Genomic DNA, 72,089 nt, shown 5'->3' with positions numbered 1-72,089 from the left:
CACATGAGCCAGAGTTTCTCTGATGCGTATATCTAGGGTTTGGAATTGCTGGGTTGCAGGCTATGATTATCGTTATCATTATCTTTGTAAGATAATGCCATGGGCGGCTGGGTGGCTCAGCCGGTTAAGCGTCTGCCTTCCACTCCAGTCATGATCCTGGGGTCCTGGGATCCAGCCCCACATCAGGATCCCTGTTTGGCGGGGAGCCTGCTTCTCACTTTGCCTCTGCCCCTTCCCCTGCTTGTGCACGTGTGCACGTGTGCTCTCTCTCCCTCTCTCTCTGTCAAATAAATAAAATCTTAAAAAAAAAAAGATAATGCCAAATAGTTCTACAAAGTAGTATAAAAATAGTTCCTCTCCTAGAATTTTACATAAAGGTACATAAATTAATGTGAATGCATGGTGAGATTTCACATGATTTTTGCTGTCCTCTGTATAGTTTGATTTATCTTCTGGTTTTTTGGTTTTTTGGTTTTTTTTTTTTTTTTTGAAAAGCACGTATTATCTTCGTAATCTGGGGGGAAAAACTCAGTAAAGATATGTTCACCATGAGAAAGAAGTTGAATCGTCAGAAGTACAGTAGCCATGGTAACGTATTCTGTAATAAGAAAAGCAAGCTAGGACATCTCATTAAACAAAACAAAAAATAAAACTGAGCCATCTATCCTAGTCCATTATCTGAGAAATGTTACTGATAAACAGCAGCTATCACAATAGATAAGAAATCATAATCCTTGAAACTTAATCCCAGCTAATTTAATTTTCCTCTGACAGAACTCCTTCCCAGTTAAACCACGGCTACTCTCTGAGAAAGGCATGCTTTTGCACAAGAATGAAATGTCCAAATGGTTTCCTTCTTCTCTGAGAGCAAGAAGTTCTATAAAACACGAGTTCTTGCTAACTTTATGGACAATGTAATAGAATTCCTTAAACATACCCAGTTTTCTTTCACAATTTTATGGGATACTGATGCTTCCAGTTTCAGGGTCAAAGTGTCTCTCCATTTTTGAAGTCCTTGAATGGTATTTTTCCAGTCAATTTAGGCAATAACATTCTTAACAATGTGTCTTTACTGTAGAATCAAGGTATATACTTTGCCAAAATAACTGGCATGTTTGTGAAATCTCCCTTCATGATTTTCTATCCTGTCACTAGGAGTCTCTCTTATTTTTTACTTCAGAAGAAAGATGAATGTTTATTAAGTCTTAGTTCACTTCTTATTCTCCTGGCTGAGAAATTTACCAAGATTTTAACAGAAGATTCTAAGAGCACTCAAGCCAACAGAAGGGTTTATCAGTCTGTGTCTACTCAGAGGAAAGAAACCACGCCAGTTTTCTGGACAGCGAGAATTTAATACAAAGAATTGCTAACCCCAGCACTAAAGAAAAATATGCTAAAAAAAGAGGGGGGGATTATATTGAATTAGCAATTGCAGGAAGCAGCCAGGCCAGCAAGGGCTAAGGACACAAAGGGAAAGTGTTGGACTAATTCAAATGAGCGGTTTAGAGAAGGACTCTGTGGAGGTCAACCTCAGACCTCTGCAGAGGGGGTGCTGGCCAGATGGACTTAGATGAGGGGGTCTGGGGGAGGGGCGCTGGCGCCCAGGCCTCTGAGGAGGACCATGGCCGCTGATGCTGGTGTCTCCGGGTTCAGAGGAGGGGCCCTTGGACTGAGAGGAATTTGGGCAAGTATTAAAAGTTCACTCCAAAATTCCAGACTAGGTGAGAAATGGCTTACTCTCTGGGGAGGAGAGGACACTATGGGAAATACATAGCCATTGACAGAAGTATTCTATACACCCCTCACGTAATTAAGAAAGCCTCTTTTGTTATATGGTTATTAAGTAATGTTGAGCGACTTTTCCAAGTTACACAGGAAGTCACAAGAGCCAAGCAGATGTGGAATTAACTTTGCCTCTCACTTATAATCACATGTCCAAATCAGTTTCATCTGATGTTAGACACTTGAAGAACTATAGTTTCTTTTCTTCTCCCTGTGTGTTTGATTTCTGTGATGGGGCAACTTTCAAAATAAGTATAGGAAAATATGATTCTTTTAGTAGATGCAACAAAGTTTCGATTCAGTGTAATAGTTGCATTTAATACTGTTACAACTGTCAAATTCAAGTCATTTAATTCTGATTTTAAAGAAATAGGATTTTTTGAAATGACGATTATTAGCTGAGGTAGAATGGGGGAGAAGACAAGAGCCAAGTGACCCCATCCTTTCATTTGACAAATATTTATTAGGTCCTTGATGAGGTCGGAGAATATACATGAGGTTCAGTGGGGTGGAGTCCAGAGCCGACGACCAAGAAAGAATTCTTGAGGCGTCTTTGGTGCAAAATTGGTGGTTTATTAAAGCACAGGGACAGGACCCGTGGGCAGAAAGAGCTGCTGCCCCGGGGTTGTGAGGGGTGGCTGATTATATACCAGGGGGTTGAGGGAGGTAAGAAAAAAAGGGAGGTTGAGAAAATACTTTCATATGTTAAAGAAGATTCACAAGATACTGGAGGCCTTGCCATTGTCAAGTTAAGGTTGTTTTGCCCTCTAGCAAGGCGGTAGCATTAAGATGGTTGGGAACTTCCTGGAGGCTGCAGATCATAAGGACATTTAATTGTATCTACATTCCCTTCGGAAGCTAGGTTATTGGTAGAAATGCTTCGTTCTTGCAAACTGCTAAGACATTTGTAAACTGCAGGAGACTTAAGTCTTGCAGGATTGTGGTATCTATAGGTTAACTATTTCTTTGTCCTTTAGGGCAGCCAGGGGTGCCTGAGGAACATACATCCCATGGTGGGGGGAGTGCGGGGTGTCAGTTTCTGCTTTGTCTTCAGCTTGCCTTCTGTTCCCTCATCAGTCCTTGCTGTTTGCCAGACTCTACTAAACGAGTAAACTAAAAATTTCTTCTTCATGTGTGAAGGTCAGCAAGTCCTGGATTAAATGCTATAAGACTGCAAAAAATGGGGGTGCCTGGGTGGCTCAGTTGTTAAGCATCTGCCTTCGGCTCAGGGCATGATCCTGGGCTCCTGAGATCGAGCCCCGCATCAGGCTTCTCTGCTGGGAGCCTGCTTCTTCCTCTCCCATTCCATCTTGCTTGTGTTCTCTCTCTCGCTGGCTGTCTTTCTCTCTGTCCAATAAATAAATAAAATCTTAAAAAAAAAAAAAGACCGCAAAAAATGCTGCATATGTTGCCGCTTAACACTTTATGCTGTATTTTTATTTATACATTGTATATGTTATGTTAGATATATATCATTTAAAATATCTATAAACCTCAGGTATTAAAGGTTACACAAAAAATAGAGACAAGACTCTATAAACTCATACTATCTGGCCATTATCTGAGCAATAATTATATTTATTTAATAAATTTAAATAAATCAAATGCATCAATCGTGAAGCACTGAAAAGATCTCTCAGCCTACAACTGATGCGTAGTTATAATCTCTATCGCCATCTAGTGGCACAAATCTGAAAAATCAGTTGAGCCATTGAGCAGAGCAGTCTTCGAACCCCCACCTGCCTGAGCGCCTTCAGCTTCATCCATTCTCAGAAACCAAAGGCCATAGAATGCGATTTTCTCTCTTTGTTCTTGGCCAGTACGCAGTAGAGTGAGTGGTGTGGGGTGTTCATATTCGTTGTAGTGGAAGGAAATCATGCCACTGTGTCTTTCTATTGTTTCGCATGGTGAAAAAAACCTAAGTTATCATTTCAGGAAAACTTCATTTTCCCCTTAGCACACGAAGGCTATTATTAGTTGCTTCCGAAATAATGTTTATGATATTTTCTCTTATATGAAAATTATCAACGACTTTTATTTAAACTATTTGAAGGTATAGAACATTTGTTCTAAGTGTTGTTTTCCTGATTTTGATAGCAGTTAGAATGATCATCAGATTCAGTGAAAATCATTGACCTAAAAAATAAAATAGAAGTAAACTTTTTTTAAAGGTTATTTTGACATCATATAAAGAAGACACAGGCAATGTACGTGAATGAATAAATATGTTTATACTTGGGTTTCTTAAGTTAAAATTACAAACATGTGTTTTGACGATTTTAATTAAAAATGGCTTAAAATTTTTTCTGAGTATAAAAACAGATGTATAGGATATAAACTTGTTTTGGCCTTGGCCTTAATGCTCATCTATTATGTAAATACTGGACTCAAGGGTAGGTTAGATAAGACACGTGGGCTATCTGCCGTGGAGAAAAATGCAGAAATGTTTAGTTTGGTACGGTTTGGTTTAGCTGGATGCAGAAATAAAATAATCATGTACCCAATTCTGAGGACACTCGTGATTTTAAACAAAGCCCCTCCCTTATTTCATCTTCCTTAATTCCCCCTCCCCCTCCCCATAAGGCCAGTATTTTGCTCTAGATGTCCTTCCACTTCTTATTATAACCCCAAAGTCTTTTCAGGACCCTCCCTTTACTTCTAGTTCTTTGTGTCTAATACTACACAGTGTCCATCATCTTTTTGGTTTCCATTTTTTCCCAGTGATAGACCACCAGACTGCCCCTTACTGTTGGTACCGCAAGTAGTAACCACACTTACGTATGACCCTCAGGCAGAAATTTCCCTGGTTTATATTCTTAGGTGTAATTTACAGGGATTTTACAGATATAATTTCATAATATAATGAATCGTTTGTCTTTTGAATGCTGCACTGTCCAAACTTGTATCTGGAGTACATGAAGGCTCCCATTTCCCCAGAGCCTTGCTAAAGGTGATGTAATACCACTGTTTTGTTATGTTGTTTTGTTTTATTTCGTTTTTGCCGAAAGGGTAGGGTCATTAATGTTGCATGCCATTAATCTGATTTCTAGTGTGGTAAAGTATCTCTTCATATCTTTGCTAGCCATTCTGTTTTGACTATGAATGGCTTACTCGTGCATCTTGCCTCTTTTTCTATTGATTGTCCACTCTTTCTTTTATGTCCATTTATATTATCGATATTAGTATCTTATAGATTTCTGACAAGGCATTTAAACTTCTTCCAAACTTATGTCTATGATGTCCTACCCCAGACTTGTTGAAGATGTGGTGTAAGGAAGGGATCCAACCTTATCTCCACACGCTTATCCGTTTTTCCTAACACCACACCTTCTAGTAAACAAGTCATTATTTCCCTACTGATTGGAGGTGCCAACTTCTATCCTATGCCGTATTCCCATATATACGCAAATCTGTTTTTTGAGATTTCTATATGGTTCCAGGACATTGTTCTTATGATTATGGCTTTATAGCACGTCTTTATTTCTGATGAAGTGTGATTTCACCTAAAGCCTGGGTTCTTGCCCTTGGGAGGATTCTTGTCTAGAACAGAGGCCCTTTTGAGACAGGAGACCCATGACTCGTTAGGCATGTTCTCCCTCCTATCTCTTCTTTTTCAAGATCTACATAATTGTTTGTGTGTGTGAATTTTCTCATGTAAATTTAAGACTAAGTTTTTTAGTTTCTTGAAATAACCCATGGGGATTTGATTGAAACTTCTTTGAGATTTTAGAGTGAGGGGAGACGAACATTTAAAAAATATTGAGCTGCTTTTTTTTTTTTTTTTTTTAATGAAAGAGATTATCTCTTCATTCGGAATGCATACAACTCATCTGAAAGCCATGGGGCATTTTCAGTACTTCTTAGTGGTTATTTTTTCTTTCTTTCTTTCTTTTTTTTTTTTTTAAAGATTTTCTTTATGTGACAGAGAGAGATAACCAGCGAGAGAGGGAACACAAGCAGGGGAGTGGGAGAGGAAGAAGCAGGCTCCCAGTGGAGGAGCCTGATGTGGGGCTCGATCCCAGAACACCGGGATCACGCCCTGAGCCGAAGGCAGACGCTTAACTGCTGAGCCACCCAGGCGCCCCTTAGTGGTTATTTTTTGTAGCCAAGTTTTCTATTTGTGCTAATTTTGGCATTTTGTGTTTTTTTCCAGACACGTATCGATTTAGAAGCCTGCTGGGCGATGAGAAGCATTTGGCCACCTCACTCCACGAACAGCCAACACCAGTAGTCAGATGAGGCAATGGTAGGCCAACCCCAGCTGACCAGCAAAAGATTGCAGAATTTCCCTGCTGACCCACATACTCACAAGCAATACTAAACAGTTGTTGTTTGTTACACACCAAAAGACAACTGATGTCTTTTGTTTACTTCCGAAATTTCTGGGATGTGAGGTCAGTTTTTCCAATCCATTGGTCTTGCTCTCTGCCATGCCCAGGTTTGAGTTGGGGGATGGGGCCAACAGGCTTTGCTAGTTTGATGGTTTTTTATATATGTTTTCTTTTTTTGTTTTTTTTTAAAGATTTTATTTATTTATTTGACAGAGAGACAGCCAGCGAGAGAGGGAACACAATCAGGGGGAGTGGGAGAGGAAGAAGCAGGCTCATCGCAGAGGAGCCTGATGTGGGTCTTGATCCCATAACACCGGGATCACGCCCTGAGCCGAAGGCAGATGCTCAACCGCTGTGCCACCTAGGCGCCCCTTATATATGTTTTCTCTCTGAGTAGAGTAGAGAAGAACCTGTCCTTTCATACTCCAAGTGATGCAGAAAGAAGAAGGGATTGTATTACACCTAGAACCCAGAGTTGCTACTCTATGGAGAAAAGTCTGGTCTAGAACAGAGAGGCAGCAGACCCAAAGCTGGAAAGGCAAAACCTACCCCTGTGCCATCAGTTCCCAATGACTGAGGGATCAACGGCAGCTCTGGACCCCAGAACTAGAAGTTAAGTTTACTACCTTTAGGGAGAGGACCAAAACCAGAATAGGTAGAGATTGACCAGTGCTTGGCCTTGCAATTGATAATAAAGAAAGGACTTATGAAATCCTATGATCAATATGTCTCTTCCATCATTAAAAAAAAAAGTAATCAAAGTATATTCTATTTCAGAGAAGAGAGCCAACTACTAATTTAACAAATTCTATAACCCAACGAACCCAAGCAATAAAAGATTGGACATTTTTATATTTCTCAAATTTTCATAAATATTTTACAATGCAAGTGCAGAATTTAATTTTAACATTAAAAATGTCCAGATGTCATGTAAACTTAAATGTGAATTACTCTTCATTTAAAATCTTCATTGCACTTCTCTTTTTCCTTAACTTTTCTTTTTTCCATTTACTCTGTTTTAGAGGCATCTAAATTAAGCAAGTCTTTCTCTCTGCTCCCACTTTTTGGTTTCTCTTCTCAAACTCACCTGTTTGCTGTACGTATCCTTTTTGTTGCTCTTCTCTATGGGCCCTTCATATTTTCCTATCAAAATCTACCATCTACTTTAAGAAATTAAATCTCTTTAAAAAGATGAATCATATTCTGAAAAACCTTTTTCAATCTTGAGAGATTAAATCTTTTTTCCTTTAGAATAATTATTTGGCTCTTGTAAATTCTAGTCCTTTTTTTTATTAACTGCATGAAAAATCCTTTTCATCCTCTATTTTTAAATGAGAAGAAAGAGAAGAATTCATTTTAAAAATATGAAATGCACCTGGCATCTCTCCTGCCGCCGAAAAGCAAGGAAAAATGCCCAGAAGAGGGGCGCCTGGGTGGCACAGCGGTTGAGCATCTGCCTTCGACTCAGGGCGTGATCCCAATGTTATGGGATCGAGCCCCACATCAGGCTCCTCTGCTATGAGCCTGCTTCTTCCTCTCCCACTCCCCCTGCTTGTGTTCCCTCTCTCGCTGGCTGTCTCTATCTCTGTCGAATAAATAAATAAAATCTTAAAAAAAAAAATGCCCAGAAGAGGATGTGGGCGTGTTGAAGAGACACAGGTACGAACTTTAAGAGGCTCCCAACAGCCCAAGTTAGGTCAATTGGAGCAAATAAATAAAGAGTTACAGTATTGGATTATTACCCATAGAATATGACATCACCATTCATGCTGATAAAAAAAAAAAGTTGAATAAATGAAATGGTGAGGGAGAATGGAAAGCTCTACCTAGAGGAAAATTCTAATTAATAAATGTAGAAGGAATGAGGGAATAGAAAATCATGACAAGGCGAACACCAGAGAAATAAGTATCGCGGGCAGGACCCACTGATACACGCTTGAAGTAGAAGGCTAAAGTTTGAGAAGCGGGTTTCTGCACAGTCTCAAAGTGTCTGTCCCAAGATATTAATTAATTGTGAGAGGAAAAAGAGGAACTTTCTGGAGCAGACACCTGGCAGACATCACCTTAACCACAGGACATGCTTTCATCGCAAACAGCCCGATAGGGTGCTCTGAGAAGGGCAAGGCATCACTTGTGCGATGTTCTTGCCAAAATGGCAGAACCTCAGTCTGATCCTAGGAAAACATGGCACCAGCTCCACTCAAGGAATAGTCTACCAGGGTTATAGAAAACAAGGAAAGGCTGAGGAAATGTTACAGATTGAAGGAGACCAAGAAATCATGATAGCTAAATGCAATGTAGCACCTTGAATTAGATCTTGGAACAACACCACCAAAAAAATGGACGTTAGTGGAAACGCTGGTCAACTTCAAATGAGGCAGCTTACTTAATAATATTGTATCAAGATTCCTATCCTGGTTTCAGTCATGGTAAACTGTTAACATTAGGAAAATCTGAGTGAGGGGCAAATGAGAGCTCTCTGTATTATTTTCATAATTTTTCTATAAATCTAAAATTATTTCAGAATAAAAATTTGTGTTTATAAGTATATGTAAGTATGTGTATGTATCAAACATTAGTTTTCTCTCTCTTAGAGTTATATCATGTACTCGTGTTAGCTCTTATTATTTTTACTTACCAGGATGGAAGAGGCTCCTCAGTGTTTTATGCCCCTGAAGCTAAGCTCCAATTTTGTACTTTAAAAACAACAACAGCAAGAAAACACTGAGACCTTCTAAATATGTATTACCCATAAGCATGTAGCTTATTTTCCTGCCCACACCGGAGAACAAAGAGGGAGGTTATAGCTTAGTCTTTTTATGGCTGCCTTGATATTCTATCAATTTTTCCGAAACCGATTTAAAAAGTAATGAAACATATTACCCATCTCTCCCTAAGTGGGGCCAACGGCAGCCTTTCCCTGGAGGGTTCCGTCCTGTGACGGTGGTGCTGTTGTGTCAGGGACTCGGAGAGTGAAACAAGAGTTGAAGAGAGGACAGAAGCCTCTGGGGCAGGGTTGGGAAATTTTCACCTAATCATCCCATTTGGGAGCTCCACTTGGCTGCTCCAAAAGCCCTCTGTGCTTGGGTTCTGGTACTTTCTACTGAGCTTTGACTAACTTCTTGGCTCTCCAGTAGTAAGCATCTCTCCGTTAGCATCTCCTGAGGGCAGTAGTCCAATTAGCTGAAGTCAGATCAGAGCACTGCTCTTGAATACTATTTATCTTTGTTACAAATCAGTCAAGATGTAAATACCTACATATTTATCCACAGAGGTTCTCAGCCTGGGCAATTTTTTCCACCAGCCCCCACCCCGCCCCAGAGAACATTTTACAAAATTTGGAGATATGTTTGATTGTCAGCTCTGGGGAGGTGGTACCGGCATGTAGTGGGAAAAGACCAGGGACGTTGATCAACTTCCTACAACGCACAGGACATCCCCCCGCAAAAAAGACGATCTGGTCCAAAATGTCGGTATTGTTGAAAACTCTAGTGATGCAAGTTTGTTTGGGTTTTTTTAGGAACTAGATAAAGAACTGTATCAGAGTTCTCTAGTCCTAAACCAGCTAGTATCTAGTATCTCTCTCTCTCTCTCTCTCTCTCTCTCTCACACACACACACACACACACACACACACACACACACACACGTCACCACACTGCTAACTTCCCTTTTAACATATTTGCATTAATAATGCAAGCTGATCCATTGACTCAGCCTTATTTCACCCTAACAATTACAATAAATGATATTTATATAGAGCTTTAAACTATATCAAATTTTCCCATGTATTGCCCCATTTGAACCCTGGCTTGGGATGCTATCACAGCAAGGTTATTCCAGTGCAGAGCCCATGAATCTTGTCTGGTAATACCCAAATTCAAGCAGCGAGAGGTCTTAGCAACGATCCGTGCTCCCACAGAAGACATGGGCGCAAAGAAGTAAGTTAGCTGATTCTCAGAACCAGCTTTCCAAGTCCACTGTCCCCTGGAGTAAATAGACAAACTATTAATGACCCTGGATTATGTATCTAATTAAATTTTTGGCAGTCAGCCAAAGAAAATCAAATCAGATTGTTGCTATGAAGGGGCACAACAACGTTTACTCTTTGATTTTTCCATTTTAAGAAAAGTCAGGAAAGGAATTATGACCACTATTAAGAAGGAAGCTATTTTCTGTTCTATTTTGTTGTAAATATAATACAGCTGTATTTATTAGATGGCAGAGGGACTTAAATTTTCCTAAAATTGTCTCGTTTTAATTTTCATCATACCATCTTTTTTAGCTACCAATAAATGCTAATGATTTCCAAACATATCTCCCCACGGTTCAGAATCATATTGACCATCTCAGATTCAACATCATCAGAAACAGCGAAGAGTTCCCACAGTCCCTTCCCCTCCTTCCTCTGTGCTCCATTTGATGGCACCACTAGCCCCAAAGCCCAGGAAAGTTTAGGGGGCTCAGATTCCTTCCCACTTCCTAAAACTGATTTTTAAAATCTCAGTAAGGGCGCTTTTCTGTTTCTCATTTCTAACATTCATTTTTAAATTGTGGTAAGATATACATAACAAAAGTTCCCCTTTTTAATCATTTTAAAGTGTGTGACTCAGGGACGCCTGGGTGGCTCCTTCGGTTAAGCAGCTGCCTTGAGCTCAGGTCATGATCCCAGGGTCCTGAGATTGAGACCTGCACCTGACTCCTTGCTCAGCAGGGAGCCTGCTTCTCCCTCTGCCTGCCGCTCCCCCTGCTTGCACCCCCCCCCCGTTTTCTCTGACAGATCAATAAATAAAATCTTTTTTAAAAAAATAAAGTGTATGACTCAATGCCATTAATTACACCCCCAAGGCTGTGCAGCCATCACCATTATCTTTAGCCAAAATTTTCTGTCACCCCAACCAGAAACTTACCCATTAAATTATACCAGCCATCCCTCCCTCCCCAGGCCCTGGTACCTCTAATCTACTTTCTGTCCCTGCAAATTTGCCTCTTGTCCATATTTCATAAAAGTGGAATCTTACAATATTTGTCTTTTTGTGTCTGGCTTATTTCACTGAGGTTAATGTTTCTGAGGTTCATTTGCGTTGCTCCATGTGTCAGAACTTCACTCCTTTTACGGCTGAATAATAAATGTGGGTGTACCACATTGTGCTTATCCGTTATCTATTGAGGGACAGTTGGGTTGCTTCCACCCTTTGGCATTTGAATGATGTTTTTGTGAACATTCACATACAAGTATCTGTTTTAGTCCCTGTTTTAAATTCTTTTGGGGATATACCTATAAGTATCATTGCTGGGTCATATGAATATATATAATATATTTTTTTACACACACATATTATAAAATATATATATATTTTACACACATATTATGTATAACGTAATATATATATTATTCATACACACAGAAAACATTTTCAACATTCTAATGGGATGAATATATTTTACAGAAATAAAAAAAAATGTGTAGACAGTTGGTTATTTCAATGTTATCTGCAAATATATCAAAACATTTATGAATTTCTGGGAATTATAATTTTTAAATAATTTTAATATTTAAAAACAAACCATGGCAGACCTTTCTTATCCGTCAGAGATAACCAAGTTAATAGAGGAATAATTGAAAGAATTATATCAAAGACTTATGAAAAAATTTGGAAGCCATTTTCACTATTAATTTGATAGCTTATTGCTTTTATAGAATACAGCTACGATGGGGAAATGGATAGATATTGGCCATAATTATGACGGTAAAAGTGTAGAGGGGTTTCTTGGTACAATCAAATAATATTTTGTTTAAGATTGGATTCCATATCTTATCTGACAATGCTGCAAGATTGAGCATGCATATCTCCAATAAAAATAATTTGTGATAAAAAATATGTGTGTGTTCTTTGGTGATGTCCCAAGAGATTTCACCATATAGGAGTATTTGAATTTTCATTTGAGAGCCTTGAGGACCAAAACCCCTTTAAGACCAAACAAGTGAGTAAGTAATGTTAGAATTTCAGGCACTATGATAGGTTAAAGCGCCTTGCTTAATGTCCCTATGTTGTATCCTAGGGGTTATTGTCCGCTCTGCTTGTACAAGAATGAAAGATCCTGCTGTCAGCACAAAATAGATGTATGAGCTTCACCTCCAGGAACCTCAGGCACCTTCCATGGCATCCCAAGTGTGTTCCAGTTCATGCCCCCTTCCTGGGGCTGACAGTCACTAGTACCACAAATGCTGGAACCTTCCTCATGGCCACCACAAAGCAGCCAGGCAAGCTCATCAGGAGTTCTGACTCTGGCAGCCACCTGAAGATTTCAATAAATCATACCACAGGGCTTGGCTTATGGCATCCCAAGAGGCAGCTGAAAGAGCCAAATGATGCCACTTGGCGGCATAGGGGGTGATATTCCCCTGATGCAAACTTTAACCAGTGGGGAAGAGATGTGTGAGGCCCAGCCAATGTATTCTCTCCTTTTCCTCCCTCCGAGGGACTGGTCTGATGCATGGATTCTCTTTTCTTTGGCAATCCGGGATATCCCGGATTGTGCCTCCTTGTGCCTCCTGTCCCTTCTTTCCCTTACCCTTACTGCTCCAGATTTTCACTGCCCCCAAATTAAGTACCATTGTTTTCATCCTGGCCTCAGCCTCTGTTTTCTAGGGAATCTGGGCCGAAACAGTTGGCATTGATATTCCCATTTTACAGATGAGGATAATATTAGTAAAACTCAGAGAAGTTGAATAACTTCAAAGTCCCATAAATAGCAAGTGGCAAGCCAAGTCCAGCCCAAATGCTAGGCCTGTAACATATTACATCTGCATCGAAGACAAATTAGTTACGTCTTGCGAAGGCAGTAAATTGACAAAAACAAGACTAGTATGATAATGTCCTGAAACCTAGCCATCATTCCAGAAAGCACAGTAAAAGACAATGGTTGAACTTAAAAATGGAAATGTCATTAATACATTCAGAAAGAACATAAAATCCACTAATATATCTCAGAAGGAGAAAGAAAATAGGCTGTTATTAGGCAGAACTCCAAAACCAAACACGAGGACCTGTACTGTTCTTAGCCAAAGGATTTTAATCTTGTTACACTCTCTCGCTGGCTCCCAATCTTTCCTGTGCCAAATATTCCATTACCAAAATTAAACTGGCAATGTTTGAGTATAGCATAAACGCATTTTTCTATGAATGTGGACAAAATAAGAATCCAGATATATTACATTGTACTAGTTATAAACTGCACACTTCTCATTTATCACTTTTACTATTTGTGTTTATATAATCATTTTTTTAATTATTTTTTTAAGATTTTATTTATTCATTTGACAGAGAGAGAGACAGCCAGTGAGAGAGGGAACACAAGCAGGAGGAGTGGGAGAGGAAGAAGCAGGCTCCCAGCGGAAGAGCCTGACGTGGGGCTCAATCCCAGAACGCCGGGATCACGCCCTGAGCCGAAGGCAGACGCTTAACGACTGAGCCACCCAGGCGCCCCTATACAATCATTTTTAATCAGGGATAAATTCATATGGACCAAAAGGACATTCAGTTTCAAATCTCCATCTTACACCATTCCCAGCTATCTAACTTCCCTAAGACACTTCTGGGGAGTGTCCTTCCAGGAGGAAGTGTCCCTCTGTCTGTGTCCTTCTGGGAGGAAGAAGTTAAATTAGCTGCTTGGAATTTGCTTAGTCCTTTACAGAGGATATGCCCGCATGGGAAAGACTGGGGACCTGGTCTCACTTCTATCATCCGGACCTGCATATAAACAGATTTACTGGTATTTTTAGGAGGAAGAGGCATTGTCTAGAAAAGGTTCTTAGCAGGTAGTCCCCAGCTAAGGATAGCCTATAGGAAGCAGTACCTAGAGTCACTGAGGTGGGTCTCCTGGGAGAATGTCAGGTAGGCTATACCTGGGCATAAAATAGAGCTGTTTCATAATTAAATGCTCCCACTGTGGGAGGTGATTCTGTGAACCACACGCCGAGCCTTTCTACATGATGGGGTGTCAGCCTCCATGACTTCACAGACCTCTCTCTGCTTCATCTGAGCATTTTGATTGTGTGGGTCCTTGCCATTCTTTTTTTTTTTTTTAAGGCTTATTTATTTTTTATTTTAGAGTGAGAGAAAGAGAGAGAGAGAGCATGTTGGGGGGGGGGAGGTGCAGAGGGAGAAAGAGAATCCCAAGTAGATTGCCCGCTGGGCGTGGAGGGAACTCAGGGCTGGATCCCACAACCTGAGCTGAAATCAAGAGTTGGATTCTTAACTGACTGAGCCACCCAGATGCCCCCCGCTCCTTGCCATTCTTAATAAAGCTTGACGCTGAGAAGTATCTCTGTGATTCTTGGCCGTCTGGACCCTTCTAAAGAACTTCTATGCATACACATAATACATACTTCTAACACTTTTTAGTTCAGTGATCGTATACAATACATACTGTTCTGTGACTCGATGCTTTTCTGTTATTTTGGAAATAAAAAAAAAAAAAACACGAAGCAGCAAACAACAAACCAAAAACAACGACAAAAGGGGAGGGATCACTTAAAATAGCACCGAAATCTGTTTGTTGTGTGGTTTTTACATTTTCTGCATTCAGCAAGTCTTGGGGAAGTAAACACAAGCTGTGTTGACAGGGGTGGGTGGAAACAGGTGTTTTCATACATCACTTAGGGGAGCATAAGCTGAGACAATCTCTGTGAAGGACCTTTGGGCCACGGCTGTCAAAGTCACCAACACAGATTTCCTTTAAGTCCGCATTTCTGCTGCTAGCAAACTATTCTACAGATGAGCTTGCATATATGCAGTACATTATGGGTACGAGATTATTCCCGGCAATGCGGTTTAAGAAAGTACGTTTAGAAACAATCTAAATGCCATCAACAGAAAACCGATTAAATTTGCATAATACTGAAGCTGTAAAAAAAATGAGGAAGCTCTTTATACGCTGCTACAGAGTTATCTATAAACTATATTAGTGACAGCCACACACTGCAACGCTTGTTTACTGACTGCTAGGAAATCATTGGTATATATATTTTAAAGGGTTTTGTGTGTGTGTGCACGACCACACACGTATTTTTCCAGTACAATATATTACCACGTGTGCTATTTTATAACCTACCTTATTTATTTCATTTACTAATATGATCGACATTAATTTATGTTAAATAAGCTTCAGAAATATGACATTTTCAAATGCTTTAATTCAAGTAACATACGCATATGGAAAAGCACACAGACCGCGCGTGGATGGCTCAACGCCCCCAAATGAACAAACCCACTTGTGAACACAGTGGCAGTCTCTGCCTACACTCTCCTGACTTGTTCATGAATTCATAACCTTTATGGAATAAAATCCCATTTTAACAAATGGATGTGTTATCGGTATATTACAAACGCTGTATTTCAGAGATCGCAAAATGGTTTCCATTAGAAATATAGGGCCATTTACGGCTTTAATTTCTAACAACAAATCAACTGAAATGCATTTTACAGTGGCCTTCTTACTAAAACATCACCGGATCATTTACAAAGCTGAGCTTGTGAAGGGTCTATGATGGGATAATACGTCTGAAGCTGAAACTATTCATATAAACTCGCAAGGCTACAAGTGATAAAGGTCTGTATAGAATTAAGGACCATGATTTCTGAGTATCTTTTCTATGGTTATACTGAGCTATCACCTACCAACTTTATCATTAAATATGCTTTCGACAAGGACGTATGTCAGTCACCGTAAAGATGGCAATGTGAAGGAAATGATTAAGGAAGACGTTTAAGTACTAAATGATGCGTGAAAAACCAGTGCATTTTGTGAAGATTGTCTTGCTCGAAAACTCAGTATTATATAGAAAACATATGTGTATTATTGGAAGAAAAATCAAACATAGGAAAATTTTTTCTTAGAGGATCTTCTCAAATATAAGTAATTATATTCACAAATATAAGTGATAATTGCCAAATACATACATGTAAGTGCTCTTGATAGCACGCTGTAATCGTGGCTTATGAGTGGTGTGGTCTGTCAGCACGTAGGAGAAACCCACGGAGCCCACGGCTTGTCAGTGAGGTTCCAGCCTTCTCCCTGCCTCCTGAGGTGAAGTTGGGCTTTTCTCCTCCAGCTTTTGTTTCCTTTCCCATCCTGGAGTGAGTCTGTAATGTACTGACTCTTGTGAAGCAAGAGAGGAGCAACACGCTCAGTCTAAGAAAGGAAGATATGTCTTCCAGGTACGTCTGTGTGTCAGAGAAAGACTTGAGGGCAACCTTGATGTGTGAGGAATTGGGTGGGAGGAGAAATAAAATTTTATTTTTATTTTTACTTTTTCAAGAAGCACTATGTGTCTTAAGTTTCCCTTTCGTAAGACTTAAGAAATACGAACAGGGTTATTTTGACATTACGTTTGGGTATGGCATTGCACTCTTGCTTCATACCTGAACCACGTGGTTTATACCTACATGCGAACCATGAATGCAAAAGCCAAGCTTGACTATACATGTAGCATTAACTAACAAGTCTTTGCTAATTTAATATTTAAATTCAGCATACATTTGTCATATCATCCAAGGTACGGTGCATATGAAACACTATGCTGTATGAATTCTTTCTCTTGGATCTTGGCTGAAAGTTTGTCTTTTTAAAAGATTTTATTTATTTATTTGAGGGGCGCCTGGGTGGCACAGCGGTTAAGCGTCTGCCTTCGGCTCAGGGCGTGGTCCCAGCGTTCTGGGATCGAGCCCCACATCAGGCTCCTCCGCTATGAGCCTGCCTCTTCCTCTCCCACTCCCCCTGCTTGTGCTCCCTCTCTCGCTGGCTGTCTCTATCTCTGTCAAATAAATAAATAAAATCTTTAAAAAAAAAAAAGATTTTATTTATTTATTTGAGAGAGAAAGAGAGAGCATGAGCAGGGGGGTGCGAGGGGCAGAGGGTAGAGGGAGAAGCAGACTCCCCACTGAGCAGGGAGCCCAACACGGGGCTCAATCCCAGGACCCTGGGATCATAACCTGCCACGCAGGTGCCCCCAAAAGTATGAAATCAACAAAAGATACTTTATTTCACAAATTAAGATTGAGGAAGGTACTGGTGATGTTCCATTTCTTTACCTGGGTGCATTTACATGTGTGTAAATGTTTGGGTATACTGAAAGGTTTCTATAACATTTTGGGTCTTTATTGTGGGAGGCCGTCCTGTGCAATGTAGAATATTAAACAGCACCCCTGGTGTTTGCCCACTAGGTACCAAAAACATCCTCCCCCCTCCCAAGTGGTGACAACCAAAGTGTCTCCTGACACTGCCAAATGCCCTCTAGGGGACAAAGTCAACTCCATTCTCCATTGACAACCACTATTCTAGTAATTTCCTACAAAAATCTCACTAACAGAAGAATGTTGTTTATTCCTTCACAGTAACCCACACAATTTTTACTTGAATCCACCTCCTTTCAACTTAGGTGAGAAGTGGTGGGGTGTTTGTTGCACCTTCTCCTAGGAGTGTTTTCTGTCACTCTTCCAAATCCTGGGTTTGAGGTTGCTTTTCTTTCTTAGTTTCTTTATCCCGTAGTTCATAGAATAGGGCTTTTTATTATTTTATTTTTTAAAATTCCAGTAGAGTTAACACATAGTGTTATACTAGTTTCAGGTCTACACTGTAGTGATTCAACAATTCCATACACCACCCTGTGCTCGTCGTGATAAGTGCTCTCCTTAATCCCCATCACCTGTTTAATCTATCCCCCCGTCCGGCTCCCCTCTGGAAACCATCAGTTTGTTCTCTATAGTCAAGAGCCTGATGCTTGGTTCTTCCCTCTCTCTGTTTTTCCCTTTGTGTATTTGGTTCTTAATTCCATATATGAGTGAAATCATATGGTATTTGTCTTTCCCTGACTGACTTATTTCACTTAGCATAATACTCTAGCTCCATCCCTGTTGTTGCAAATGACAAGATTTCATTCTTTTTATGGCTGAATGGTATTCCGGTGTATATATATACCACATCTTCTTTATCCATTCATCAGTGGATGGACACTTGGGCTGCTTCCATAGTTTGGCTATGGTAAATAATGTTGCTATAAGATGCATGTATCCTTTTGAATTAGTGGGGGTTTTTTTTGTTTGTTTTTTTGTTTTTGTTCTTTTTAGTAAATACCCAGTAGTGTGACTATTGGATCATAGGTTAGTTCTATTTTTAACTTTTTGAGAAACCTCCATACAGTTTTCCACAGGGGTTGTACTAATTTGCATTCTGAAGAGGACTTTTTAATCACCTTCAATGGCATGATGAAATTCTCTCTTTTGTGTGACATAGAGCAAGATCAATGGAGGAAGTCTTATTCTTTCAAATTAAACATCTAAAACTAAAACTAGTGTACTATTCCTGGCCCATTAGTATGGGAAAAACAAGCATTTTTAAGTGTTACTTAGATTTATTTCCATTTTTATTGGTAAAAAAAGGTAGAAACTGAAAACTTGACAACATGCGTGTTTTATATTACAGATGTTTTCAAGTACATGTTGTCTTTAAATAAGTGCATTTTGGGAAAAAATTAATGTTGTAATTCACTTGGGTTTAGGCAGCGTCGTAAATCTGTCATGGAACATAGGAAAAGCGTCATTTACTTATGTTGGAAAGTGGATTGTTGCCACAGCCCAACCACCTGTACTAAACCCACCCATTTAAAAACTCAAGGGTGTATGTGGGGGCGTGTGTGCAGTAACAGACGCAAACAGTAACTCGACACCAGTTACACTTATGTGTAAGAATTCACTTAAAAGCATATATGTCCATTAGTCATTTAAAAAAAAAACCAAACCTTTAAACAAAAGAAATTAATAAGTCCCTAAAAGCATAGGATTAAATCAAGTGTAGTACTTTAAGTTCATAAATATCCAAATACATACACAGCCACTTATAATTATATATTTTTAAAGTATTTTAGGGTTTTTAAATTTGTGTCTTTAGTGTTTAGAATATTAAGTTAAGGGGACACATTTTATTAAGCGGTAGGACAGTATTCTTTACCAGTGTTTGCAGTGGGGTCCTGGAGTCATCTTGCATCAGATTTTACAAGCCAAATAGTATGTTTTCAGAAATTTTACCAGCTGGTGGACATCAACTCAGCAGTCTGAATTCAGCCATGGTGGCAGAACGTAGAACACAGAAATTAGCAAACTCAACAAATCAGGGCTTCCCCGCCTTGGGGATGTGGTTTGTTAAACATCTACCACCATACAATTGAGCTTAGCCTAAAAGGACGGCGTACACCCTATCTTACTATATTGATAGTTTTTTTTAAAGTATTCTGTTTATTCTTCAGTTGTAAATTGTATTAGTGATTTGTGTGAAATACAGACTTTTATTTTAGTTACATTTTAGTTACGTTTTCTCTTACAGAACAGACCTCGACAATTTTTTTCCTATCAGGAACATATAAATTACTGCCTAACAATTATCCCAAAGCACTTTATTAGGTAAAATGCAAGATGTTGAATATTCGGCCTGCATTATCTAATATTATAATGCTTACCTCTATCTACTTTTGGATTTCAAAATTTTATATGATGACAAAGGAAGAGGAGTTTGACATAGGGACAAAGATTAAACATTAGGAGTATAAAATTAAATTTATTAGGGGGCGCCTGGGTGGCACAGCGGTTGGGCGTCTGCCTTCAGCTCAGGGCGTGATCCGGCATTATGGGATCGAGCCCCACATCAGGCTCCTCCACTGTGAGCCTGCTTCTTCCTCTCCCACTCCCCCTGCTTGTGTTCCGTCTCTCTCTGGCTGTCTCTATCTCTGTCAAATAAAATAAAATCTTTTTTAAAAAATTAAATTTATTAATGTTGAATAGTTGTTTTCCACCTTCATCGACACGTAAACAAACCAAAATTTTTCTTAAAAATCATGATTGAAGTCCCTTGGGAAATATTTGGTTTACATACCAAGAAATATTTACTAAGGGGCGCCTGAGTAGCGCAGTCGTTAAGCGTCTGCCTTCGGCTCAGGGCGTGATCCCGGTGCTCTGGGATCGAGTCCCACATCGGGCTCCTCCGCTGGGAGCCTGCTTCCTCCTCTCCCACTCCCCTGCTGTGTTCCCTCTCTTGCTGGCTATCTCTCTGTCAAATAAATAAATAAAATCTTAAAAAAAAAAAAGAAATATTTACTAAAATGAGATCTGTAAAGTGAATTCTTGTATAGGCACACAAGAGCTAACAGTTTAGTTAACATGTTTTCTACCTTGGAGCAGAGCAATAAATTCAATGGACATCTTTGTTCCTTTCAGTTTCCTCTCTACAATAAGAATAAATCCTGACTTAATGTGTCAAGAACACAAATGCAGTTCCTGATTTCCCAACCTTCAAATGCCAAAAGATAACAGATGTTTGTTCATTATAAACATGGTTTGGATTTTTTTTTTTTAAGGTTAAGAGTTGAACTACGAAGTTCTTAAGACTTTCAGGCTGTGTCATTTTCTCTATCTGCCCTTCTTTGTCACCTTTTCTATTCCTATGTCCATTTCAGAGGAGCACTAAAGCTCATTGTCTTCCTTGGCGTATTCTCAGCCTTCCTAGTCTGAAATGCTCTAGACCGTCCAACACTTAGACTTTTCTAAACATTACTTAAATTTTATTATTTAATGTGTTACCAGCCAATGCCTTGCGCATTAAGAACAGAGACTCCTGCCTCTCTTGCTCTCACAGAATCTAGCACAAGGCGTGCACACAGTATCCACTCCATGAAATTTGTTGAATGAAATGAAGACACCAGCTGGTATGCTTCAATCTCCAGGGCCTAGTGATTATCAGAGATCACCATGCATTATAGGTAATTTTTATACTTGGATTCATTAAGGTTTTCTTCCCCTTTGTGTACAATTTACTAGATTTGTGGCACACATTTGCTATAGAATAAAATGTATGCCTCCCTCTTTTCCAGTTTTCATTTACTCCTACTTTAAAATTTATACACACATGCCGGGTTCCTGAATATCCTCTAATCAGGGAGTATAATAAAAAATTGAGGAGGTCAAGTAGTTACAGAAGGAAAGCTATTGTATTTAGAGTCCACTGAGGATTTTATGAAACTGGGGTGGCTTGTTCTAATCACAGTTGGTTGAACCCAAAGGGGAATCATAGGGAATCATAAAATAAACTGTATTAGTAACTATCAAATATACTTTCCTGATCACTGTTATATTCAAGCAAATTTTCGTGTTCATCTGCCATTTGTATTTCTTCTTCTATGGATATTTATAATCTTTTCTATTTTCCTATTGGGTTGTAGGCCTTTTTCTTAATTATTAGTAGGACTCCTTGAATTTTAGGGATATGAAAACTTTGTGCATTATGTGAATTTCAGGTCATTTTGCCTGGTTTGGCTTAATTTTATTTTCACTGTGTGGCACACTTACTGGAATCCTTTTATGGCCTCACTGTTTCACGTGTTACTTAAAAAAAGCTTTGCCAGCCAGATGATTACAAAAGTATTCTCCCAAAACTTTTTAAAGAACATTTGTTATTTTGTGCTTTTCTCACTTGAAATCTACTTGGTGTACAGATTAAGGTAGAGGTATATATATTTTTTCTTGATGAAGAAACTCTACTGAGCATTGTAAGTGTACATCAATCTTCAGTTCCTAAGGACAACCGCCATTCCTAGAAATTGGGCCATCTTAAGATTTGCTCTGGCCAATGGACTATGAGCTGAACTGGTATGTGCTACTTCTGAACTAAGAAATCCAAAAAAGCTGCTGCTGCTGCTTCCTTTTTTTTTTTTTTTTTTTTGTCTTTTAAGATTTAATTTTCAATGGACCCCTGGGGTTCAGATGTTAAGCGTCTGCCTTTGGCTCAGGTCGTGATCCAGGGGGTCCTGGGATCAAGCCCCACATGGGGCTCCTGGCTCAGTGGGGAGTCTGCTTCTCCCTTTCCCTCTGCGTCTCCCCCTGCTCATGCTCTCTCTCTCTCTGTATCTCTCTGTCACAAATGAATAAATAAAATTTTTAAATAAGATTTTATTTTCAGGGGCGCCTGGGTAGCACAGCGGTTGAGCATCTGCCTTCGGCTCAGGGCGTGATCCCGGCGTTATGGGATCGAGCCCCACATCAGGCTCCTCCGTTATGAGCCTGCTTCTTCCTCTCCCACTCCCCCTGCTTGTGTTCCCTCTCTCGCTGGCTGTCTCTCTCTCTGTCAAATAAATAAATAAAATCTTTAAAAAAAAAAAAATTTAAAAAAAAAAGATTTTATTTTCAAGTAATCTCTACAACCAACTTGGGGCTTAAACTTAAAACCCTGAGACCAAGAATCGCAGGCTCTACTGACTGAAGCCAGGAGCCCCAGGAAGCCAAAAAAGCTTCTGGAAGCCTTTTACTTTTCTCTTTCTCTGCTATGCTCATGGAGGAGGCCTCATGTTGAAATGGAGGTTGATTGAAGCAGCCTGAGTTGTGTAGACCTTGCCCGGGCTTCCGCTTCTCTAGAGTCTCCTAGATCCTAGGTGGAATTTACATGGCAGAGACATGAGCTTTCTGAGTTAAGCCTTTGAGATTTGTGGGGTTGTTTGTTACTGCAGCCTAAGTCTACCTTTTCCTGACTAATACACCACCTTTCACATACATATGCAGAAACATATAGTTTTGTTTTTTGAGTCTTCACTCTGATATATTTACCTATTTGCTTCTCCTTCTACTAATTCCTCCATTTTATTGTAACTATAGCATATTTTAATGCCTGAGGGGGCAAGATTTACATCATTGATCTTTTTCAAAATCCTATTGCCTAGTCATAAGCATTAACTTTTTAAGACAGATTTTTAAAATTCTGTATAAAAGATCTTGGCTGTACTTTGAATCATACTGCATTAGATTTACAGATTAATTTGGGAAAATTGACATCTCCACCATATAAGGCCATCCTGCTTCTTCCATATGTCTTGCATATTTCTTCAGCTTTTCTTTCTTTTTTTTTTCTGATAGTTTGTGTTGCTCTTTAATAAGATCTTTGTCCATATTACATTTTAAAATTGTTCTTACTGGTGTAGAGGAAGGGAACTGTGTGCGCATATTTCTCCTGTATGTAGCCTTCCTGAGCTCCCTAGTTTTGAAAAGAATTGGTTGATTCTCTTTCCCCAAGAGGCAGTCCTAGGATTGCTATTTCTTAGAGACTTAATCCTTCTTCTGAATTTGTTTCTAATCACTAGCCTGGGACAATTCAGTGTATTTCCATTCTTCATGGTTTCTCCTACCATCTGTTCTAGAAAGTGTCCTATTTAAATTCTCCCTCCACCTCTTGTTGCTGTAAGGCATTTAGCAAATCTGTTTGTGTAATTAAATTCCTGTACTATTATTACTCTATGGACTAATTTTACAGCACTACCTAGGTTATTTAACATTTCTGTATTGGTTTCACCATCCTCAATAGGAAAACTATTGCATGTTGTTTATTTACCCTCTTATTATGGAATTTATGCTCTGAATATAATCTCTTTACCTCTCATTGATCATCCTCTTAATATCAAGTCCTGAGTTACCAATAAGCAAGGTGTTTGCTTATTACTATGGATTAAAAGTTTCTGAATATATAGAACATATGGATTGGAATATACGTTCTTATCTCACTTGGTAAAATGCTTTCTTAAATTCATTATTCAATGTGTAAAAAGTGTTCAGAGTATAAACGATATCTTACCCTTATGAGTATGCTTATATAAATCTTACCACATTTTAAAAATCTTTTTGGAATAAGTTTAACAAAAATCCTATGAAGTCCCATGAGTTCTTAAATACTATGGCATCAAAGCATGTAGCTTCCCAAAGGCTTGGAAACCATTTTTTCCTAATAGTTTTTGCCCAAACAAGCATCTAATAGGGCAGATTTACTCACACAAGGTAAAAGGGAAGAGAGAGTTCTCATGGATCTGTCATGCCAAAACAACATCCACGCTATTCTTGACAAAATCAGAAAGGGAAAATACTGGGTTAGTCAGAATGGGTTGGATGATCCTTCAGTGACAAAAAAAAATTCCAAATTTTCAGGGTGACATTTTGATAGATGAAAGATGGCCACAATTTATTTTGGCTGCTTCTAATTCCTCTTGCCTTTAATCTGGGCTGGCCTTTAGTGATTTGTTTAACCAATAGAATGTAGTGGACGTGACATTCTCAGACTTCTGAAGCTAAGTCTTCAAGAGCAGTGCAGCTTCCACCCAGGTCTCTGTAGACTCTGACTGTAGAATAAGTAAGTATGACAGCACTAAGAATGTCATGCTGAAGGAAAGCCCAAGTAACCACACGCAGAGGATGCATGGATAAGAGAGATGCCTCCTCTCTCCCCAGCTGTTCCAGCCATTCTGTACCAGGTACCAGATATGTGAATGCAAAAAATTTCAAACAACTCTAGCCTTAGCTTCCAAGTATCTTCCACCAGCTGCAGGAATCCAAGCAAAAACAACCCAGCCAAACCCTTCAGCCTCCAGAACCATGAGACTTGATATGGCGGTAGTTATGTAGTAATAGCTAACCTGAATTGGTTTATCATAATGAAAATGTATTTCTGGTCTCGGCAAAATCCATTGAGAATCCAGGGAACCATCTAGGGTGACTGTTTTCCATGAGGCATCTTAGCAACCTAAGCTTCTCTCTGGTCTTGTATAATCCTAGAGCATGCATTTTCTCTAAAAGTTTCATAGTAGGAGCCCCCTGCTTCCTGCTTCCACTGCAGGGTCGCACATCAGTGATTATGTGCTTCAATCTGCAAGTGGGACATACACATCCTTTCCGCCTGCAGAACTTTTACAGTGTTGGCCTAACTTCATAGGGGATGTGGAAACATACTCCTTTGTGGGCTGGGAAAGAGAAGGGCACTGGGTATATATCTACTGCATGTGACGCATCAGTGAGAAACATGCAGATCTGGGGATAGAGGAAAAAGGGCATTTGGTTTTTAAGTTCCTCTTCAACCCTAGAGAAAAAGGGGAAGCAGGGCAGGGCCTGTTGTCAACCTGACCTCAAGCCACACTCTCAAAGACTTCACCAGGGTTCCTAATATGCTTGGGGAATGGGGAGTAGAGTTCCTGGAGTATAGGGGATTGTGGGAATGGCAGCATGGAAAGGGGGCAAAAGTGAAGCTAGATTGTGAAGGATTTTGTGTAGCATGAAAAACAAATTTGACTTTAATCTAGGAAAAACAGAGAGTCTTAAAAGCGGTATAGCATGTTGTTGCCTCCAGATAATAAGACATAAGCTTATTCAATCATACCATGTGCTAGGCATTATTTTTATCCTATTTAAACTTCACAGCCCTCTTACGCAGTACGTTCTATTATTACCTGCATTTAAATGGAACCTTGGTGGGAACTAGTTTTAGCCCCAAGTCACATAGGTAAGAAGTGTCCTGGCTCTGATACCTGTCATTGGACAGCCATTGCCACCTACCTGGCTCTGTGCCACCGCGCCGGCTGCTCATTTGCTCCATACGTTCTTGCTATGTTCCTTCCTACTGACCTTATTCTGAAGGCCAGGAAATGCAATCCTTGAACACACGTTTTGCATTAGAAAGAGGAAGAGTCTGGGCGATAAGTTTCCGTTGTGCCTCAGATACTCTCTCTTTTTAACTCTTCATTTTGCAAATTTTCCAGCGTACACAAAAGTAGCAAAAATGAACTTAGCTAGCTGCAGCACTGCTTGACGTTGGGTCACTTATGTTTATCCATCCTCTCTGCACCCCCAAAGTTTTATTTCTGGAGTATTATCCCGTGAATTCTAGACACCATAGTATTTCACGCATAAATATTTTACTATCTGTAACCAATAAAGACTTTTTAAAAATATACTTACAAGACCATTATCACACCCAACAAAATTAATAGTTATTTTTTTAATTTTTTAATTTTAAAAATTTTAATAATTTTTTATTATGTTGTTAGTCACCATACAGTATATCCTTAGTTTTTGATGTAGTGTTCCATGATTCATTATTTGCATATAACAAGTTATTTCTTAATAGCAGAATCTAATTTAAAGAATTTTTTCTACCAATCACATATCATATACAAAAGCTGCACCGAAAAGAATGATAGAGTTCCTGTGTATATTTCTTTTTATAAGCAAAATAAAATGTTTTCTATTGAGTTTATAGGATTGATTTGTATGATGTGATTCTTAGTAACACTTATTGCAAGGACATTTTCCAAATTTACAATAATTTGTAAATGTGAGTCTTATATTTTTATAAGGGCTGGCTCCGCATAGCATTGAGCTACTACTAATTCACAGCTAACTCAAGTAAGATCTTTTCTGGAGGCAAAATTAATCTTTCTCTCCTATAGGATTAGAGATTGATCTCTTGTGCCCAGCAATACTGTTAGTTTTATAGCTGTCTTTGTTTTAAGCCCATGAAAGAAATCACACTTTTTCATCATGTATTGACCATGTTACCTAGTTTTATGCTTTGCACAGCTAATAAATTTTTATAAAGCACACTTTGAAAAAGCTCAGTCACCTTCTAATTGTATTTCAGCCATTCAAACTCAGGGTGTGGTGATCTCAAGGTACAGATGCATATAATGTGTACCTGGAGAGAGATTTGGAAATCATTTAGACTACATTCATTTTAGATCTGACGGACTGTAGCCAAGAGAAGTGCGAGATCCATTTAATTGCAACTGCCAATATTCTTTTATTCACTGACTCATTTTATGTTAGTACTCATGTTTTAGAAGACTTTTTATAAGATTAAAATTATTTAAAAATACAATTGCGGAGTCTAGTTTCACTATTATCTCCAATTAGGCAGTGATACGTCAAAATACACACGCACAGAGTATTTAAATTTTCCTCTCCCTTTCAGCAAGAGATGGCCAAGCGTCCTTCTGTTTTCTCCTTATAAATAGGTTTACTTTGCAGTCCATTGTTACTTTCACTTCCATTGAATAGTGGATGAATTTTTAAATTAGTGGCCGTGTTTCTCTTTAGCAATCTCCACGCGCGCCAACCCCCGTACTGGAGCCTGGGCACACGCGGTGCCTGTTCTAACTTAGGCAACATTGGGTCATCTGTTTATTTTCGGGGGGAGGGGGGCGGGAGGGGGGAAGGGCGTCAGAAAGAAAGGGCGGCCGTTGCCCAGGCAACCGACACCCCGGGCAACGGCAAGGCGAGGCGGGAGGGGGCGTGGCCTCGACGGGCCCGGGCGGATAAGAGGCGGCGCTGGCTGCCTGCCTCCGAAGCTGGGACTGTCCGTGCGGCTGGGCGGAGGCGGGGCGGCCCGGCACCACCTCCGACTACCTGGAAAGGCCCGGGCTGGCGGGCTAGCGAGGCCCCGGGCCCGCCGCTTCCTTTCCCCACGCCCCCTGCCGAGGAGCCTCCCTCCGCGCCCCAACATGGCGGGCGGGCACTGGGGTCCGCTGCTGACGGCGCTCCTGGCCGCCCGAGTGGCGGCGGCGGCGGAGGGCGGCCCCGAGCAGGCCGCGCTACCGGAGGAGCGGAGCTGGGTGCGGCCCATGACCGCCTCCAACTGGACGCTGGTGATGGAGGGCGAGTGGATGCTGAAATTGTGAGTGTGCCCGCCCGCCCCGCACGCCACACTGCCCTCGTGGGCGCCGCCCTCCCAGAGCCGCACGGGCGTCTGTGGATCCTGCACTGCCCGGTGGGCTCGACCACTGCTCGCCGGGCGACCTGCGGCTCCGGGGCCGGGCTGCTGCGGTGCGCATGCGCGCCAGGCCCTCCGCGGTGACAGCTGTGGGTGCCGAGCATCGCTCCCCCCAACTCCCCCCCCACCCCCCGCCTTGTTAGCCCCCTGCTTTTCGGGGAAAGAGTTTTAGGAATGGGGTGGGCAGCTCACCAAGGGGAGGAAGGGTAAATGGAGAAAACCTGTGAAAAAATTGCGTGCTTTTGATAGAGGCGTATACGTAGAGAAAGGGCTGCCATTCAATGACATTTCCGTGTAGTACAAATATGTAGCACGGGCTAGGCAAGGTATTTGTTGAATGAATAATTCCAGCACGGTGAAGGACAGACCCGTTTGTGCAAAGTATTTTGGTTTTCATTTTGAAGACCCCGGAATGTCACTGTGAAAAATAAAACAGGAAGATGGGAATGTTTTTGAAGTTTTAGAACAAGATTTCAAATAAATGTTGATATTTGTTATCATTTTTACAGGTAGAGATTTCTGGGTAGATATCTTAATTGTGCTAGTGTAATAAAAGGACATTCGTAAATTGCCCCTTTTGAACAATAGAAGGTAAATTGTGCGTAGTGCCTTTGCTTGAAGGAGATGGGAAAAATAGAGTTTTGAGTTAGGAACAGGCAAGTAGCTTAAAATTAACTTCTAGGAAGAAAGTGATCGTTTGGAAAAAAATGTTGAGGTAGACAATGGGCAGATGTCTGAACAGGCTTCAGAGGCCATCATGGTGGGCTTGCAGGGGGAAAATGAAGAACCTCTGGAGAAATGATCGAGACCTTATCTCTTTAGACTGTAGTTTCAGGTAATATACATACTTGATCACTACTATTTGCCGATTAGTCTTACCTGGAGGACACAGACACACAGAATTGGATCTTTCCTTTATTTTTCCAAGACCAAATTTTGATTCTTTCAATTTAGATTGCAAACAGATGCCTATGAAGTTAAAACCTCGCTGTGAGATCAGGGCCAAAAGTTACAACTTCCTTAGCAGATTACATTGTTCAGAAAACATAATACCCATTACCCCTTCAAACATGCATATACCTTTTGGTCACAAAGGGGATATTTTAGACCTCTAAGTAAAATGCCTTTGGTATCATAATGAACCAATGACATGATTAAAGAAATCTGTTGTCATGAAAGACTTACTAAACTACCTAACCACTTTGGATGAAGATGATGAGGTCATTTTCCATTTGAGAGAGAAACTTAAGTAAGTGGAGCTTTATTCAACACTGCCATGTTTGTAATAATTGTAAGAATTTTAGACTGCATTTTGTCAACTAGTACTACAGAAAGTTCTTTTTTAAAGTAGGTGCTTACACAGTGGAGCTTTCTAGATGTCAATTTTCTGAATAAATCTGACTTTGTATATGTACATGATGAAGGTCAAAACCGAAAGGCCTCAACTCCTTTATAGCTCCTTTGTGGAATAGCTATGATTTTTTTTTTTCTTTAGGTAAAAGAACTAAGCAAACTAAAGGAGAGTGTAGGCCACATTAAGCTCATAAACAGCAAGAGCCAACAACTCCTGTGTTTGGCCATGTCGACTGTTCAAATTATACTCTTCATAAAGTTACAAGCCCAGACATGGGAACCAATTGCTCTAAACTTGCCATGTGTCCATTGCATGGAATATGTTTGGTCTGTGATACAAGATGAGACTTGTAACCCGGAAGTAAGCTGCCCTTGAGATCATTTAAGTAGAAGTTCCCTTTTCATCGAGTATGCTTCAGAATAGTTTAATATGAAGGGAAGCTGTAAAGGAAAAAGGACTTAAACCAATATATCCAAATTTTTTCTATATACCAGAACCTAAGTCCTGAAGAAATACTGTGGCTCTTAACTGTTTGTAATACTCCATCTCCTCCCTTTGACAAAAATCCGACACTTAAAAAATATAAACGTCATTATATTCTCTACCACGATAGGCCTATAAATTTCTAAGAATTCACTCAAATAGCCAATAATTTGCCAGATTATTTTCCTGATGTATATAACAGAGAAAAGCCAAATGTGTTAATACTAGCTACCATGTCAACCCCTTTTTCAAGTGAACTGATCATAATAAACAGAGATTGTTAGGGGTCTACAGATGATGCATTTAACTTTCCTACAGAAGCAAGTTAGTAGGCTTTCTGATGGTATTAAAATTTTGACTTTGAATGACAGTTCTTTATTTGTTCATTTGCTTATATGCAACTTCTCTTCTAGGAATTTTTTCTTTTATATTCCACTTCATACAGAGTTCCTATAATACAATTCCTGGTTATATTGGGATTGATAATTTAACTCATTTTTAAGGACCTAGCAGTGTTTTCTGCTCCTATTGTAAAACCTAATTTGTTATATTTTCTTTGTCTTTAAAACAGCAGTTTTTTTGGCAACTTGCAATTGAATTTTCAGGTTTTTTTTTTTTTTTAAGATTTTATTTATTTATTTGACAGAGATAGAGACAGCCAGCGAGAGAGGGAACACAAGCAGGGGGAGTGGGAGAGGAAGAAGCAGGCTCACAGCGGAGGAGCCTGATGTGGGGCTCGATCCCATAACGCCCGGATCACGCCCTGAGCCGAAGGCAGACGCTTAACCGCTGTGCCACCCAGGCGCCCCTGAATTTTCAGGTTTTTTAAAAAAGATTTATTTATTCATTTTAGAGATAGCTTAAGGGAGAGAGTGTGTGCATGTGGAGGAGGGATGGAGGGAGAGAATATTCGAGCAGACTCCCCAGGGAGTGTGGAGCCCAATTCCTGGCTCGATCTTAAGACCCTGAAATCAGGACCTGAGCCAAAACCAAGAATCAGTCATTCAACCAACTGAGCCACCCAGACGGCCCCTGAATTTTCAGTTTTAAAAAAGAACTTCTCTGTTAAGGAGAAATATCAGTTAATATATATTTGTAGTAATTCACCATTTCAATTCTGAAACCTTTTTTAAAATCTGGAAAATTATCCCATTACTATTTATATTTTCTGTAATGTTTATTGTATATTCAGTTTTTCTCTTCTTGTTTGCTTTTATGCATTGTTTGGTAATTTTACCCCTATTTCTTCCATGTCTCTATAATTGGCTTTCTGTGCTTTTCTCATCTTAACCTCTGACGAAAAGTTTGCCCTTTCTCAGGGTTAGGAAAGATTATATAATCTTTAAAATATCTTCTGATGTTTTCTTTTCTCTATTTCCGTTGTTTCATACTGTCCTTCATTCAGTTACTTTGTAACCTTTTACTATTTTAAACTTTTTTGGTTCCCATTGTATCAGTCCTTGAGAATACTACTTTTGTTCTTTTGACAAACAACAGTATACATTCTATATACTTTTCTGTTGTTTTTTTTCCCCCAGAAAAAAAGGTAGTTATCCAAGCAGTTTAATTTTGACCTGCCTACTTTTAAATTGATATCCAGAGGCAAAGTATGTCTTTGAGTTAATTTACCTCTGTAAAGCATATAGATCTTTATAAAACACTACCTTTTTTGACTTTGTTCTTGGGACGATCATGTTTCAAAATTGAAAATAGTCACAGTGATGGAGGGAAGTCTCATTGATTTCCCTAGGACCTCTAGGTTTTAGTAATTTCTCCCCCCAAATCCTTCTTATTCCTGAAGAGAACATCTTCAACATCATCGCCTTAGCTTGTCCCGGTCAAATAATTATCATTTTTTTGCAGTTTAATAGATTATCTTGAGGTGCTGATTGAATGTTTAAGATATAGTCATTGAATGCTTGTTATGTTTCAGGTTTAGAGTTAGGGATCTGGAAAGATGAAAATGAATGAGCTACATTCTTTGCTTTCAAGGGACTGTCAGTTTCCTGTGCTCTGAAGGAAGTACGTAGCAGATATAGCATTCATTTATTTAGCAAATGTTTGCTGAGTACTTCTTCTCTGTCAAGGATTCAGCAGTGGTTCTCATCAGGGCACTATTGGCATCTTGGCTTGGACAGTTCTTTAATGTGGGGATGGCCTGCCCATTGCGGAACCTTGAGCATTGCTGCCCCAGCCCATTACATTCTAGTATTCATGTGACACCAAAAAAATTTAGCAATCTCCATCCCCTATGCATATTTCCAGATGTCTCTGATTGAAAACCACTGCCCTAGGTATTGCTACAGGTATTTAAAAACATGCAAAAGAATAGCGTATAAGTGAACATGTAAGTATTTGATTTCAGATTGTTTCCACAAAGGGTTATCCACATCACCTCCATGATCCTCATCATCTCAGTCACAGTAAACAGTTAAATTGCTTACATCACCTGTCCTCTTATTCATCGGTGCTCTCTTATTTGATCATCCCAGCAATCAGGTGCAGAATTCTCATTCTCATTCTTATTTACTAGAGGAGATTAAAACTCGAAAAGGTTAAAGCTTTGATTAAGGCCAGTAGTAAATGGTTGGCAAGGCCAGAACTAGAATGCAGGCCTGAGCTTTGCAGTTCCTGATGCAAGCCTAGAATAGTTGGGTAGTGGGGGAGCCTGGCTGATTCATGCTTAGGCTGTCAGCTAGCCTGGCTGATTCATGCTTAGGCTGTCAGCTAGCCATCTCCATAAGCCACCTGAAAGAAAGCCTTTTCCCTGTGGGATTTGGAGGCCCAGCCGTAGTCTCCAAATGAAGAGCATTATTGCTATATGCTCATTCCTGACACTTCACCACTCAAACAGGTGATCTGCCTTCTGTGCACACCAACCACCCAGGAAAATTCTCCCTTTGTCTTGTTTCTATCTAGGATGGCCCTTATCACAACTTATAATTATAAATTAATTTATATGCTCCTACACTTGGTTTTTGTCTAATTCCTCTTCTAGAAGATCAGCTTTTCAGTAGAGGATGAAAATCTTTCTTCTTCCTATTTATCTCCAGAGCCTTGATTACAAGTACGAGGTGTTCAATAAATACTTTGACTAAGTGAATGAGTGAATAGTATACTAGTTGTTCCTTTAATGAGGAGCTTCCTCTAGCACATCACTGAAGGAAACATCTATCTGTATATATTTTCGTAGGTAGTAAGGATAGTCACTATCATCTCCCATTTGTTCATTAATGTAATAAATACTTACTGTGGCCTAGGACCTGCGAGGCTCTGTTTGAGCTAGGTACAAGTGATGCACCGGTCACTTGCTCAATGGAGTGTGCATTCTAAAGAAAGTAGTAAATTCCATTTTCTCTAGCAGGTATCGTGGTTTTCGTGGAGTTATCAAGTTTTATTTTCCCTCTACATTTTATGATAAAATATCCTAGAAATGATCTAAAGAAATAGAATCATACATAAGCCTTCCATCTCTTGGATCATTAAGAGTTTTTCCATATTTTCCAGAGAGAAGAATAATACTCAATGTAGATCTTCTGTTGACATTTTGATTTAGTTTCATGTATTAAGTCATAGAAAGATGAGCCTAGTGTACCTTTTTCATCTTCATTGTCACATATTCTTCTGAACATTTTGGTCAAAGTAAGTTCTAAGTGAAAATCGACCACATCAGTCATTGTTCATCTCTGTTCTGCAAGGATAAGAAAAGAGAATGTACAGGAGTGTGCAGTCTCTCCTGAAGAGAGAGTGTGAAATTTGAGCCAGGACAGAAGAAGAAAAATTGCCCATTATTGGGGAATAAAAATGTATTTTTAGTAAAATTTTATTTCTAGGAAATGTTTTTAAGTAACTCCTTTCTTGTACACTTAATGAAATCTCACAAATTCAGTTGGCTTATGCAATCAAAATAATCAAGGGCTTTCAACCACCTTGCATATAGCAGAAACTAAGTGTAATACATGCATAAATATGGACATGGATGACAAAAACATGCTTTTGAATTTTCTTTCCCAGAAGTGGCTAAAAACATTGGACTGATATCCAAGTTGATGTAATTTAACAGTGTTTTAGTTATCTGGAATGCATTTTTATTTTATTTTTTTTTTTTTAAGATTTTATTTATTTATTTGACAGAGATAGAGACAGCCAGCGAGAGAGGGAACACAAGCAGGGGGAGTGGGAGAGGAAGAAGCAGGCTCATAGCGGAGGAGCCTGATGTGGGGCTCGATCCCAGAATGCCGGGATCACGCCCTGAGCCGAAGGCAGACGCTTAACCACCGTGCCACCCAGGCGCCCCTGAAATGCATTTTGAACGTCTTTATGAAGCTTACTAATTTTATCCACCACTGCCACCTGGGAAAAGTTTAAATAGAAGAGATACTATTGTATAGTTTCCATGACTATAAAGGTTCTAGTTTCTCTTGGAGGCTCTTAAATGAAAGAAGGATTAATTTGAATGTAAAAGACAAAGTTATGTGGCAGGTCAACTCTTTTATAGTTCTTAGAAGAGCGACATTTTGAACTAGTCTTAAATGATATAAATGAAGATCATATTCCGTCCTTTCTGCTGATTTTTGTCATGCATATGTGCATAAAAATTACATTTATATATACAAACATACACACAGAGAGAGACAGAGTGTGCATGAGTACATGAAAATCATGAGTTTCCTTATTTGTATTCCTTTGGCCCCTGAAGGTATTTTCCTTTTTAGGTTCTAAATTACTGTCTAAATCACAGTGCTTTAGATCCAAAAGAACAGTAATAATTTAAAAAGTTGAAACAACAATGAACCAATTCCCACACCAGTGACTCAGAGCTGACTTATTTCTACCACCGAAAGAACGCACCAAGTTAGTGAATGATATTGGTGCACAACACAAATAGCTCTGATTAAATCTCAGAAATAAGGGCATTCATAGTCTCCAGTGAGTAGCAGCTACATAAAAAATGGAATATCTGAAGTGACCTCAGTGGCATTTTTATATCTTGGGATCAATGTCACCAAAATCCCAATTTATATAATAGCCTGTCCAGAGATTAGGGACTGGGATTTTAAAAAAAATAAAAGATGAAATCTGCATGATTTAATAATTACTGAGGTAGTCAGTGTGTCTATGAGTTAAATGCAAAGGCACAGGCTTGGGGAAACAAAGCAAAAAGGATCTAGAATTCATTTAATTATACTGCAAGATTTCTTCCTTATTTTTGGTAATTTCTTCCTTCTGTCTGGTTCTCTCTCCCTCTCTGTCTCGCTCCCCCTACCCCTCTCAATTTTGGGTCTTATTTTGCTTGGAGGTTTTATCACATAAATACCTCCATCTGGGTTCTTGCTCTGTGTGGTCTTAGGTGACCTTAAGCAAGGTCCTTTCAACCTATCTTGTCTGTTTGACAGTAAAGTCGTAAGGTGCAGGTGAGTTCTAATGCATCAAAAAAGGGTCTTGGAAACCAAGCAATATATTACAAATGTAATTGGTATTAGTGATTGTTCTTAATATGTGTCTGCTTTATATAAGTCATCTAATCTCCCAATAACCTTCTAAGGTAGCTGCTGTTACTGTCCGATTTTGCAGTTGAGGAAGTTGAGGCATAGAGTGATTACTAACCTGCCCAAAGTCACATGATTAATTTGTGATTGGTCTTGTTGAATCCTTTGGCAGGACTCTTATCTAATAAACTGAAATGCCCGTTGAAGTACTAAAATAATAAAATGTTCTCTTTTTCCCTAAAGTTTACCAACTGCTTGTCCCAGTATCATCTATCATATGGATATTTTAAAAATATGTAAAAAATGACTTTTCTCAAAGACTACAATTTTCTTTAAAGTTTGTTCATTTGTTTCTTCAGCAAATATTTATTGAACACTTATTGTACCAGGTATATACTTTGCCCTGGAAATGTAGAGATAACATGTGTTTAAAATCAGCCATGTTCAAAGATACCAGCAAATTGTTCCATGTTCTCTGGTCCATATCTCTGGGGTCTCAGGGATTAGAGAGTGAGCTGTACTGAGAAGATTAATGACTTTTTAGAATTATCTTGGAACTGGCTATACTAGATCCTTCCAGAGATGGATGAACAATCCTTAGGATGGACAATTGTGCTGAAATCTGGCTGCTTCTGGTGTCTGGCTGGAGAGAGAAATGCATGCCTTACTCTGGTCAGCCCTTTCTCTCCTGGGCTGTGCCCAGTCTCAATACTTGTCTTGAAGTAAATGCAATCTCCCCATCATGTTGACTTTTTAACCCCCTATGCCCTTTCATAATGTGAACGATCAAAATATTGCCCCATTTCAGAAATGTTTGTTAATGTTGTTTTTCTGGAAAGTGGGTTTGTACTCGTTGCTTTGAGTGTTGCATGGCACTTACACACATGCTTCTATTCAGGTCAAGATAAAAGGGTTTGTAAATGATGACCTGACAGCATCTTTGAGCCTAAATCTTGTTATAGAATTTGATCATTTAACGTTTACTCCCCTTTATTTCCTTTCCTAAGGCATTATTTCCTGTGTGTGTTTTATTCTTTTGGCAGACATTCTTTCCTACCTCTTTCCACCCCACCCCTTTTGTCTCTTAATGTAGAAATAATAGAGGCCCTGCTTTGTAAAATTAATTCAGGAATGGACAAAAATTGAAAATAAATTGGGGGGAATCAACATTTTCTCAATGCTGAGCCTACCCATCCAGAACTTGTTATATCTTTCCATTTAATCAAATATTTAAGAAAGCTATATTTGATCATTATATTATACCTAAAACTTATATAATGTTATATGTCAGTTATACCTCTGAAATTAGGAAAATTTCAAACATAAACAAAAATAGGAGTAGTATAATGAACCCCCATCATCCATCATCCAGATTCAGTAGTTGTATCAAAATATTGCCAATCTTGGTTCATCCATGTCTCCTGCCCTCTATCCCTGGGTGGCATAATTTACATATCATAAAATTCATCCATTGTACATAAACGATTCAGTGATATCAAGTCTTTTAAAAGTATCTATTGCATTTATTCCCTCAGCGTTTTGACTTGAGTTGAGGATTTTTTAAAAATATAATTTAAACAGATTTAAGCAGATATTAAAAATATCATGTCTAGTTGATGGCATCCCAAAATATTATTCAAAGTGTCTGGTGATGTTTTTTCCTGGAGTATCCTGTCCTATGTTGTGAGCAATGATTAATTAATTTTATTTACTGCTTTTTTTCTTCGGGGTATTATTAAGCAAAACAGAATGTCTCTCCATTTGTACTAATGTATTTTTGTGACATTGTTCTGTAAATGTTAATTTTCCTTTTAATTGTGTCCTTTGTTAGTATTTTAAAATGGATTTCCTGTGTACGCTATTGTTTGTTCATAATATTATATATTAAGCATAGCTCTACCAACTCTTTAAGTCTTCATAAAGCATATTTGATCTCAATTCCTTCTAATTTCAAATGGTATCTTCCTTTCTGTATTAGTTTCCTTGGACTACTGCAAATTACCACTAACTTGGTAGCTTAAAACAGTGGAAATTTATTCTCTCACAATTCTGGAGACCAAAATTCCAAAATCACCATGTTGGCAAGGTTGGCTCCCTCTGGAGGCTCTGGGAGAGTGTCTGTTCCATGCCTCTGTTATCTTCTTGTGGCTGCCGGCAGTCCTTGGCATTCCTTGGCCTGTACCTACAGACCTCCCATCTCTGACTGCATCTTCACATGGCCTTCTTCCTGTGTCTCTGTGTCACTCTCCCCTCTTCTTTCTCTTATGAGAACCTACCTTAAATCTAGGACAATCTCACCCCAAGATCCTTACTTTAATTATATGTGTAAAGACCCTTATTCCAAATAAGATTGTATGCACAGGTATGGGGGCTTAGGACTCTTTTTAAGAGACACTGTTCAATCCACTATACTTTCTAAACAGCAGTTTTCTCTGGATTACTATTTTAACATCTGCATATGAAATCCTGGAACACATTAGAGCTTTATGGCCCATTTATGATGTTTTCTGCATCATGGGAGGCAAAGTGAGGCCATTAGCATACTGCCAGGAGGACAGCTCAGCCTTCCAGTTTGCTTCCGTCTTATCCTTCCCTGATCCATTATCCACAGAGCTGCCAGATGACTTTTCCAAAAATGTAAATCTGATCGTGATTCTTACTTTTTTTAGGGCATCAGTCATGGAGCTTGGAATAAAGTCCTAACTCCTTATTCAACATTTTTAAAGGCTGTGAATGATGTTTTCATCCTGTCCTGTCAATACTCTGTCTTCAAACTTCCTGTTCTCTCTGCTTGGGTTAGAACATTCCTTGACCCCTCTCTGGCTATTACTCTTACTTTAGATCTTAGCACAGATGCTCCTTTCTCTGTAGGCCCTTCTGAGATCATCCACCTTCTGAGTGTCCCAGAGCATCTGTCCCACATTCTCAGTCATGGCATTTGCCACTGGGTTGTCTGTACCCCCGTGCATACCTCATTTCATCTGTGGATGATAGACTCCACAAGGAGGAAAGAGGCACCATGTCTGTCTTGTTCACAGGGGTAGCCTCAGTTTTTAACATGGTGCTTAGATCATCTTTATTGAATGAAAAAATTATCTAAAACGGTAGAGTTCTGGCTGAAGGCCCAAGTATTTATTTCTAACCCCTATTGTATTTAAGAAAGCGTCTGTGGAGCAGGCTTAGCCTATAGCTTCTACTTTCTCCTAATGGTTCGGAACTGCCACGTATCTTTGGAAATGACTTACATTTTGGGGGACCCACTAGCAATACATCTTCTGGCCTCTACCCATCAGATCTCACTTTGATGAATCTGAAACTGGTTTGGCTAGTTTAAAGACACCCTTGTGAAAATTGTCTGCCTTTAGTGGGACACTCAAAGCTTTTCACCCTCGAAAATCAAAAGCTATCTGGAAGGTAGTAAAATTTGGGTCCATTGTAAGAATAACATTGAAATAAAATATTTTATATATTAAAATAATTTATGAAAATCTTCTTAAACTTTGGCTATTTTTTCCCCAGGGAATTGATATTCATACATTAAATTCTGGGGGGGGGGGAATATGCTTCTGTTTTTCTATATCAAGCATCTTTGGAAAAGCTTGCTTTTTGTTCTTCCCTTTAGTTAATAATTTATTTTTTAAATTTAAGTGCTCTATTTCTCTACTTTGTTTTATAGATTTTTTTCATATGTTTATATTGACTAGCTATTTTCCTTTTACAGTTATGCTCCGTGGTGTCCATCCTGTCAGCAGACTGATTCAGAATGGGAGACATTTGCAAAGAATGGTGAAATACTTCAGATCAGTGTGGGAAAAGTAGATGTCATTCAAGAACCAGGTACTGTACATGTTGAACATTGCAAAAGTTTGTTACTTTTTATTTTGAGTTTTTTCAAGCATATGGAAAAGTTGAAAGACTAGGATATTGAGTATCCATGAACTGACCGCCTAGAATCAACAGATAACATTTTAGCATATCCGGGTCTATGTATGTTTGTGTTTACATATATGTGTGTATATATATTTATACTATTATTATTAATTTGCTGAATCATTTGAAAATCAGTTGTAGACCCCATGATACTTGCCCATCAATACTTCAACATATTAAGATCTTTATAATAATTTCCCATGTTTTTTATCGCTTTTTGAAACAGGATCTAATCAAGGTTCAGTAACTGAATTTCGTAATTACATCTTTTTAGTTTCCCTCGATCTAGAAGATAGTCCCCCCACTTTTTTTCATTACATTGACACTCTGAAGAGAACAGGCCAAGGATTTGCCTAGGTGTTTCTTTATGGTAACATTTAATTTATTCTTGTAATTTGAATTTTGGTCTAGAAGCATGTTCAGGTTAGATGTTTATGGCGACAGTACTTCATAAGTGATCCCACTTAAATTGTATTCCATCAGAAGATACATGTTATCACCATTAATGCTGCTGGGTTTGAGCACTTGGTTAAGGGGAGGATGATAAACATCTATATTATAAAGAAAAGACCCCACTTCTGATTAGGAAATAATCTGTGGGGTGATACTTTGGGGATTTAAGATCCATGATGATCTTACCTGAATCAAATATTTCATAGTGGGTTTCAGAATAGTGAATTTCTAATTCTGTTGTTCCATCTACATTTATTAGCTGTTAGTGATGTAATTTTTCAAAAGAAAGAGGGAAATAAAGGAAACTTTTAAATTCAGAGAAGATACAATTTGTATTTGTAGTTTAAAAATAACTGTGTAGGGATGCCTGGGTGGCTCAGTTGGTTAAGAGTCTTCCTTCTTGCTGCAACATGGACGGCACTGGAGAAGATAATGCTAAGTGAAGTAAGTCAAGCAGAGAAAGACAATTATCATATGATTTCTCTCATCTATGGAACATAAGAACTAGGAAGATCAGTAGGGGAAGAAAGGGATAAAGAAAGGGGGGTAATCAGAAGGGGGAATGAGAGACTATGGACTATGAGAAACAAACTGAGGGCCTCAGAGGGGAGGGGGGAGAGGGAATGGGATAGACCGGTGATGGGTAGTAAGGAAGGCATGTATTGCATGGTGCACTGGGTGTTATATGCAACTAATGAATCATCGAACTTTACATCGGAAACCAGGGATGCACTGTATGGTGACTAACATAATATAATAAAAAAACATTTAAAAAAAAAAAAGAGTCTGCCTTCATCTTAGGTCATGATCTGGGATCGAGTCCTGTATCAGGCTCCTTGCTCAGTGGGGAGCCTGCTGCTCTCCCTGCTTGTACTCTCTCTTTCTCTCTCTCTTTCTCTCTCTGTCTGACAAATAAATAAATAAAATCTTAAAAAAATAGCTGTGTATTATATATAAGATGAGAAGAAAAGCTAGGTTTTTGTGATTCACATTTCAAACTTGAATGTTTGGAAACTTTATTAGTTATTTTTTTCCTGTCTACATTCAATTTCTATCTACTCCATCCCTTTACAAGGGAAAAGAGAGGTGTAGCTCTCTTACTTTTCTGTAATAACAGTGAGTGCAAAAGCACAAAGTACTGCCTTACCAATTACTTGGACAACAGAATGGATGCTGTTAAGATGGATGTGTTGACAAACCCTTGGGGAGAGATTTCTGTTAAAGCCATTAGTCCTCAAGCCTCTGCCTTTCTAATCATTTGAATCAAAGCCACTTCTGCCCATCTGCTATTTAGAGATGGACAATTATACTTATTAGTTCGTGGTTTGGGCTGTTATAATGAGTTATTCTGTTTGGACATCAAGTTACTGCAATTATATTTTTGCTGTAAACTTGTTTTTGTCTTTTAGTAGTTCGAGTCCAACAAAATCAGGTGTAAGCCTTGCTAATTAGTGAGCACCAAGCATGTTTTATGATGAGTTTCTTGGAAATGCAGCTGGCCTATTCACATTTCAGTCATTTAGTATACCTGCCGTGAATTCACAGCATGATTTGAATGGAAAGAATTAAACAATTAGCTTTGTGATGGATTCACAGATCTAAAGGCTAACTAAATACAGTCTTTCCATCTAAAATGTAGATTTACAGCTATTTTTTCCATTATTAATATACTAAGTGCTTTTTTTGATAATGTAGAAAGAAATTTATTATAATGAACTATTTTAAAAACAGATTTATCATTGGCTCATACTATTTATACAAATGTAAACTATATATATTTGAAACTTTTATCAAAGAAGAAAGAAAAAAGTCTTTGGTCCAGTATTTTTTAGAAATAGTGAAGAAACAAAGTCCAAAAAAGGAAAAATGATTGTTTTATGTATTAGAATAATATTTTTAAAGTATAAGTTCTAGAAGTCTTTTAAATAATAAAATTTTAAAAACTATAATTCATAAATACAAATTATGAGACAAAATTCCACACACACAATTGAGCGGCCTAAAGAATATTTCACTTCAGATTATGTGATTTTATTTTATACTTTATTTCAAATTACAAATCTAATGCTGTCAATTATCTTTTAAAAGGGTTTAAGAATAATGTACTTATTCAACAAATGTTTGCGTTTCTACCATGCACCAGCTTTTGTTCTAGATAGCAGTGATAGAGATTAATGATACAAGCGAATAAGGAAGATAAAGACCTGGCTCCCCATTGAGCTTACATTTTAGTGAAGGAAAGAAATAGTAACAAGAGTAAAATGGAAAATACTGTCCGGTGGTCGTAAGGACTATGAAAAAGAAGAAATCAGGATAGAAATGTAGAAAATGGTGGGAGCCACTATTTTCAATAGGCTGTCCAGGGAAGGACTGTTTGACTAGATGTCTTCACAAATTGAGGGGTGAACTTCAAGAAGCTGTAGGGGAGGAGCATTCCAGGCAGAGCCAACCACATGTGCAGGCACAGGAGTGTGCTTGGCTGATTTGAGGAACCATGTGACAGCCAGTGGGGTATTCAAGAGAAACAGAGCTAGAGAGATGGTAGGTAGGAACCAGACCACGGGGGTCTGGTCGGCCATGACAAGGAATTCGGATTTTAGTAAGATAGGAAGGAAGCTACTGGAAGGTTTTGAGCGAGGGAGTGACATGAGATGGCTTATGTTTTGAAAGAATTGCCTTGACTGCTACATGAAAACGTGTCTGTAAAGGTTGGACGTGGAAGCAAGAAGAGAAGAGGTTAATGCAGCCCCGTGTGGAGACGGTGGTGGCTTGGATTAGTAGCGGCAGTGCTGAGGGACTGGATTTGAGACACTACATTTGGCTGGAATATCCACATGGAGTCCGTGATGGATTGGCTGCAGCATTTGATGGAAAGAAAGAAGATGGAGAAGACCGAAGGAAGAGCAGTTTGGGAACAAAGCTGAAGTTCAAGATGTTCAATAGAAAACCAAACAGAGCTGAGCTAGAGATGTACATTAGAGGATCATCCCTATAGACGGTATTTGAAAGGAGGGGAGGAATTGAGATTACCTAGGGACGGTGTGCCAGGGAAGTGTTTTGAGGATTGAAAACCAGGGCACTCTAACATTTAGAAGGAAAGATGCAGTTCCAGCAGAGGAAAGAGGGAAGCAGGTGAGGTAGGAAGGAGGTGGAGGGGTAGGGGATCCTGGAAGCTAAGTGAAGAGAGGGTGTCTTATACGGTACTAACTCACCGGCAAGCCTCCAGTGTGGCTTGTCCCTATTCTTGGAAGCCCTTTGGGTATTTACTGCACTTTTACAAAGTCTAACATCCTGAATGAGCAGTGGGATATAATTGAAATGATACTACTTTTCCTCAAATTGAGCACTTTACTGAATATTTCTGTGTACAGATTTATATTTGGTTACAGATCTCCATTAGTATATTCTTTCATTAAGGCTGCCTTGCCAGGAGTGCTAGTAAAGAAATGATTTCATTTCTTTTCCCTGTAAGTAAAATTTACAAAGAAGTGAAAGCAGGAGTTTTTGAAGTGTTTCTGCATAGTCTTCAGTTTTGCCTATAACTCTTCCATTGGTTTATCTCACAAGAGATTTTTTAAGGTATTTTGAACAGAAAATAAGTTTGCAGAATTATAAAGATTAGGGATTATACATTGCATTTTGCTGCTGAGATGTAGAAGTCAAGGAAAGGAAAGGCCTTAGATTAGATTACATGGTATTGCCTGCTTAATACTGCATAGACCGGGTGATGTAACAGTTGCATGCTCTTTGGGAAATTAAATGTAATGAGCATGTACCTAAACTTTCTGTTCCATGCAGATGAGCTTAGTAGTCAAGGACAGGAAAACAGCAGGTGCTCATAGAGCACCCATGGGTGATGGCTAGTTCACTAGACTAGAGGTAACCAGACTCCTACCACAGCCAAGAATAAGCATTGTGTTTAAACCACTGATCAGTTGCAAAAGCCAACTTAGTTTACTGTGCTTCAGTTAGTGTTCATATTTTAATTTTATAATTGTAAAAATTAGTCTTTTGTATTATACTGACAACTTTATTTCAGTCTCAAAGATAAGGTTAGTTCTACTTTTTTTCATTGCTTTCCTTCTGCTACTCTTTTGGTGATAATAACTAGCATTTAGTTAAGCATTTACTTTAGCCTATAGCTGTGTTAGGCACTTACATACCTTCATAACAACCCTAGGAAGAACTGTTTATCTCTATATCTCTATATTACTCAGAAAACTGAGGCTCAGAGAGGTTAAGTAACGTGCCCAAAGTAACACAGCTAATAATGGTAGAACCAAAGCTAACAGCTGTCCACATTTTTTAAGTATTGAACTTAAATCATTCTACTGTGTTTTTGCATATCAAAATATAGTTCCCTGGTATAATTTCCCTTTCTCTAATCTTAATTCTTTTCTTTCTTTTGCTGTACATGTTTAAGATGAGCTTGATAATAAGAAATTATATTTTGTCCTGCATTTTGGATTAATGCCCTTTTTATGTTGCAGTCTTCATTTTAAAGTAGAAGTTCCCCTTAAAGTAAAAAAGACATGCAGGAATGTTGGGAGACCTTGTGGTCAAACTCTGTCTCTTTCAGTTAAAGTTTAAGAGTGCACTTGTTTCTTCTACATCTTCTGAGGTTTCTTGCAGTGAATCATTATGCCAGCCTTTGAAATGAGCTGCTGCCCTGCTGTTGTAATCCTTTGTGAAGATCCACACATGCCTTGTTTTTAGACTTTGAAGCCCACAGTCTCAGATGGTGCTTCTCTGTTCCGAGTTGGTCATGTTTTAACTTTTCAGGTAAAGAGAGGCTCCCTTGAAACTTGATAACATCAGTATTAAAGGTTAGAAGACATTTCTGGAGCAATGAGACCCAAAGCCTTTCTAACATTTATTAGCATCTTAGAAATAACATTTATTTGAGGTGAATTTCCTATGGTGTCAGATCTTCAAAGGACTTGGTAGTGTGTCATAGTCTATGGGCTACTTTGGTTGTTCTTGATTTTGTTGTCGATTGTCCTGTGACAGTGTATTGTTCCAGACATCGAACTGAACTCATATCTGTGTTAGATGCTGTGATCTTATTAGTATCCTCCATGGGTTGTCATTTGAAGAAATACTGACAAATAAAATAAGTTTTGAGGTATTACAGTTTATTAATGATCTTTATTTTAAATGAACCTTAATTGATGGTCTTGTAAATTGGTACGATAGTCATGGAAAAAAGCACAGCAGTTCATCTCAAGAGCCAAAAAGTTCTCATACCCTTTATTCTAACAGTTTGGAGGTGGGCATCCTTTTCGTCTGAACCAGAAAGGTAAAGAAAACTCTCAGAGACTATCCATCACTGTGTTTTCTTTCTTATTTCCTCTGTATTCATTTTTTCATGGGCATATTTATTTGTAAAGATATGTTATCCAAAATACTATATGATTTCCAAAGCACTTAACACTAAATTATTCTATTGCATCCTACTTTATTCTAGATTTGAATCAGAGATTTAAATATAGAACATATTAGCTAGCATGTATTGAGTACTTATTCTATGTCAAACACTGTATCCTATGTGCTTTATAAATACAAAATCATTTAACACTAAAAAATACTGAGAAAGAAATTATGATGCCCATTTATGAGAAAACTGATGGTTTAAATTTACTGCCCCAGTTTAAAAACTAATAAGACACAGAAATGGGGTTTGACTTCAGGCAAGTTGGCCTGTAAATCTGGAAATATTGTTATATATACTGTGTAAGTTACTATGTTTTATGAAATATTTTTTGTATTTATTTACTTTTTAATCTATTGCCATGGCCAGTGATGACCAAGAACATATGAAGGATTTTTAATTTTTTAAAATATTTTATTTATTTATTTATTTATTTATTTATTTATTTATTTATTTAGAGAACTTGAGCAGGAGGAGGGGTGCAAGGAGAGGGAGAAAAGCCAGCAGACTCCACACTGAGCGCATAGCCTGATGTGGGGCTCGATCTCATAATCCTGAGATCACAACCTGAGCCAAAACCAGGAGTAAGATGCTTAACTGACTGCATCACCCAGGCGCCCCTGTGCATTCCATTTTAAAAGACTATGTAAATAAAGCCTAATTCCCTAACACTGTGACTGTCCTTATGTAAGATTTGGGGTGGTCATAAAAATCTGTAGCTAGGAAAGAAGTGAGATATGAAACTGTTTGTAATAAGCAAAACATATAATAATTGTCAAACCTTTAGGATCACCAGTACTTTTTCCCTTGGCAATTTAGATTTGGAACTGTACTAAAAGATGCCTTTGTCCCTGGGTAGAGTGGAGTTCCAAGCCTGTTAGAGGTGAGAATGCCCTGTAGACAGAGATGCTTATTCCAAACCTCAGCTGACTTCTCAGGTCACTTTTGTTTCTGTTCCTGCCAGTACAAAAAAAAAATGTACAATCATAAATGTATGAAGTTTATGTTTCTTTTTGTAACATTGAACTTTACTGCCTTCCGAATACTGTGTTTGCTTTTAAGTGCCATAGTGGTGTTTCAGAGTACTTGGTTGGATATGAGAAAAAATAGAGAACCTTCAATCAATCAATCAATTATTTTGCTGAATACAGATTTAGTTTATAAAATGAGTAGAAGCCAATATCCCTTGTTATTAAAAATACACCTTCAGTATTTCAAACTGCAAGTCATCACAGGGATGTAAAATTTGAGCCACTGTATTTAACTAGGGATTTGATTTTGTCTAGATTGTTCTGCAGTGGGAAAGGCAGAAATGATGAGAAATGTAAAAATGGTCTCTCTGCCATTTTATCATGTGGGGTAGGAGAATCCTTTAGCTTTCCTTCTCTTTGCCAGAACTGGGCTTACTCAAACTTGGTGCCCACATAAATATTATTTAGTTAAGAATAAAGAGCAGGGATCTGTTCTTTACTCCTACCGTCATGCAGGTTTTTGTTGCATGCCCCTTTCCTTGATATCATCCATCTCTGTTTCTGGTCATGACTATTTGATTAAATTCTCTCCCTCTGCCACTAGACTGTAACTTCTGTGAAATCAAAGACTGCATGTTTTTGCTTATCTATGTGTCTTGAGCTATTATCACAGTCCCTAGAACAAAGAAGCTAGTTAGTAAAGATTGGATGAGTGACTAAGGGTTTTATTTATCTTTATCTTCACATGTACCTAGTATAGCACTTGATATGTGGTTATTGTTCAGTAAAGGTTTGCTAAGACAAATTGAAAAAAAATCTGTTTAATGTACATAGACTTCCTTGACAGAAATTACAAATTTTATAAGTGTGAAAAGATTGTACATGATCTTATTATTTCATATTCTTTTTAAACCTATAACTGATATAATATCTATAATTTACTGAGTCCTTTAATATGTGCTAAGCACTTAACACACTGATCTAATCTCACTTCAGAACAATTCAGTCAGGCTTTAATATACCCATTTTATAGAAAGATTAAATAATTTGTTTAAGGTCACAAAGCTGGTAACTGGAGAATTTAGTATTTATCCCAGATTGCATGACTCGACCACCTGTCCTTTCAGCCACCATACTATTCCAAGCAATGAACAAGCCAGAAAACTTTAGCGTAATACATCAAAGATAAGCAAAATGTATGTCAGTGACCAGAAAGTGGTAGGTAAACAAAAGTGGATAAAAATATGATTTACGTAAAAAATAAAGTAAATGTGATTAAATAATTGGAATGATTTTAATAATGTGGCCATGAAAAGAAGCTCAAGACTTCTTGTTCTTACATTGTAAGTCAGGTGCTTGGCGTAGTCTGAGTTTAACCTCTAACTTTTTTTTTATGCCTCTTGTAGGTTTGAGTGGCCGCTTCTTTGTCACTACTCTCCCGGCATTTTTTCAGTAAGTTTAAATAATTTTCTGATTAGAAACTTAGAAACATTAGAAGAGATTCGAAAGCAGTACATGTGTATCAGGAATTCTAAGTTGTTTTCCATAACCATTGCTCATTCAGCTTAACGTTTGAAGAGAGCAAGACTGGTGTGCATTGAGTGATAGCTGGTAGAAGAAAGGGGTGCCTAGAGTACAGCAGGGGAAAGGCACCTAATGTCAGACAGTGAGTAGGAGGGGGTGGGGGTGTCAAAGAAGGTTTCTCCGATGATACAAAAGGTAGGAATTAGGTTAAGCAGACAGGGTAGAGAAGGCCTTTCCAGATACAGGAGATGTCATGGAAAAGCCTGGGAGAAAATGAGATACCTTCTGAGGATTGTAAATGGTTCTGGCCCATAGGTTGCAGTTCGATCATCTTGGGTGGTAAGGCTAGAGAGGCTCAGGTAGTGACAGGGGAAGAGAAAGGGGAAGATACTTAGGAGGTGGGATCACGGGGACATGGTGGCTTGTTAGTCATAAAGAAGGAAGAGCCTGTGATGACTACCAATGGGCCATGTAGAACTCATAAAAGCTATTGAGGAGCCATTAGAATAAGATGAGGTTTTAGAGGCCAGAATGGAGAAGTCAGTGTGAAGTGCCTGTTAATTCCAAATGGAGAAGTTTAGGTAATAGTTTGATTTCAGGATCTAAAGCTCAGAAGAAAGATCTAGACTGGAGACACGTATTGGGGATTCCTCAGCATCGAGGAGACAAACGTTGCAATGTATCTAGGGAGAACATACACAATGGGACGAGAAATAGGTCAAGGATAGAACCTGGGGTTGACCAACATTAGGACATCTGCAAAGGAGAACAGGGAGTGAGGAACTGAGCAGGGGTGGTCAGAGTAATAAGAAGCAGCCAAGGGAGCTCATGTCATAAAAACCAATGGAAAGGAGGAAGGAGGGGATGTTCAGTAGTGGACAGTGCCGATGACAGACAAGGAAAAATGACAGAAAAGTGCTCTATGGATATGGCATTGAAGAGTCATTGGAGACCCCCAATATGAGCAGTTTCTATGAAGCTGTGGAAACAGAACCACCAATCACATGAAAGCTGAATGAGTGATGGCCGGTGCAGACTCTTCCCTCAGGAAGCTGGACTGTGGCGAGAAAGTCAGAGAAAGACTGAGGGGCCTGTGAGAATAGAAGGTGTTTTGTCGATTTTTTTGTGGGGGGAGGGGTCTTGAATGACGTAAGCTTGGAAAGCTGGATACAAGTTTTAAAGCTTGATAACAATTACTGTTTTGCCATTGTAAGAGAAAAATTGAAATAATTGGTAGCAAAAATAATAAAAAGTAACTTGGTAGATTAGACACTGCCAAAAACTTTGATTATGGTTCCAAATTGTGCAGTGAAATGCGTAATGCTTGCTATTTGGGAAATATCTAATCTGTAATAGATTAATATTTTTGCCTAACGATAATTTTTTTCTCCATTTGAGCCAAATTAAAATTCAAAGTAGAGTTCACATGTAAAACTAATATTTGTTTTGATTTTTATTATCTGTAACACTCATTATTTTAATGGATTTGTTTGCTTTTCTAATTTATAGTGCAAAGGATGGGATATTCCGCCGTTATCGTGGCCCAGGAGTCTATGAAGACCTGCAGAATTATATCTTAGAGAAAAAATGGCAGTCAGTGGAGCCCCTGACTGGCTGGAAATCCCCAGCTTCTCTGACGTAACTTGTTTTTTTTCTTATGACAAGGTGTTATTTATAAAACAGGAGGTATTAAGTTAAACAGCCCATAGGCCTTGAAAGTCTACATTTTTCTTCATATTCAGTTGTGATTACCCAGACTACACATGACCATGCTTGGCCAATGTTGTGTTTCTGGTTATGACCAGCATGTTTCAACCAGTTGTTAGCATACTGGGCATTAGGTATCCAGATTCAGAGGGGTTGCAAAAGCCTTTTCTCTAACTTTTGCACTAAGCCATATCAACTGTTTTCTCTTACAAAATATGATATTGAATATTGTTTACTGTTCTTTCTTCTGTTTAAATTATTGATAAGATAGAAGAGTTAACTCTTAAATTATAGTTTATGAAGGAATTCCTTGTATCTGTGTGGAAAATAAAACCTATGGTGTCTTTAGGTGCCTAGTGGAACACAGATGGGAGTAACTTTTGTTCATGATGGCAAGCTGTATAATCCTTGGTGAAGTGGATAAGGCCAAACCATACTAACTTTTTCCACAGTTGGTTTTAATTTTGAATGAATTGTCATAATTGTAGTTAAGTTTATGTTAGTATATATAAGAATAGGGAATATCACTCTTGAAGTAGAATCAAATTATGCAATATTTCAGGAATAAATCATCCAGTAGCATTTCTATAATACCCAGGAAATAAAGAGCTTACTCTAAAAGCAGTTCACTGAGGCGCCCGGGTGGCTCAGTCAGTTAAGAGTTTGCCTTTGGCTCAGGTCATGATCCCAGAGTCCTGGGATTGAGCCCCACATAGGGCTCCCTGCTTGGCGGGAAGTCTGCTTCTTCCTCTGCCCCCACCCCACTTGTGCTGTCTCTCGAATAAAAAAAAAAAAAAAAGCAGCTCACCTCTGGCGTTTCGTTCTACAAATATTTGAGCACTGATTTTATGCCAGATGCTGTTCTAGGTGCTAGATACTCAACAGTAAGCAAGACAGAGTTAGTCCCTTTGCTCTCTTTAGGTAACTTAAAGTAAGACAGATTAAGAAAAAAAAAAAAAAACAACAACTAGGGATATAAAGAATCTTAATCTGGATAACTACTATTAAAAACAAATCTTTACTAAGACAGGGACTAACTGAGGGGATGGGCCTCCATCAGATGAAGGGTGAAGCAGCAGGGAGGGCTGAAGGATGGAATGACCGAGCTGGGTAAAGAGCATGGGGAGGAATATTCCCAAGAATGGGTATAGCACGGCCATAGTCCCCCATCTGGAAAGAGCTCATGGGGCAGAGGAGCAGAAAGATGGCCAAGGTTGAACACAGAGAAAAGGAAAGGGAGTGGTAAACGCTAAGAAAAGAGGCAGGCAGGAGTCAGATCACAGAGGTCTGCAGCCTTGGTTTGGAACTTGGATGTATCAGTGCACAATTAGAAGATGGCTCTTGGGAGGAGAGGTTGGAGAGGGCACAAATAGAAGAGGTGAGACAATGAGAAGGCTGTTGCTGTGTCCAGCCTAAGGGTGGCGGTAGTGCCTAGTAGGGTGGCAGCAGTGGGGATTGAGAGAATTTGAAATATGCTTTGAATGTCAACTTGGCTAGGGTGCAGGAGAGGAAAGATTCACAAAAAATCTCCTGGGTTTCTGTTTTAAGTACTTGGTGGGTCTTGGTATCAGTTACTGCTTTGAACAAGAGAAAAGCAAGGGCTCAGTATTGGACATGGTGAGTTTGAGATGCAGACTTCCTTCTAGAGCTGTCAGGTTGGGTATATGGAGATGGGTCTCCATGGAGAATTCAGGAACACAAATATAAAGCATGTAGATGGTATTTAAACCTTAGAAGGGAGGGAATCACCTAGAAAGAGGGAAAAAGAGGAAAGTGCTAGGGAGTGAGACAAGAGACACCCCAAAATAAGGAGATGGGTAGGGAAGGAGTCAGCAAAAGGAAGCTGAAAATGGGTACCGATGAGGCAGGAGGACCATCAGGGGGCCTTCCTAGAAGCTGAGCAAGGGGTACTCAAGAAAGGGGAGTAGTCACTTGTGTCCCATGTTACCAGGGGGTGAAATAAGATCGAGTCAGACAGAGATGTTGGATGAAAGCAATGAGAGGTCATCATGGCCTTATCACAAATTGTGATAGTACAGTAGTGAGGACAGAAGCCAGATTTGAATGGTTAAAGGTACGGTGAAGAAGACGAAACTGTAAGCATAGACTCCTCTTTAGAGAAGTTTGTGAAGCTGGAGAGCCATATGAAATCCAAGAATGCACTTTTTAAAAGATAAGAGAGGGTAGAACATGTTTTCATGCAGAAAAAAATGATCCCACAGAAAGGGAGAAATCGCTAATACAGGAAGAGAGATGGCAGAGAGAAGCAAGTCATTAACAAGACCAAGGGCTGGGATCCATGGCACAAGGGGAGGAATTAGGCTGCGCTAGGCCAGATCTACTTTTGCTGTCGTAACAGGAGGAGGTGGACCACGTATACACCAGCCTCAGATTTAGTGGTGGGAAGATAAGAGAGATCACATAAAGGCTTCTGGTCTTGCAGTGACGTACAAGGAGTATCTGTTAGCTGAGCATGCGTGGGGAGGGGAGGGTGTGGAAGGTCTGAAGAGAGGGAAAAGACATGAGCTATCATCTCGGGTAGAGCCTCAAACAATGCAGTATTGAGTGCGCTCTGAGGTTTGTGACTGGGAAGGGAGAGCAATCAGCTGGTCATGTGGTTTTCCCTGGAGACATGCAGCTACCCAGGGTTGGGGTTTTTGCCAAATATGTACAATGGAGGGAGAAAGGGCCAGGGGTTTGAATGTGTTTATAACAGAGGAATTAAAATGAAGGCTATGGAATCCAAGCTTTATGTGAATGGAAGTGAATCCAGAAGAGAGGACAACATATTGCAGAAAGTGAAGGGGGAGATCTGTGACCTGAGTTTTGGTTTTGGTTTGTTGTTGTTGTTTTAAAGTAGGCTCCACACCCAGTCTGTAGCCCAATACGGGGCTTGAGCTCACAGCTGTGAGACTGAGACTTGAGCTGAGATCAAGAGTTGGACACTTAACCAACTGAGCCACCCAGGCCCCCCTTGTTTTTTCATAGTATACATCACCAGTGGTTCTCCTTCTCTTCATTTATTCATTTTTTCTTCTAGGATGTCTGGAATGGCTGGTCTTTTTAGCATCTCTGGCAAAATATGGGTGAGTAATCTTAAATATACTTTTTGTGATTATCTTTGCAGAGAGGTTTTTAAAGAGTAAAAATGTAGCTTCTAAACAATAGGAAAGTAAACACTTACAAATACTATTATAATGTCACTTTTCTTCTTAAGCCACACAACTGCTCTCATGTGGTCCACAGTAGATTTGTGTCCATGTGTAGAAGGGCATAAATTGAACAAAGATCTGTAGCTACTGTGTCAAAGTCATATTTTCTTAGATCAGTGATGGATCCCTTTATCAAAGCTGAAAGGGCTTATGTGGTTTTTACTTCATCTTGTTTTCCCATTGTCATAATCTCCCTACAGGTCAAAGATTATCTAAGCCTGAAAGTGATTGTGTGTGTCAGGGATCAGCAAACTATAGCTTGGGGGCTGGCCGCCTGTTTTTATAAGTAAAGTTTTATTGGAACGCAGCCATGTTCATTAATTACCTATTATCCAGAACTGCTTTCATGCTATAGTGGTAGAGTTGAGTAGCTGAAATTGAGACCATGTGGCCCACGAGCCTAAGAAATTTACTCTCTGGCCCTTTAAGAAAAAGTTTGAGCGCCGATACTATAAGCAATTTTATTTCACTGAGTCATTTTAGTGAGTTAGAACAGTTATTTAGGTTAAAATGTTGAAATTATATAATCTTGAATGTGTTACATAATCTTTTACTTCCCTGTATGTGTAGGGTGGGCTAAATTCTGCCAAATTTAACAAACTTGCTGTGGAATTAAATACATATCCTTAAAGTATTTCAAAAAATCTTTAGAAGTGAGTCCTTATATATGTCTTTTCAAGGCTATGATTCTAAGTCATAATGTAATATTTGAAACTTAATATTCAAGGAGTTCATGGAGATACTTCTTCTGTTTCTCATGCACATTGATATATGTTTAGGGAAATTTAAGAACAATTTTTTGTCCCAGTTTTTCAGTTATACTTTATTTTCTGCCTTGTGAGATGGAATACTAACTTCAGGATTTTTTAAAAACAGAAACTAAGTTTGTCATTTGGATTCAGTATTTCTTAGTTAAAGTTTGTTAACTGTTTTGGGGGGCACTGGTGTATGATATTAAACAGTAACTGGGATTTTCCCTCTCTCAAGATAGTATGAGTTTTATATGGTTTCCTTTTATTTTCTTAACACTGATGAGAAGTTTACTCGGGGTTTGAGAATTATGAATTGCCAATTGGGAATTGAGAGTAAGGATTTTGCCTTTTGCAATATGTTGACACTAAAGGTTGACAGACTCATATATTCTGATAGCCATTTGAGAACCTTGTAGCCTTATAATGTCTAATTCAACAGGATAATCATAATAGATGGATGTCAGGAATCATAAGAGCAAGATCTCGGCATAGAACCTGTGATAAATGCAGGTCAAGAGATGAATTTGTTTAGTGGTTTAAGAAGAGCTTAGATAGAAGTTGGTCATGACTTTCATGCATTGTTAAGAGGTGTATTTTCAAATATAGTATCTGGGGAGAAATAGTTTCTTGACCTCATATAACTTGGCATTTTGTGCTCTGATAAACAAGAGTTTAGGTAAGGAGTTACAGTTTTTCATTTTATCATGTGAATAATTACAATGTGTGGCATTGTCGCATCAAGGCCAGGAGTGGGTGTTTTATCTTTATATGCACAGCGCTCCAGCCGTGGGCAGCATGCAGATTCTGTGGGTATGCATCAGACTGAAAAGAAAGGGCAATTTGGAGAATAGAATATGATCCATCTCTGAATAACCAATGAAGATGTTCTTCCTTTTTTTTTTCTTAAAGATTTTGTTTATTTATTTGATAGAGAGTGAGTGGGAGAGAGAGAGGGCCCAAACAGGGGGAAGAGACAAAAGGAGAGGGAGAGGATTCCCCACTGAGCACAGGGACAAAACTCAGGCCTTGATGCCAGGACCCTGGGATCATGACCTGAGCCAAAAGCAGATGCTTAACCAACTGAGCCGCCCAGATACCCCAGTGAAGGAAGATGTTCTCCTTACTTTTCAATAAAAGTAGGTATACATGATATTTATATACATATGTATACTTAGCATGTCTTTCCAGATATCTAAATAGGGAACAAAAGAAGATAGGTTTATAGGATAAATTGTTAAATTTGACACACAAACAATTACATTTTACATTCTATAGAGTCACTTTTATCTAATATTAATACTCGTATTTTTTTCTTTTTGGTCAGTTTTTGCCTGGAATGTTTTTCCACTTTCAACCTTTTTATTGTTGTTATGTTTTAAACGAGTCTTGTAAAAAGCATATAGCAAGAAGTAATTCTTTAAATGATAAATTTAGTCCATTTATATTTATTGGCATCACTAATGTATTTGCCCTAACTGTAGATTGTGTGTATGTGTGTATAGCAGGGGGTAATATGACTAAAAGAACATAAGTGGTAGGTTTGTAGGTTATTTTGATCTCTCCATGTGTGTGTATTTGTTACCTTAAAAATCTGTGAGAGAAATCTGGTATCACCCTCTGTATCAGCATCTAGTCTTCCCCAAGCCTCTTGACAACTTTCGTAGTTTCTTCTTTTCTTGGAAACAAGTTTCCAGCCTTCCATGAAGTCTCTGGGAAGGGCTCTCACAACCTGTTTCTATAATCTAGACCTTGTCCTCTCATTCACAGAGGACATGATTTTCAGCCTGCTGAGACTCAATCCTTGGCTGTCTGTCAGGGTCCCACTTCAACTTTGAGGTGCAGTCTTGCCTGGTTGCACCTAAAGAACCACTTGCTAAGCAAGTTCTCCTAGCTGACTACCCAGCTCGCTTAGCTTATTTAGCCAGCCCTTCTCTCGTGCCCAGGATCCTTTCGTCAATGTTGAGTGTATAATTGTGGGGAACATAATCTGTTTATAACTCATGTCTAGACAATATAAAACTGTAGTGCAACCATATTAACAGTGAACAAAAGAAATATAGCATGTGGTGAGAGAGAGAGAGGGGAAAAAACATGGCTAGAACTAAATGAGTGTAATGTCTCCAAGAAAGAAGATCAAAAGAGGGAAGAAGGAAAGACACAGAGTGGCTAATGCCAGTGAGGCAAGGTTATTGATGCCCATCCACAATCTCTTGTATCCTGCTGTGATGCTGTGGGTACAAAGACAGATAGAAGTCAGCGTTTCTTCAGCAGCAGTCTCCCCTGAAGGAGTGGCTGGTTAGGTGTAATACTTCTATAGGGAAAATCGCATGTTATTAAGTGGGGGAGAAGATAACCAAACAGTGTGTGTAATGTTATGTTCGTGTGGAGTTTTTATGTGTATACAGGAAAATGCCTGGAAGAGATTAATCAGATGTCAACAATAGCTATCTCTGATACTGAAATTATGGCTGATTTTTACAAAAATCTCTTCTCTTTCTTTGTATAATTTTTTTTCTGTAATGAAAAAGATAAAGTAAAAATAAGAACAGTATCTATAAGATGAGCCTATTGAACTAGTTCTTAAAGTCCTTGAGTTTCTGCTTTCAGAATGAAGCCAGCTTGCTGCATCTGGCATTCTGGAAATAAGAGCTTGTCCTCAGGATGTCAGAATTGCTTGGTGAGGAGACACCCACACAGCTGAGTTCCCATGAACTCAGGGGTTTTGTTGTGTTCTGCATTTGGCTCTCTTAACTCTACACCAACCTCCCATATGTTCTTGCTTGACTAAACCCATGAGGTGAAGAAGTTTCTTAAATAGTGTTATAAGCCAGATCCTGTGAGCTTCCTGCTGTCACCTGGTACCACAATGTGGGGGAAGGGTGGGTAATCTCAAATGTTCTATCCATCACTAAAATTTAGATTGTCTTTCCAATCCAGTCATGATGGTATCCACCATTTTTTAAAAATTTTTATGTAAACTCATAGAAGTCACTGCCACTTTAGCTATCACACCCATCCTCATATATAGTCTTGACATTTGCCTACCTCATAAGAGTCACTGGCGCCTGGAAGATGTACAGAACTCAGGGAGTTTCTCAAAGAGTGGATAGACATCTTCTAGCTGTAGAATTGGTACTGATTTTATATTTATAGTAGCAATATAAAATTTCTTTGAAATTCAGCTTAAAAGAAGTTACTCAACTTAATGAAAAGTGTTAATAATCTAAGGGATAGTACAAGGTGCGGCTAATGCCATGAAAGCAACACACAGGAGATTGAACTTGGGAAGCACCGTCACCAAGTCTGACACCACAGTCGGGGTTAGGAATCCTGGGGCTGATATGTTGTCTGTGGCCCATGTCTGGAGAGACTTTCCAGCCTTTCTGTCTTCTCATCTTTTTTCACAGTTGACTACAATGGTGAAGGGAGGTATTATGTTTCTCTCTTCCAGAGAGACAACCCATTGTTCTCCACCCTGTGTGTGTTTCTCTGAACCCATGAGTTTTCCCTGCTATAAACTGTTGTCACTAAAATACTTGGAGTACTTCGCATAGAACCTGGCACCTAGTCAGTACTTGATAGCTGTTTCTTGTTAGTTGTATTCATTAATCATTGCTGTCATCATTATTTTACTTTTTACCTCTCACTTATCAATAAGGAATGCTTTGTCTTTTTGTTCGTCTATTTTTTTAATCTAGGCTGATAGCAGGATTAAAATAGGATTCTATGACAGTTGTACAATGTGTATTTTTACTAACTAGGTTTAACATCTGAATGCATTTTAATATTATTTGATTTGATTTGGTGAATTTGTGCTGCTCGCTGAGCTAATACAGTATGTAACTTCCCTCACCTCAGTGCCACTGTCGTTATGCAGGGATGCAGGCAGTGAGGTAGGCTGCATCCTTGGGAGGACAGTCTGTATGATGGAGAAGATTTAAGGCTTTATAAATACCTCACAATGAGAATTAAAGGCCATGAGTGTTTAGACTGGAGAATAACAAGAGAGTGTTTTTTTCAAAGTGGGAATACTTTTTAAAAAATTGTAATTCCAGTATAATTAACAAACAGTGCTATGTTAGTTTCCAGTGCACAATATAGTGACTCAACAATTCTATGTATTACGCAGTGCTCGTCATGTTAAGTGTACTCTTAATCCCCACCACCTATTTCACCCATCCCCTCACCCAGCTCTGCTCTGGTGACCACTAATTTGTTCTCTACAGTTAAGAGTCGGTTTTTTGGTTTCTCTTTTTTTGTTTGTTTGTTGGTTGGTTTTGTTTCTTAAATTCTACATGAATGAAATCATATGATATTTGTCTTTGATTAACTTATTTCACTTAGCATTATATACACTATAGATCTATCCATGTTGTTGCAAATGGCAAGATTTCATTTTTTATGGCTGAGTAATATTCCACTGTGCGTATGTACCACCTCTTCTTTATCCATTCATCTGTCGATGAGCACTTAGGTTTCTTCCATAATTTGGCTATTGTCAATAATGCTGCAATAAACATAGGGTGCATATATCTTTTCCAATTAGTGTTTCATATTCTTTGGGTAAATGCCCTGTAGTGAAATTACTGGATCACATGGTAATTCCATTTTTAACTTTTTGAGGAACCTCCACACTGTTTTCCACAGTGGCTGCACCAGTTTGCATTCCCACCAACAGTGCGTGAGGTTCCTTTTTCTCCACATCCACGCCAACACTTAACAAGAATATATTTTAAAACTCCCCAAACATCCCCCTGTGTTTTAGGTAGTGGCATCTCTCCTCTTACTGTTTTGAGGTTTTTTCCTTGTAAAATTATCTAGAACCATATTACAGTGAGATGGTGCACACCCACAAAATACCTCTCTTAATGCCTACAAGAGGCTGCAAGGCTGTGTCTTGTTGCAGGTGTTGAAAGGGTAAAACATGGAAGGTGAACTGAACCCCTGGCCATTACTAGAGAAAGTCTTTCTGAGCTGCTCCCACACAGGGAAGATGTTTTGAGTATTCTGATCTATGTTTGAAAGGGATATTGGGTTTGTCCCAAAACCCCTCAGAGTATATCCTGTGACATTGGCGGGTTCTAAATCCAAAAAGTTCTCTGTCATTCAGGGCCAGCCCAGCTCTGAATCAGACTGTGCAGCACTGGGCTCACTGAGTGGGTGCCCTTGGGCAGTATTGAATCTGACCTGCAGTAGTTCAGTTCCCAGAGGGAGTACTGGGCCCTCTGGAGAGAGAAGGCTCTACCTCTGTCCATGGATACTTTGGCTTTGCTCCATACCTTAAATCCATCTGACCACTGGGTAGAATGTTCTTCTCATTTATTCTACTGTAATGGTGTCTTCATTTAGTCTTTCACTCAAATCCGTATATAGCCAAAAGCTAGCTCTAAGTCCATTATCTATTACAATAGTACTGTATAAGTTGTCAGGCCCATTAGGTGATATTTTATGCATTTTAAGGTAACAGAGTAAGATGCTTCCTTATAATGAGCACATATAATATTGAACAAGGATCAGTATTTTCCACAAATGAAAACTGTCACATTGCCTGGCAGTTAAAGAAGCAGAAACAGGAATCTAAAACTGAGTTAGATCAGTTTGAATCCGTTATTTTACTTGAAAACATATATACAGCAAGACTTCAAGTGCCTAATGCCACAAACCCCAACACTCTTAAGGTGTTCTAAAACCACTGTGAGCTCAGACAAAGTAAACAGATAAAGATTTATGTCTGCAGTTGTGAAAACACAACTTGGTTAATGAGGCTTTAGTATTAATCAACTAAAAGACCACAAGATGGCAGGGTTTCTCTAAGAGGCTCAAATAAATCCTTTAAAGAGTAAGTTGATTTGAGAAAATTGAAGCAGAGCGTCCTACAATAAGAGGATTTTTTGAATGTACTAAGAAGTGTGTGACCCAGAATGCAATGATTCAAAGTCATGTACTTACTGAATTCCAGAAAATAACTTAGAAAATTTCTTAAGGGTTACTTTAATCATTTATTTTGCAGAAAGGGTGTAAGGCACTATGCGGAAGGACTTATAACTGGACATTAGTCATTCCAGCCACATGGATGGATAATATTTATAAAACAAGTTCCTGAATACACACCTCTATGGGTCGGCACAAAGCCAGACTGGCTTTCCCTATCTTCAGTTCTTTGGCACATTTCAGAGTTGAATCCTGATGGTGGCACTGAGTCATCAAGAAAAGCATAAACTATGAATACATAGAATTTTCTAAAATGGAGAACTGTATGATACATTTTAGAACTTATACTGAACAGAGTTTGAATGAAGCAACCTTTTGATATCCCAAATACCTATTCGCCTAGGTTACTCAATAAAAAATTGCCCAGTTAAAGAGAAAATGATGACCAATGCCATCAACGGAGGATGGATTATAGTTTTACAAATCACGAGTTGTTTGCATTTCCTATGAATAATTGAAGGTTACGCTAGTATCTTTTTTAAGTCAATAAATCTTTATTGAACACTTTGCATACGTAAGTATGTAAAGTATTTGCTGAGTCTTTAGATCTATCTCTTCTACTGAATAAGTAATTGGAGAGAGGAGATCTCAGATTATTCTAGACCATTAACAAGCTTTTTTGTTTGTTGGTTTATCATTCAGAATTAAGCCAGAATAAAATATATTATTTAATTGTATTGACATTTATAAACTGAGAAACCAATGGGAGATAACTTGAGTAATTTGGATTTTGAGAAATATTAAATTAAAATAGAAACTAGGAGTCATTTTCATCCACCTCATCAGTTCCAGGCAAGTCATTCAGTTGTAATCTCTGCTTGCCGGGGGCATTTAGCTTGGAGTCATTCGTCATGTGCCCAGTAAATGCTTGGATTATAGTGAATGACTGGTTTTGGAGCTGTAAGGGCCTAAAACAGATGATCACTAAGCCACCATGGTGACGCATGGCTGCTGCAGGTCCTCATTTAAGTGGGACTTGACTCCACCTGCATGACTTTGCACATAAACAATTTTTAGCAAAGATGGTATCGCTTCACTCATTTTTTAAGTGTTTGACATCAAAGCAAGTCTCGGAACAGTAAGCATGAAGGGATATGAGCTCTACTCAAAGGCTGATGGAATTTCATTTATTCATAATCAATTAACTAGAAAAACTTTCTTCTGTCTAATATTATGCTTTCAGTTTTATGGTGATTTAGGCAAGTTATAGAGGATGGGTAGGGTTGATCTGATTAGGAAAAGGAAGTATGGAGACCTTTTATTTTATTTTAATGAATGAATGAATGAATGAATTTAAAGAGGGAAGGAGTGAGGGTGGAGAGGGAGAGAGAATATAAGCAGGCTCCACGCCCAGCACAGAGCCTAGCATGGGGCTCCATCTCACAATCCTGAGATTGTGACCTAAGCCAAAATCAAGAGTCGGACACTCAACCAGTGGAGTCACCCAGGCCCCCCAGTATGGAGACATTTTAAATGATCGATGTTCTGTAAGTAGTAATTTAGTTCCACTTAAAAATTGACAAAGGCCCAAGAAGTTTAATTTTTTTGTATGGATGCTACATGATGAGTAAAAATTGATATATATGGAATTCTTAAGGGAGAATGACCAAACAGAATCTGTCATGATAAAAGAAGGGGCTAGAAAAACTGTTCTATTCTGTTAGAGTTCTACCCAATCATGAACAAAGAAATATAACTCTTACTAGATATGACCTTGATTATTACTCTCCGATTTTCAGTGTTGTAAAATTCGACTTGTCCTTGAAGAATCACATAAATGCAGACTGGGTGAACTTTGTGGGAACTCATACATGTAGAAACAGTTTGCAGACTTGAGTTCTAGCTAGAGAGGGAGGTTCAAACATGTTTGGTAATAAGTAAATATTTTATTTTTTTCTTCTGATTACAGCATCTTCACAACTATTTCACAGTGACCCTTGGAATTCCTGCTTGGTGTTCTTATGTCTTTTTCGTCATGGCTACCTTGATTTTTGGCCTTTTCATGGGTCTGGTAAGAAATAATGCCATTTTTTCCCCCTTTCTTTAAAGCTACATGGGTTTTATGCAAAACTAGAAAGCAGCCAAGAAAGAAAAGATGCATAAACAAATATCATTTTGTGTATAGTCTAAGCAGTTACTTTTTTTGATACTACTTTCAGTGGTAATTTGAGATATAATGGAAAGTTCATTAAATTATTATCTCCTAATCCTAACCTTAAATATTCTGAAGATGTGTGCTACCTAGAATATAGGCAGTAATGAAAGAAGAATTGGAGACCTTACATGAATTCATAGTCAATTTCCAAGTCAACCAAGTCAGCAGTGATTTCACACATTGTCTACTTCATGGGAACACTGTGGTGATAAGACCAAACCTGTGAATTTGTTCCTTGAGTGAACAAGATGATTTTTTTCTTGTTCTTATCCTCCAATTGAACCTCTAATCCTGACCTGCTGCTTATACATACACTCTGGTTATCCTAAGGTGGATTTTGTGAGATAATGTAGATAAAAAACACAGTCATTATTATGGGAAAAAAATAAGATGGAAAGCACATTACTTTGTCTTCTTTAGGTATGAAAACTTGTACCTAGTAGGTATCTGTGTGTTTTCTCCCTAGATGTTTTAGGTAAGAATTGAAATAATACATTTATTTACTTAACCACATAAGCAACTATAAGTGTTTTGGCAATGTTTTACTCTTTTATATAATTTTTAAACCTTTTTACCCACACTGGATCAATTTGATTAAGCTTTAAACTCTAATTAAGAAGCTCTTAAAAGCCATTGCGCTATATATTAATCACAAAGTTCCTAAACACTGTATGATAGGAATAATTAATGATTACTAAAAATTTATGTAAAGGGCAGACGTTGAGGTTAGATTATCTTAAAGTCTGTCCTTGCATTGTATAATGCATTTCAGCTCTTTAGTAAGTCCTTTTTAAAAATAAGCTTAAAAGTTAGCAGTTGTTTTTATGTATATTGATATATAACTTATGACAAAGCTGTACTCCAAGTAGCGAAGGAGGCTTGATTTTATTTTGCTGCAAACATGCTTACTTCATGCTGTGGCTTATATTTGAGATCTGACTGCTGGTGTTAACTCCACAGGTGGGGCTAGAACTCAGATATGTCATTCATTAGGTCGCATTAATCTTATTGCTAACCAACATGGCCCTGATGGTCTGGCCTAAAAGGATTTGACTTTGGATATAAATTTGGCTGGATAGAAATATACTTCTCCCATCTACTGTCTAGTGCTAGATCGTTCCAGTGGTGTATTTTAGAGCCACATGAGTGTGAGGTTTTTGTAGGGAGAACACCATGAGATCCTGGGTGGTTCTCAAGTGGAGTTATGGAGAACGCAGGTTGAGTGTGAGCCTATTGAAAGACCACTGGAATCTCTTCTCAGTATAAAGAGTTTTTGAATTTTATCTTTGAGGTTAACTTTAAGTTCAAGAAATCAGGTCAGGCCTGCCTATGCCCTAAGTTCATTTGGAAATTTAGATTCAAATAATCAGTCCAGGAAGGTATTAAGGTTTGGTCTGAAGAACAAAGAGAGTTGATTCTAGACTGTTTAAGTGATTAAATGATACAGAATATTATTCTTTTATAAGAAGTTGGGAGGTGAACTTTAACAAAAGAATAATTTCAAAGCAGTAATAGACTCATACATTTTCTGGTAATACATTTCCATAAAATACCAACACATATCTCTGATTCCTTTTCTACAACTGTAAAATGTAGTTTAAAAGTACACAACAGCTAGAAGTCTTGCTTTCAGGGAGGTCTGCAGCTGTGCAGTTCCATTCTCTGTGGCTCCTTTGCCATTAACTGAGGGCTGAAGCAGAGCCCAGGCGTGCAGTCATGTGGAGCTTGGTCATGGTGTCCCTGGAAGTTCTTGCCTCTATGAATCTTTCTGGAGTTTAACTTAGACAGTGGCCAAGAGGAGCACGATGTTTTCCAGAGAGGAGTGATTTCCTGATCAAGTTACTGTCCCCATAAGCCTAACTATTATGTTTCCTACTTCCTAAGAGGTGGGAAGTCAAAACGAGGCTGCTAGTTTAGACTTTTGTTTGTTTTCTTGATTGAGCCTCGTGATGACTGAAATACGTTACTAAATGTTATTTTTCACCTGTAAACAAAGGGCTCAACCTCGAATTCTATGTACTATTTTCCCCCTAGCGCGGAGTTTTTCGGTTCTGAGTGATCTATAAACTGGGTATTTGCCCGAGGATCCTGCTGGTCTCCTGGGGCAGGGGCCCGTTGCCCTGATCCTTGGGTGTCTTTGCCTGGGCAGAGTTGCGCCGCTCCTGGCCGGGCCTAGTGGAAATGCTTGACATTGCTGTGTGTGACTCTTGTTCCCTGAAGGCTTTCTCGCCACTCTAGAGGATGGAAAATAAGTAAGAAATGGCAGCGCCCTGATCTCCAGCCCCGGAGCTGAATGATCACTGGCCCTCCCAGGTGGGGAGGAGTGTCTCCTCGAGGCGCCGCCGCTCTCTGGGCCCCGCTCTGGAGCATTTGCCCGATGGCGCGCACCTACACTGCTCCTCCCCGGGGAAAGGAACCGGATCTCGAAGCGGTTGAGCAGTGTATGGCAACACCCAGCTGAGAGGCCATTCCCAGGCTTGCTGATTGCTGCCGGCGTCCCCGCTCCGAGGCCTGGGAACTCTGCTGCACTTGGGCACCCCCGTTCTTTCTCTGGCCCCAGGGATCCTGAGACCACACTGTCCCACCTGGGATTCTGCCGTGCTTCGCCACCTGAGCATCTTTCAGGGAGGGACATCCCTCAGAGGAGCAGACTTCTAAAAGTTGCGATTTTGCGCTCCGCTGCTGTATTACTTTCTGGTAGCCGGCTTATGGAGGCTCCTTCCCCTTGCGATTTGTCTTCTGATATATCCCCCAGACTCACTTCTCTGCACCTCTTACCTTGCAAAAAGTGATTGCTTTTCTATTTATAGAATTGCAGCAATTCCTATCTTAGATCTCAGGTTGAATTCACAGGTGTCAAAATCCGTTGAAAAATATCTAGGTGAATTCAAGGGACCAGATGAAGCATAGGTTCCCTACTCTTCTGCCATCTTCCCTCCGGACTATCACATGAAAATGAAATTTTTCAACCTCAGTCTTTTCAGATGGAAATGTTTTCCTCTTCACTGTTCAGATCAATTTAGTGGTTTGGAGCTTCTTCATCCCCAACACACAGAGCTTCGTGCATCCCATTGCCCTACCACATGGGTCTCCCCAGCCCGGCATTCAGGGCTTTCTCTGGATCTGGGAGTCCCCATGGTCCAATTCGGTGTAGCTTCGAGGAGTCAGGCAGTTGGTGCTACCCATCCCCTCTGGACCACGCCCAGGACCTTAAATGCTGCCGCCTTCAAGTGGCCATTCTTGATCCTTCCCAAACCTATAACTGGTTGTCATATCTGTATCTCATAAATATCTCTCAAAGTGCTTTATTCATTTTTCTTATGGAATTCATGTTCCATGTTGCTTTATAATTAAGCCACCCTTTTTTTTCCTTTTTTTGAAATTCTCCTCTCCCTGCAGAGGTTAATATGATACCTTGAACCTAATGAACCAAATTTTGAGTAAAGTAATAAATGAATATACAGATGGTAATAATTCTGAACACAAAGTAGGGTACTCATTTGATGTTTATGAAATTGAATCAAAAGTACTATAACTTGGGTTCTTTAAATTTTTAGAGCACCTTTAAAACACTAATGTATGCAGTAGTATTACTATTTTAAAGCCTGGGCAATTATTCACAGTAAAGGCAAAGTCCGGGAGTTGGCGAGGCCCAAGAAGTGACTGCCCTTCTATACAGGCAGCTTCTTCCTGGGTGGGTGCTTGTGTTGTGGGTGTCATAGGGGAAGGTGTGAAAAATGACTGCAGCTTTTTCCCAGTCCGGCGAACTGTGCCCTTTTTGACACCACCCGTAGCTTCATCACCGCGGCCCATGCCAGTCTGGGCGTGGAACAGGGATGGGGGTGAACCTGTCCCAGAGGAGCGTGTAGTTTACGAAGGGAGAAGGAGAGCGCGATTCTTGCTGCAGTAAGGTCGGCGATGAAGCCAAGGCACTCACTGACTAAACTAGGCTTTAGTTCGTATCGTCAATGACTTTCTCACAGTTGATTTCTGGAGAAACTTCTCATGGTACTCTTAAGAATTCTAGACCCTGACATAGTCCTTTACTCAGTCGGTGTTTACCCATTGGTGAGAGGCAGCTGTATGCAGACTAATTTTGTTTGGCCAGAGGGGTGTTTTTAAAAAGGCCATTTTAGACTTGGCTCAGAGTATCTATTTTCTTATACCTGCTTGATTTACCTATTTTTAATGGGCTCTCTAGAGGCATTTGACTTTGTGACCCCTGACTCCTGTTATATATTAGTAATATTTTTCTACATTGTTACATTTGAAAAACAGGAGACTCTTAACTGTATCCATGTTTTTTTTGAGGACGTTTGACCAACTGCTGATTAATTGTCTGTGAATATCTGGTTATAGAACCAAGGCCTACATTTGAGGTTCTTTGGTAATAAATGTCATATCTAGTCACTGTAAAATCACTTTTTTTTCCCTCCAGGTCCTGGTGGTAATATCTGAATGTTTTTATATACCATTTCCAAGGCATTTATCTGAACGCAGTGGTAAGTATGACAAAGTCATGTGATAGAGTATTTTTGGAATTCCGTGGTGTGCCCTTTTGTGCTCAAAGAGATACTAGATTCTTCCCCCCCCCCCCGTTCACTAGGTGACCAAATTATCACCACTACCAAATTCTTTGAAATATGTTCTCTAGATCAGATTTGAACAAAAAAAATTTTTCTTCCCTTAAATTAGGGAATACTTCATTTTGGCAATTGTTTTTTCCCTTTAAGTGTATGCCCTTCATTAATTAGTTGATACCTTCTCCTTCATTCAAACTGGAATGAAGGAGGGGACCTCGTATTTATTGAGTCTCAACTATGTACCATTAAGTCCTGTAAGAACAGTCTCCCCAAATCCTTGTACTGCCCCACACCATTTGTGGGACTCAACAGCCTGGATTTGCATGCTTTTATTCCTAATTTTTTTTGAGACTTTGCATGAAGACTGTTATGAGACTTTATAATTGTTGCATTTTATGTGGAGTTTAGATAAACTTCTATTCTTTTGAGTTTTTGAAGTTTTCAAGGCTTGGAAACTTCCATCGATAATTAGAAAATATATTATGTTCTTTAGAATTCTTAAAAATCGCAGAAACCTAGTTTAAAGTAACTTAGGGAAAAAAAGGAGAATTTATTAACTCACATAACTGCAAGATCCAGGGATGTTCTGGCTTCAAGCACAGCCCAGGGGATGTTAGGTTTCTGCTTCTATGTGGCTGATTCAGGGGCTGTCAACAGCCCTAACTCACATATTATCAGTTTAGCAATTCTATAGAAAGCCTTTTCCTCTTGACTCTGGCCAAAAGCTCCTGGAAAGTCCTGTGATTGGCTTGGCTGAAGTCACATTTCTCAACCAATCACCTGACCCGTGAGTGGGTCACTGAGTATTCTGTAAGGTACAAAATACAAAGCATGAAAGAACCTTCGCCTTCCCTGTCCCTGTGCTCTACCAAAGTCAGCAGGGCCCGTGAAATCTCCAGAGAGGACCAGGGAGGCCCCGGATGGAGCTAGGACACCACCAACCAGAGATCTGTGCTGTGTGATCACATAGCTTCCGATTGGAGAAAACTGTCATGTGTCCCCCCGCCCCTCCCCCTGTTTCATCTCACGGCTAAACACACTCAGTTGACTGCTGAATGATCAGTTGATTCAGAGGACGTCCCCTTCTCTTCCCTCCACAGAGCAGATTCGGAGGGCCGAGGACGCCCACAAAGGTGAGCAGCTGCAGGATGCAGAGGAGGAAAAAGATGATTCAAATGAAGAGGAAAACAAGGACAGCCTTGTAGATGACGAGGAAGAGAAAGAAGACCTCGGTGAGGAGGACGAAGCAGAGGAGGACGAGGAGGAGGACAGCCCTGCTGCTCGCGTGGACGAGGAGAGGAGTGACGCCCAGGACCAAGGGCCCCTGAGAGAGGTCCAGGAGGAGGGAGAACCTGAGCCCGACGAAGACACGCCTGCGCCGCCCAGCCCAGCCGACACAGAGGTGGCAGAAGACACGTTGAGGCAGCGCAGAAGTCAGCATGCCGATAAGGGGCCGTCGGCCTGATGACAGTATTTCCGAGAATTCAGACCAAGGAGTAGGTCAGCTTCCCTCTGGTCTGCACTGTAAATCAAATCCTTATTTTTTCCTGAATGAGCAAGCTTCTCTTAAGCAAACGATCTCTAGTCATGTAGTCTCTGGCATCAGGCCTTATGTATATTAATGAGAGTGTTTCAGGCATGACAATCAGGAAACAGAAAAACAAACATGGTGTTGGGATCTGTTTGGGGACTTGGCATGGGCACGCATGCATTGGCTTGAGGCTAGAGAGTTGTGACCAGAGAAAAGCACCCTGCAGGCGCCATAAAATGAAAGCCAAGCAACCGGCCATCCTCACAGTGCATGGGAGGTCTTGCAGAAGTCTTCTTGTGTTAAGTGTTTGTCTTTGTCAAACTGTAAGACACATCAGCCACCATGGTACAGAGACACTTTTTCAGAGTTAGAAATTGAGAGGGCCCTGGATATTACGGTAGAAAAGAGCTTGGACGTCATCCCAACTCTCTAAATCTCCTTTGTTGTGATTTATTTCTTACCTTTAGTATTTCCAACTTGCCCACCACGGGCCTGCAGGCGCCCCACACTCTTCACAATACTTCCTCAGTGAGTGGCCTCCGACAGCGGCCGCTTCTCATCAGCGGCCTTCACTCTGACTTAAGGGTTTACATAATCCAGAACCAAAGCCCACGGAGCCGTGACTGCCAAGCATCTTGAATGAAATGTTATAACCTTTGGAGATTCAAAAGGAAGTAGGGATTTTACAGGAGAGATTTTTGTTGTTGTTGTTTGCCAAAATGTAGTAATTTTTTTTTCCAAAAGGTTCCTTTAGCAGTATTCTTTTTGAAGCCAGAAGTGCCCTAAGTGTTGCCAGTACAAGGTTGTCTTGTGAAGAGAACTTGAATACTTTGTTGTTTTGCTTCCATCTCAAGGGGTTCCCTGACTCATGAACCACTTTAATATTAACTGCAAAACCATTTCTGGTTTTCTCTCAGTGATGTGCTTTTGGTGAAAGAATTAATGAAAGTGAATATCTGGAAATGAAAGATTTGGTTTCGTTTCCTTCTTCCTTAATCTTGTAAAGAATTTTATCCCTGTAAATCTCTCAATACTCAATCTACTAAAAGTACCCAGGGGGCCCGATTTCTTTTAAAGAATCCATCCATCTACTTCTGCCTTACCTGATTTATGTCTTAGAATAAATTCATAAAATTAGATTCCAAGCTTATGAAAGATGTCTAAAGTTGATCCTACACCCCTTGGGTCCAGACAGAAAAACAAGTAATACAGGTTTATGAAATTCGAAAAGTTTCTGTCATCTTTATAAAGAAATATGCAGTATACTCTGTCTGGCTGTTTAGATAACCCTTACCTCCTATTAGCTTTGAACACAGGCTCAGTGGAGGAGGGGAGGTGCTGAAACTCTCTACCCTTGAGTGGTTGAATGGGCCTCTTGCAAGCCTCACACAAAGGGAGTTTTTATTCTGACAGAATACAATTTTTAGTGATGGTTATTTTTCATCTTTCTAACTCAGTTACCTGACAGTCTCATCCCTCAGTACTGTGAGGTTCGTGAAGAGTCGCCAGTAGTTTTTCTCTTCAGACAGCAACAGCACCTTGAGTTGGAGGCTATCACAGAACTGACAGACTGGGAAAACCTTGACTTTGGCTCGTTTCCTGCCCCTCCTCCCATCTACGTCTCTAACACAGCCTCAGCCCAAGCACCATGGTTCTGATGGTGGCAGCTCCATCTCCCTGATCCTGGGAAGCTTTTCTGGATCATTGGTGAGCAGGGCCTGCCCTTCTGTTACTGGATTTCTTTCTCTTATAATCAGCTGAAAACAAATTTTCAAAGATCATTAAGTTCAGGTTCAGAGGTGTGGAATAAGAAAGGTTTCGTAGTTTAGCTTTTCTGTATAATACCTCCCCCCCTTCCCACTCCTTATATTAAAACTTGTTTTCTTTTTTTTTTTTTTTTTAAGTGGAGCGTTTGACTAGAAGGGAAGGAATGAAGAAATAAAATCCACTTTGGCTTTTTATAAATGTAAGGCCAATTTCCAATTGGACCCCAAATAATACCTAATTATATAACAAGAGAAATGTATGTTCTTTCTTAACGATACTTTAAAAAAAAATTGGAGGAAGAGGAGAAAACAGTTAGGAGAAGAAGATCCATTAAAAGTTGAACCCTCTGCGGCTGTAGGAACCATTTTTTTTATTTTTAAACATCCTGGCAAAAGATGGGGTTTTTACTAAATGGCCTGATAAGTACACATCTGATTTAATTCTTTTCACTTGAGGCGTTTAGGTTTGTTTTCTGTATTTGCTGAATAAAAAACTAAAGGAAAAAAAGTCAACCCAAAATAATTTGAAATTAGATTAACATTCTAATAGGCTTTTATGGATTCTTTTCTGGAAATAATCTGTTTAATCCAGAAGTCAAATGTGTGGAAACATGATTTAAAAAATAAAAAATAATCATGCTTCCCTATGTTGCAATATCAGTTATTTAATTACAGGATAGTATTTTATATAAATCAAAATTAGGAAAATTAAATAAAAGTGACTGTAGATTTTGGAATGGGGGTGCAGTGCATTCCATGTGAGTAGTTGGAGCAGGGTTCTTTTCTCTGATGAGAGGGAAAGTTTGAAACTTCTAGCTACCTTTCTGTTAGTTTCTTTTGTCTTTCACCTCTTGCTGGATCTGCTCTACCACCCCAGCTTGCTTAGAGATCTCCTCCTGAAGCTACAGATAGGCAATCCCACTTCTTTCTTTCTCTTTGAAGTCTAAGCACTGAATGCTTAGTGACAGGCAGGACTCATTCACTGCACAGGTCCCCGAACCTCATGAGTGCATACTTACAACCTCACCTGGTGTATATAAGCCCTGTTAGCCACAGGCCTCTTTAACTACGAAAAGAGATCCAAAATAACGACTGTAATAAAAAGTAAACAAGCTTTAGCCAGGTTGGCTTTTGACAGTGGAGAAAGCCAAATTTTGACATTTTTATGGCCAAAATCCTTGCTGATAACTTCGGCATTGCTACATGATTTGAGTATATGTAAGCCTGCGGAGCCTGTATCCTGTAACACCTTTGGGGAAGGATGATAAAAATGTCTCCTAAGGCAAGCACTTGACCTTTATGACTCTTTATGACCAGGTCTTTAAGACTGGAGCCTGTATGCTGCTTTACAGGATGAAGAACGTGAAACGGTCTGGAAAAAACAAAAACAATAGGGTCCACCTAAGATTTCAGTATAAAAAGTTAAATTGGCACGAAGCGAGAGAAAGAAGGGAAAGATTGGTGCTGTCGCTAATGTGTATCAACTTATCTCTGTCCAGCTCAGTACTGAAGTGTTATTTCTGCCAGTATTATAAATGTGCAATGGACCCGTCCTGTCAAATACAACATTTTGAAAAGTATTCATGGAAATCTTTTGTGCCAACAGAAAAGTTCCTTCTTGTTCAGTCTCTTTACCCTAGTCCTACGTTTTGATCCTCTTCAGAAGATCAGTTTCTCTTGAAAAACCAAATGATGAACCTTGGCGGGGCAGCTTTTTGAGCAACTTTTCTGAACCTGGAGATTTGGTTAGAAGGCCTTTGGTGGTTTCAGACCAGGACATGGCCTTCAGATGGCTTCTTCCTGGTCAAGTTTCGTGGGAACTGTGCGCCTGTGTATGTGTGACTCAGATCATTTTCACATGTTTCCGATGTAGTTTCATTGTATTTGTTACTAAATAGCTTCTTTGTGCAAATGCAGTTTTTACACTAAAAATACTGTTCATTTGTATTGTAAGTAATACAGTATAAATATGTTATTTGTATTTTTTGTAATAGTCTTAATTATTTAGCTCAGTGATATTTAATTCTTTTTCTCGTCATCCGTGTGTTCTTTGCTTCCTCACATACCTCTGCAGCGTCTGGAATGGGGAATCAAGATATGGGTCTCAAGCGTACATTGCTTGAATTACAAATCACCTTATCACAACATTGTATATCATCTTTGATCATATATGTTTTTATTTTATTGTAAACTTCTGTTTGCATCCAAACCTAATGATAGTGCTAAGTAAAATCAAAACAGTGTATTGCTTTTCATAGAAGTATTTTCACAAAAGGCATTTGCCTAGGCAGTGAAAAATACTGCTTTGTTAAAAAAAATAATTTTCATGTGCCCATCCTCTATCCAATCTGTTTGCTCCCCCATCTATCTCTCTCTCTCTTTCTCCCCCTCCCTCCCTCCCTCCCTCCCTCCCTCTCTCTCTCTCTCTCTCTTTCTTTCTCTCTCTCTCCCTCTTTCTCTCTCCCTTCCTCCCTCTGTCTCTCTCTCTCTTTCCTTTTCCTTCCTTCCTTCCTTCCTTCCTTCCTTCCTTCCTTCCTTCCTCCCTCCCTCCCTCCCTCCCTCCCTCCCTTCCTTCCTTCTCTTTGATTTAGTGAAATGCAAACCATGTGCCTTTTAGCTGCTCTGGAAAGTGCATCAAACCAAGAACAAGTGCAAATATCCAAGACTTCCTCTTTGTTATAGCCACTGTGTTGCCTGTAGAAACTCATTTCACTCACATCTCAGGTTTTGCTTGGCCCTGAGGTCTGGCGGTGGCCAGGGCTGGTGCAGATGGCAAAGGATGTTGCTAGTCCTTCAAGACACTGTGGACTGACCTGGTCTCCTATGGCATTCGGAAGACTCTGGTCTACACCTAATCCTTCCTATCGCTGTAACATTGGAAAAGCACAAAGGAGATGAGGAGACTCTTACGCCGCCTAAGGGACTGAACCAGGGATATTGGATTTTTCACTTTTGAAAGATGGTAGGGAGTAGTGTTGTAAGAAGAAAATGATTAAACTTCCATACCATCAAGTCATTCCC

General features: G+C 39.3%; 1 protein-coding gene across 1 annotated transcript; it reads left to right on the top strand.

The window, feature by feature from the left end:
* The first annotated feature begins 27,275 nt into the window (after positions 1-27,275).
* On the top strand, positions 27,276-71,049 carry TMX4 (thioredoxin related transmembrane protein 4). Its single transcript, XM_026503035.4, has 8 exons — positions 27,276-27,640; positions 38,784-38,899; positions 47,254-47,299; positions 48,881-49,009; positions 52,119-52,164; positions 60,943-61,044; positions 65,627-65,690; positions 66,872-71,049. The coding sequence occupies exons 1-8, from the start codon at positions 27,468-27,470 to the stop codon at positions 67,234-67,236; spliced, it is 1,041 nt and encodes a 346-aa protein (XP_026358820.2). The 5' UTR covers positions 27,276-27,467; the 3' UTR covers positions 67,237-71,049.
* The last annotated feature ends 1,040 nt before the right edge of the window (positions 71,050-72,089 follow it).

This window comes from Ursus arctos, unplaced genomic scaffold, assembly GCF_023065955.2.
Source record: "Ursus arctos isolate Adak ecotype North America unplaced genomic scaffold, UrsArc2.0 scaffold_16, whole genome shotgun sequence".
Lineage (NCBI taxonomy): Eukaryota > Metazoa > Chordata > Mammalia > Carnivora > Ursidae > Ursus > Ursus arctos.
The sequence above is the reverse complement of the archived record's forward strand: the minus strand, read 5'-3'. Positions and strand labels throughout refer to the sequence as shown.

Excerpts from the sequence above, each read along its gene's own strand:
- TMX4 (XM_026503035.4), top strand. The coding sequence starts at position 27,468 with ATGGCGGGCGGGCACTGGGGTCCGCTGCTGACGGCGCTCCTGGCCGCC. Across the intron at positions 47,300-48,880 it reads ACTCTCCCGGCATTTTTTCA|TGCAAAGGATGGGATATTCC; the intron begins GTAAGTTTAAAT and ends TCTAATTTATAG. Across the intron at positions 61,045-65,626 it reads TTGGCCTTTTCATGGGTCTG|GTCCTGGTGGTAATATCTGA; the intron begins GTAAGAAATAAT and ends TTTTCCCTCCAG.